The sequence below is a fragment of the Pipra filicauda genome, unplaced genomic scaffold, assembly GCF_003945595.2.
Source record: "Pipra filicauda isolate LSUMZ 115617 unplaced genomic scaffold, ASM394559v2 scaffold140_size2443280_pilon, whole genome shotgun sequence".
In the NCBI taxonomy this organism is placed as follows: Eukaryota; Metazoa; Chordata; class Aves; order Passeriformes; family Pipridae; genus Pipra; species Pipra filicauda.
This window is the reverse complement of record NW_024103885.1, coordinates 2,057,262-2,115,847: the sequence shown is the minus strand read 5'-3', so window position 1 is coordinate 2,115,847 and position 58,586 is coordinate 2,057,262. Positions and strand designations below refer to the sequence as shown.

Here is a 58,586-nt window from a genome sequence, read left to right as displayed (position 1 = left end):
TCAGAAAGTTATCTTTCAAACAGGAAGAACTGAAGGAACTGAAAAAAAACAGTAATGTATTGATTTTACAGTCCAATTATACAACAGTCAACCTATTACCTAATTAAGAGAAATTTGGATACACCTAATCCTTTGTCTGCTTTTTGAAATTTATAAAAGCTCAACACTGGGTTTTTTTCATCTGACTCTCAATCAGTAAGACTCCCCTGTGATTGTCAGTGAGTTGACCCTAAGGAAACCCAAATAAAGAAAAAGGAGAAACAAAAACAAAACAAACAAACAAAAAAATAGGTCTTCTATATTTTCCTCAAAATCAAAAGTATATGTTGCACTATCTTTTCCATTCTGTATGTATAGATGCATGAAAATAATATTGCTAAGTAAGCAGTGGTAAGAGTTTTTAATGAGCAATTCCACATTACTGGGCTATCTTCAGTCTCTTCCATTTGTCTCCTTCCACTCAATAGATGAGAACCAGGATAGCTTATACTTCATGAGACTACACATGCATGTATACTCACCAGGTGCTGCGTGGATTTAATGCTGTACCTTTGCCAGTAATTTATGATTCTGTATTGCAGTTGCATCCAGCAATTGATTCATCATCCTTTCGAGCAAATGGATGTACTTCATCAGGTCCTGGCCTTGACCTTGAGTGCACTGCAGTTGTACATCTTTCTTCTTGTGATTCTCTCAAACCAACCTGGATAATATCCAGGCAGTGTCGAAACTATATACGTTTTTGTTTAGAGCATTAAATGTAATCTCTGATTAAACTATTTCGTTTTCTATCATAATAAATTGGTATGTATGAGACTGCTTTGGGAGCTTGTAGCTTTTCTATCACTGGAGGATTTTGAGGACAAGTTAGAGAAACATCTGTCAGGACTTGTTAGGTATAGCTGATGTAACCTGGAGGTAAAATAGGTGACCTTCTTAGTCCATTTTTCATCTTTTTTCTTTTATTTTATAATTGGCCACTGAAAATAGAGTTGGAAAGTCAGTGACTTTATTCTTCAGTATGAATTGTTCTTCCTAAGCTAAACTAAAATGCCATTGTTCATTTGTTTGTTTTTCTATGTACATAATTTGGAGTGTCAGGATATTTTTTCAGCAGTTTTCAACCAAAAAATTATCTGGGATTTTTTTGGCACAGGCAACCTTTTCCAAGGTGCCTTCCAGTGCTCACATAATGTGGGCATAATATTTCTCTGCAAAACATTGGAAAAAAAGGAAGTAAGACATTTCCTTTCCTTTCCTTTCCTTTCCTTTCCTTTCCTTTCCTTTCCTTTCCTTTCCTTTCCTTTCCTTTCCTTTCCTTTCCTTTCCTTTCCTTTCCTTTCCTTTCCTTTCCTTTCCTTTCCTTTCCTTTCATTTCCTTTCCTTTCCTTTCCTTTCCTTTCCTTTCCTTTCCTTTCCTTTCCTTTCCTTTCCTTTCCTTTCCTTTCCTTTCCTTTCCTTTCCTTTTCCTTTTCCTTTTCCTTTTCCTTTTCCTTTTCCTTTTCCTTTTCCTTTCCTTTTCCTTTCCTTTTCCTTTCCTTTTCCTTTCCTTTTCCTTTCCTTTTCCTTTCCTTTTCCTTTCCTNTTACCAGACTCACTCCAGTGTGTCCATGTGCTTTTTAAACTGCTGAGCCCAAAACTTGACGCAGCATTCCAGATCTGTCTCACTGACAATGAGTAGAGAGGAAAGATTCCCTCTTCAGCCTGCTGGAGACAGTCTTTTCGGTGCAGTCCAGGAAGTTGCTGAACTATTTCATGTTCAACTTGGTGTCCACCAAGGACTTTCAAGGCCATCTCTGCAGAATCAATTTCCAGACCTTTGGTCTCCAGCCTGGGGTTGCTCTTCCCCATGTGCAGGACTCTGCCTGTCCCCTTGTTGAACTTCATGAAGATCCTGCCAGTTCATTCTTCTGGCCTGTCCAGGTCTCTCTGCACAGCATCACAATAATCTGGTGTATCAGCCACTCCTCCTGATTAGTAGTGCCGGCAAACTTGCGGAGTGTACACTCTGTTCCATCATCTAGACCATTCCCAAAGATGTTAAATCTGCTAATCTTTATTCATTGTTATCTTTGGAAGTTTAACAGAAGCAGGAATGCCTATCAATGCCCTTGCATGAATGGTGCTTCTCTCCTAGTGTTGCAGAACAGTCTGAGCCATCTGGATTGAGTACAGACCATCAGAATGTGGCTTGGAGACAGCCAGCAATAGGAGCAACACAGGGAAACAGCTAAGAATGAAGACAAAGGCATGGGGGCTTAGGGGTGGGAGGGAAATGGATGACTCTACCTGAGCTACTGGAGGACCACTGAAGTCATGTATTCCTAGCGGATAAGAAAGCTACCAAGGATTTCCAGGATAAACTGGCGATGAACCAACTCACAGGCTTTCACCTGGTCTTCAGTTTGTGGACCAAGGTCAGTGGATGGATGCCAGATGACTGGGAATGGCTCTGGAATTTGCCATATTACTTACATTTTGTACTGTACTAATGCATTAGAAAAGGAAGCAGGTGCTAACAAGGAAGATGGGTGCAGATCTTTATGAGCCTTGTAACTCCAGGTCTGTGTCTTGCTGAGAATCAGCAGTTCTGGTATGACTCATGACAAAGCATGAAGAACAAGAAAACAATTAAACTCATTTTACAATGGGCAACAATTCTGCTTCAGAAATAAAGAAATGGTCATTAGACAGAAGAGGATGGAGCATCACAAATACAGATCACTCTCTGAAGTGGACATGAGCAAGAGGGGAAGCAATTGAGTATAGGCAAATCAGCTTTAAGGTTGAGTCAGGATGCATAAATAACAATTTATATAATGACTTTTCACTATTGAGTACACATTGCATAAGAATAGCAAACAGTGTAGTTATAAGACAAAACTTATAAGATCATCTGGAGTCTGAGGGATTCTGACTGAGGCTGAAAAACAGACATCTCATTACTCAGTGAAGAGGTGAACTCAAAAACCCATTTGGACAGCATTACAGCTTCTGAATTTGCAATAAAGAACAGAAGTAGTATAACACACTGACAAATCCAAACATGAAGATTATTTATAAAAGTGGTTTGTGCAAGGTTTGAGCGATTTTTAGCAAAACCAGCTAACGGCTTTCAGGAACTGTTATATGATCCATTTACTGAGAAAGGGACTTTGCAAAGTAAAATCAGGGGATTATCAAGCTGCATCCCAACACCAGCATCTTGACTGGCTTTACTGGCTGAAGTTCTTGTCAAATTAAAACAAGGAATGTGATTTTCTCATAGATATTCACTATCCAGCAGAGGCAATCAGCTCCATCACTGGATTTTCCTCCTAATCTGTAGGACCCCACGCGTTGGCCAACCACTTATATGAGTACCTGCTGTACATGCAGGCGTGCATATGCATACTTCTCTTTGCTCCCCTGGCACCCCCAGACTGTGCTGCAGCCACCACAGAGATTGCATAAAGCCTGGAGAAGTCTCTCTAACACCCACTGCTCTCTGCTTGTAGCAGCAGACAGGACAAGAATTTGAAAAGGATGTTCTTGCTGTATTACAAGCATGGCCGCCAGAGCAAACCTGGACTGTGTTTACTCTGTTTTTTGCTGTGCGAAAAAAACATTGTTTATCACTGATCTCAGTTGGAGCCATTTGATGGTTTCTTTTTGAGCTCATTTTGCTTCCAGTTCAATAAGAACTAAAAATACTAACATGGATAATCTAATTTCAGATCAGTTGATATCCTGGCTGCTCTCAGTCTCAGAACATGTATCCCACGTACACTAGATGCACACACACTGCACAAGCATTCTAACAGCAGTAGCTTTTCACCTAGGACAAGGTTGACACATGTGAACCATAAAGCCTATCAATGTTACCCTTCTTAGTTGATATAGTGCAGAGGTTTTCTTAAAATAAATAACAAATGTTGATCTCTGTGATTGCATACCATGGCCAAGGGAAAAAAAAAATGTTTAAACCCTTGAATTTCATACACGCTGAAGAAATCTCGGATAAAAGAAAACAGGAAAGCGTTTATAATATTAAAAATAGATTGCTTCCTGGAAGTAACAACCCTGATGTTCTTGTTGACTTTTTTGTTCATGTTAGATGCCATATCACAGAGAAGCAGAGCCAGTCAGCTCCTAGTTTTATTTTAAATTTGCCTGAAACACAAAACTTATATGGTAAATTTTATACTTTGTTTTGTGCAATATATTTCTATTTAAAATATATTGCTATAGGCCCTGATATGACAGACTGACTTCAGAGCCTCCAGAGAAGCATCTTAGCCTTAAAAGTCATAAGTAAGTAGGATAAATATTCTTTATTGTTACCTCAGCTGTTGCTGAGTGTTGTTGAAGGTAAAAACTTAATATCATAGCAGAAAAAATTATTATAAAGATAAATACTCTGAATAATATTACGAATTCTACTAAAACTCTTGTCATAGGCACTCTGAGATTCAGTGGCAGCTTGAAGCACATTGTACCTTGCTGCCTGTTGGTCCCCGAAATACAGACTAATTCTCCATGAAATTAACTGTTTATACACACCTAAGTTGTGTCCTCATGCTCTGCCTTGGATAAACATTGGCCAGAGGAGTTTATATGCTAAAACTGTTTTCCTTCTGAAAGGTAATCCCTAAAACAACTTCGATCAAAAGATGTGCAAAGCTGAATGATGATTTTCTTCTTCCCTGGCTCAGTCTGGTGATACATACCTTTTATCACACAGATGATACAGAAATCAGAATTGAAAGCAACAAGTGATAACATAGCAAATTTTCTTTCTTGAACAAGAAGATGGGCAGCTTCTGTGTGAGTCAGCACACAAATAGGATGTATTCGGTGTGATACATTTTATCACTTCTGATAGCTAGTATGTGATTTATAGATGATAAAATTCCTATCCGCTCCTTTTCGGGAAAGTCTAATTTTCTTTATCAGAAAATAACTATAAGTATGTAAAGTTTTGCAGAAAGTATTCCAAACGGCGTAATTTTGGAAACATCAACCAGACCTTATCACAGTCATTTGATAATATAGAATTCTTTCCTTTTCACAGTAGTTCAGTGTTACAATAGAAAATACATATAGGTATCTATTTACAGTATGGATTAGTAAAAATTGTATACAGATAACATAACAACTGAAGTAATACATCAGTTTTGAGTTGTTCAAAAGTGTTTCTGAGATTTTTTTCAAGTTTCATGTAAAAATACATATGAAATATTTTCATTTTTACCAGAGCAGAGTTACTCCATGGAAAGCTTTCTGCTGAAATATTTTTCCAGTACAACCTAACACTTTGAGTCATAGAATAACTTAGGACTGGAGGGGGTTCTGGTGGTCATCAGGCCCATCGTTCTGATCAAACCAGGGCTAACTTCGCTTAGATCAGATTATTCAGGGCCTTTTCTCCACCAAATTTGCAAAATCTGCACAGTTGCTTCTCTGAGCAACCTTCTCCAGTGCTTATGCTGAAAAGCTTTTCTTTATACTCATCTGAAATACCACTTGCTCTTCACTGTGACCCTTTCCTCTTATCCTTTTACACTGCACCTCCAAGAAGGTATGCTACAACAGGTAGCTGAAGAGAGCAGTTGTATCTCCCCAGCCTTTGCTTCCACAGGATAAACAAACCCATCTCCCTCAGCATCTCCTCACTACTGGCTTGTGTTCAACTTCCCATCCAGCGGGTCTCCCTGTTTCCATAAAACTGGTCACAGCCCATGCTGCTGAGTGGAGTTGCTGCACCAGGACGCAGGACATCTTGGTTCTTTGTAGGTCTTTGTTGAAGGTTCCTGTTAGCCCATGCTAGCTCATTCCTTCACCATCTCAGTATCTTGTTTGAGGTGGCCTAGAATGGTATGACACTCCTCAGCATTTCTGTCCAACACATCACACTACTTATGTATCAGATTCTCTGTGACTCAACCACAGCTGAATGTACTTGTAAGTTATGTGCCCTGTTATTATTTTCAGGCATCCAAAAACTGAGATATCAAAGCAGAAAAAAGTATTTATCATTAGACCAGAAGCCATGATTACTCAAGGTGATGGTGCTGACAGGTGTCTCACTCTCTCTTATTCCTTTTTGGAATTGTGGTTTCTAAGTTTTATAACTGATTTATGTGCATAATCATATCTTTTTCCTTTTCCTTTTTTTCTTTTTTTTTTTTTTTTAAGAACGGAAATGCTATGTCTTTCAGCATTATTAACTTGATATGATGCTGGTGAAATAACACTTCCATTAATCTCAAGGAGCAGAAGTTTTCTTATCATCCCTCATTTGCCACTCATTATGATTGGAAGAAACCTGTTTAACTGATATACTACCTAATGGATGAGCAAGAAGGTTATAGAAAAGTAAGCAGTAGTAATAATGGTTGTAATGGCAGCAATCAGAAGTCATTAAAACACATCAGATGCTGACCTCAATTAACATCAATATGCTCTCTCATTTTAGCAGTAATATCAAGTGACTGCTACAACAGAGTTAAATCCCAGAGCTGTGTCTTCAAGGGATGCTGGTGACAGTTCTGTTTTCAAAACAAACAATTAGAGGCCACAAATCAGGATACCAAGTTGAAACGTGGTCTCCTGAGGATCTCATGATCCTGAGCTTGAGCTGTCAGATAAACACGGGGCTGCTACAGAGAGAGTCATGTTGCTTTTCTCATTCCAGATGATAAACAGGTGTAACCCGCAATTTTAAAATCCTGCCAGGATTGGAGCAAACATCTACAGCTGGGATGACTCAGGCCTTCTTCCAGTTTATAAAGGCAGATAATATGAGATACTCACTGAGTAGCAGGCTTAACCTTTGAGGTTAGAAAGTTCAAACCAATTTGTTGAGAAAAGCTAAAGGCTTATATTAACAAGATTCAGGGAAGGTCTGGACAACTAGAGAGGCCTGGACTAACTGTGATATGAAAACTCCTACAGTCAAGAGTAATATTCATTAGCATTTTTTTTTCCTTTTTGAAGGAACATTTTGAAAACAAATTTTCCCCTCCCCCTTATGAAAGCTGGGAGAGACCTCTCTCTAATGACTGGAGAAAAGCAAATGCTACACATACATGGTCAAAAAAGGCCAAAAGGAATTCAATCCAGGGCACTGCAGACCAGTCTCACTTTGATGCCCGGGAAAATTTTGAAACAAGTATTTTTAGAAGATATTTCTGGGCATACAAGGGAATGAAGGTGAATGGTATCAGTTAGCATGGACTTACGAATGGTAAGTCATGCCTGATCAACTTGACTGTCTTCTGTGATAAAATAACTGGCTTTGCAGGTGAGGGGAGAGCAGTACATTTGCCTTGAACTTTCAGTGAGGCTTTTGAGGCTGCTGCTCACAATGTTCTTGTATCCCTAGTTAGGACTTTGCAATCTGAATGGGTGGATAACTAGATAGCTGAAAAGCTGGTTGGATAATCAGGCTATGAGGGTTAATAGGTCACGTTCCACCTAGAAGCTGGTAATAAGTGGAGTACCACAGGTGTCTGTCTTGGAAACTCTTGTGTTTAACATCAATGACTCAAAGAGGGTGGTAAAATGCACTTTCATCTAATCTCAGAGCTGGCCCTGCTTCGGCAGGAGCCTGGAGCAAAGACCTTCTGCAGTCCCTTCCAAACTGAATTACCCCATGATCCTGTATGAAGGCACTGAACAGAGTCCATGCTGTTCTTTCAGAGGGTATTAACATTTGAAATGAAGCATGCATCAGCATTCTTTGTGCTTCATCACATCGTCTGCTGCAGGCAATTTCCCTTTCTGTTTTTCCATGATGTGGGTTTGTTCATCACAGAAGACCATGGTGGGTCAAATGGCTTTGTTGCTTACAGTTCACATGCTAAAGATGTGCTTTGGGTTTTTTTCTGGTTTTATTCATGAAATGAATTTTAGTGCTCAGCTCTCACTTCATGTATTCTAGCTGCTGATATGGTTTCAAATTAGTACAAGGTTTTTCACTTAAAGAGTTAAAAGAAAGAGGAGAAATATTACAGCACTAAGGAGTCAAATACTATAGCGGAAAAGGGGCTGTGTGTCCTGAAATAGATTGGAGAGGATCACTGCTGTTACAAAGTTTCCGTGTGAACCTCTGACTTTTATAAATACCAGAGACTCTTTCCTTTGAGATCCCAAGTTTACCTTCCTCATCTGCCTTGTTGCTTCCTTTAGCTGCATTGGGAGGGGACTGCTGTTTTGTAGGGAGAAGCCTGGGTTATTGTTGTCTAATTGGCCTTGGTTTTTTCCACCGATACTGTCCCATGGGTTTCAGAAACTGTGAGATCAGTAAAAGACGATTTTTCTTTGCACAGTTTGTGAGATCTTGCAGAGACAGCAACTTGCAAAATATTGGCTGGATTAAAATCAAAGGTACAATACTCCTGGGTTTAATGAGGACAGTTTCACATAGTTCCTTTTGCAGGATTATGGTCTTCATAGGGAGGAGGTTTACACGAGGGCAAAAATCCAGTGAACTTCAGAGAAAACTCACAAGTTTTCCCTGGACTCTCTGAAGAAAAAAAAAAGTATTCAATGGTTGTAGCATGATATGTATGGCATTTAACGTTTTGCATAACATCACCCTGGTGATGTTCATTCTAATGTAATCACACTGTCTGCCTGTCCTCCCTTCCTGCCCCCTGCAGTAACTTTTTAGTTAACTAACCATTTGAGTCCACTAGATTTCCATTTTTTTATTTTGTATATAGTCCAGTTCTGGGAAAAGACTTCAAATGGAGTTTGTGACTTATTAGGTACTAAGCAATCTGACCACAAGAGCAGGAGCCATGGTCAGTTCAGCTTTGCTGATTCCAGGCTCAGAGGGCAGACTTGTCTGCTTTCCTCTTCTACTTCAACCTCAGGTAATGTTAGCATATGCTTCCTCTAATGAGTTTTATTTTAACATGCCCTTGTCTGCAGAGGGCTGAGTTGAGAGAAATCCAGCTGTAACTTGAGTTTTCCCTACTGCTTTGCTATCAGAACAGTAAACATTTGTTCCCAGGGACTGATTAGCTCCTGCTTTGACAATGCCAATCACAGCCTTGCTTGCACCTCCATCTATCCCCAGCAAAAATTAAGAAAAGCTAGACCAGATTTATACATTCTTGCTCTAAAGATGGTGGGGAGGACTGAAATGTTAAGGTGTCAGTGTGTATGTGAAGCAAGAGAATAAGGAAGAAAAAACCTATCTGAATAGTTAACACCTAAAGTCTAATCTGAAACTTTTAAGGTAGAATATTTTAAAAGGGGGAGTAAAGTAAGTTTTTTCTGAAATTTCCTGGGGCCCCAGGACTTACAGCAATATTTGTAGAAGTTTACAAGCTCATATCATACCTCTCATGGGAGAAGACTTATAGTGAGACAGTGGTTTGCTGGAAAAGGATACAGATAGTGAGGTGTAAGCTGAAGCAGGGAGCTGGATTTCCCAGAGGACAGCTTTAACTGGCTGTCTATTTGGTTTCTTCAGTCTTACTGGAAAGGTTTAGAAGAAGCCAGAAAGGTTAAATGCTGTGTTATGATGCTGTGAAAGTCTCTTACCTGTATGCATCACATATGGTTTGTACAACCCCTGTATCCAGATCCCTCACCTATATGCTTTGCACGGATTGACACAGCTGTAGCAGCACTCTCAGGTATTTGGTGCTCATGTGCGCCAAATACCAAGCTGCAAATCTGATGGGGCTTTTCTGCCCAGGCTCATATTCAGGACACTTATTTATTTGTCTGCAGAGAACTGTGGATGCATAAGTCCCTCCAGCTGCAGGACTGAGCTCACTGTGTCTAGCTATCTTTTGTCAGAATATCTGACTATCTCTTAAAGGTTGATGCCACAAGGCAACATACAAAGACACCAAAGTAAACAGCATTTTTAGCAGTTATGTGACATTTCCATGCTTTAGTCTCCAGGAAGTTTTTCCTTGTAAAATTGCTAACTACACAGGCACCCCCGTGGTGTCAATGAGCTTTCCCTCTCTGTGCATTGCTGAGCATAGTCTGATGCTGTGTTCAGTGAACTTTGAGCTAGAAGCATGGAGTCATAAGAAAAATGTGATTTAGTTTTTCCTTTATGAATTACTGCTTTACATTCACCCTATGTTTTTTTCCGCCTCAAAAAAAAAAGAGTAAACTGGTTGCCTTCTTCACCAAGATTGTGTGGAAATACAGGATATATATATTTAGCACAAGTCAATTTGTCGAGAATGAGTAGGAAACTCATCAGTTCCTGAGGCTGTAGTAGATTTCCTCTGCACAACTTGTCAGCAGCCTGATGGAGCTGAGGATATTCTGCTTGTGTACTTGAAATGTCAGGAATGCATTGTTTATTTGCAGTGAAAAGGCTAAAAATCAGGGCCTAAAATCTCTCACCCAGAGGCTACATGACTCTTCAACAACTGCTGCATGAGCTATAAGGTGTGTGGCTGGTGCACAGTGGCAGTGAAGCATCACTGAAATCAAACTGTAGGCTGCAGCCATTCATGCACAGTATGGTGTCTGATCCACTGCCCTTTCACCCTCTCTTTGGTGAAACACTCATTTTCTGAGGGCTCAGGACTATTTAGAGCAATGTATCAGAATTCATTTTACCAATCTAGACGGTGCTCAGTGCAGAACACTCTAGGTGTACGTTGAAAAACACACATTTATGTGCAGCCTGAAAACTCTAACTCTTACAGAGAATTAATGAGTCAAGACAATAACTATAAGAGCTTACAAGTTCACTTTTAAAAACATCAGGAGGGTCTTATCACAGAATACCAAAGTACCCTTCCGGGAGCTTTAGCAGTCAATAGTGGAAGCCAAACGAACACTACAAGAGCAGGATAAGCACATAGAAATCTTCTCACAAACACCTTGTCTCAGTTTCCCACAATTTGGAGCTCAGAGATTTCCTGAACTTGCGATGGTGTCTTATATTTTTAATATATCTGAATGCTTTCTTCTTCCATTAATTTTCTCAACAGTTTTCTGAACCCATGTAAATATTAACAATCTGTAGAAAAGAATTTCACAGGTTTACTGAGCACGGATGAAAACTATATTAATGTATTTGCAGCTCACTCTCACTAGTTCTTATGCTGGAAGAGGTAGAAAAGAGTTTTTCCCTACAACTCTTCTTTTTCTGAGAGACACAAATTATGTGAGTAGCTAGCAAAGTATTATCTGTTCTCTGTATTATCTTATTATCTGTAACACAACCAAAAGAAATGGGAAGAGCTCTTTTGATGAGGAGTTTTACACATCTGAAAGAATACCTCCAAGTTTGCTTGAAATCCTTTCAGCTAGTGAAGAAGAAACCAGTCCATAGTGAACAGGGAAAGATGCCTTACCATTTCAAGAAATGTCCCAGGATGGGAGCAGTGGGTGACTCTCCCACATTTGCAGCTCACAGCCACACAGACACACTGTGCTACCTCAGGAAAGGGCTGCAATGGTTTTAGTTTCACAAGCAGAGTTAGCAGGAGGAAGGAGTGAAGCTGTGCCTCTCCACCACTGCCAGAACCCACAGCTTTCCCTCCTACAGCTGCCATGTAGCTGTGGTGCTCAGCAAATTGCATCCTGGGAGTTGTTTGAGTTCGAAGTAACCTGAGAAAACCAACCAACCAACCGAATAACCCCACCCCAATTTGTTTTCGGTCAGCTTTGTCCTTTGCTAGCACAAAAACCCCACACAACCTGGGGTAAGGATTAAGCCTGAGAGTTCTAAGCCAAGGTAGGGCAGTTTCTTCTGGTGACATTTCCACCTAATGTCAGAGTAAGTGTCAGAGAAATGCTGGGCTGAGTTACACTGAAAGTATGTATACTGTAAGTACAGCTCATGAAATGAAAGCTGCCTTGATATACCTTGCATTTTTTACCATGATATTTAAGCTCTGATTGACTGTCATATGCCCAAACCTATCTAAGGAAATGCTCTTAGCAAAGAAAAAGCATCATAATGAAAAATGAAAAGCACTTCATCGATTCAGATGAGGAATCTGTCACAGACTTATGTGGCAAACTGTTCTTCACCTTGGATCAGTGAATTTTTGCAGTAAGAGACAATTGTGTTTATGGCATAGTGGTTTGAATATACATATTTATAGGAATATTTTAATTTGCTCGAAAGCCAGGTAGTGGTCAGGAATTTTAATGAAGTTTCAGAGTCACAATGGGGGGGGGAAAGATTTTTAAACATACAGCAATGATTTTCTTCAATTTACTTGTAAAACTCTCAATTGAATGCAAGGATTTAAGACTGAGGACAGATTTTGCAACCTTTTCTTCAGTGTCTAAGACATCTATCTCATCATGTAAAGCCCAATTTCAGCAGAATTAAAAAGACTGTCCTTAATTGATTTCAAAGCTGGCCCTATAACAGGCTCAACAAACAGTATAGCTATTAAGGGACTCTACGTAATATAATATTGATTTCTCTAATAGCCATATAATTATACTGAGATGCAAATTGCTAATAAAACTTAATAATTCTCCTGAAAAATTAGGAACATTAGCCCAAGAGTAGGCTCGAAATGGCTGAAGCCATTGTTCTGATATCATTAAATATATTAATAATTGTATTGCTTTAGCTGCATGTTCCCTGCTGGTTTAGTACTTAACCAAACTGTAATGCTAAATAGTTGTTGCCAGTTTAAGAACTTTATCAGACAATATAAAGATGTCTTTCTGATTGTAATATAAAACTACACATAAGTGCACCAAAAAAATTCTGCTGGTGAAGTTATCTCCTAAAAGCTCTGTTTATGGGTATTACTCAGAGTTTAAAGAGAGTTTTTATACCCCCGAGTCTTAACTCAGCAAGTAACTGATAAGATAGGCCCTGCGTTCCCTCTGTTCTGCTGGTTCATGGTGGTAAATAGCGCTCCTGTTTGTGCCGTGTTTCAGCCATACAACCTCTGCCTTCTGCTTCTTATCCTTCCCAGCAGCCAGCCAGGAGCCAGAGCAAGTAGCCTGGGAACAGGACAATGCCGTATACAGGAGACAAGCCCAGCCCAACCCCCGGAAACTTTTCACTGGTCAAAAATAGCAACACTAAGAAGATGCCGGCAAAGTCAGATCTTGACATTGACTGATGTTTGCCAACGCTGCAGTACATCCGTCATGCAAATTGGTTGACAAAACACGGTCCTCTGCTGACTGTCCCACACACTCCTTCCTCCCAAAGGAAGCCGGGCATCTTGTGGAGACCTGCTTGGGAACCATGCCTGACATGTCACCTCAGCAAGGGGCCCTGTTTACAGGTTTGGGGAGATGCAAACAGATTTTACTATGGGCTAGGAATACTCTGACTTGAAAGGAAGCAACTGGGGGTATAGCTGTCCATAAAGTCCTAAGTAACATGGAGATGGAGAAAATGAGTAGGGAAAACTGGGTCAGTGTACTGGAAAATAACTTGGGCCATCAAGTCGAAATCTGCACGGAAAAAGTCCTTGCCGCGCGATGTTGCAGATGTTAAGGGTTATACATGAGTTCAAAAAGTAAGAGGAAAAGCCATCAACAGATATTAAACATAAAGGTCCATTGCTAGTTCAGACGCCTTGCCCAATTGATCAGCTCTTAAACCATAACCTGAACACGGTGAACAGAGTAATAAATGGAGCACTCTGCAAGTCTGAAAGTGAAACCCCAGAAAACTTTAGTTATTATCCTTCCTAGGAATAAAGGAGCCCTATTTCTGCATTAAATATGCAATATAAAGCAGCGTCTACGTAACTAGCAGTAAGCAGTGCTGGTCTTCTCATCCCACGGTGCAACTCGAAGGTCTCTAATGAGCAAAATCCCTTTGTTCTTCTTTGGTTCCTGATGCTAAAGCAAAACTCTTCAGTATAAGGACCTATGGATATTTGAAAAGGACATACACAATCATTAAAACTTTCTTTTAGCCTTTCGCTCCTCTCCTCTGCTCCATGCACCACAGCATTGCTAAGCCCAGGCAAAGCGCCAGTCCCAAAACCAAAGCCACCACTGCCTGCTGGTTCCCATCAGCTGCAGAGTTAACCATGGTCCATAGACCTGGAATTTGCAACCTTCAGCCTCAGCTGAGTCTGGGAAGAGGTTATAGGAATGACATTCTGGGACCAAAGAGAGAAACATGACAAATAATCTTTGTTGCTGCAGTGCATGACACAGGTATAATCATGGGTTAGTGGGGTCCACTCAGAAGTGCAAGAAATTCCAGTAATCAGATATGACATGCATCCCTGTGGTTACTCCCAAATGTGGAGATGCTGCAGTTGAAAGTGTGACTTCAGCACATATAGAGATTATCCTGAGGCTGCGCTTCTGCTGGTGAGCTCAGTGCCAGCAGCATGGACTTTGCTGTGTGCCCCACTATCAATGGGCAATTCTGTGCCAAGCAGAAGTCCAGGCTGCCAAACCCTCACTGGTACTGCTGCTTAGCTTAGCAGGATGAAAACTACCTTATGCCTATCTACAATGTGTTGCAATCATGCCTCTGACTGTAGTGTAAAAACAGACCAAGAGAAATAAAAGTAGTTACATTTCCACTTGCTTTTGTGAAACCGTGGCTAATAACAACACTTAGCATGACTATACTGAAAGAGGGAGCGGCATGGAGCCCAGGGAAACAGCTCTGCAGGGTGCTGAACAGCTTCAGCTCTCCCTGAAAGAGAGAATTAAACTTAATTGCATATATTCCACCTTTTAAGAAAGTCTTTTATTTGACCAGTACTTAGGAAACCACATGGCACTGCCATTTTACCTGGCAGCAGAGGCTGTGTGGGTGGGTCCAGAAATCAAATTCATTCGCTTCCGCCACCCTCATCCCAAAACTTCCAGAGCAGCAATCATTCACCATAACACATCATCCTAACAAGCTGCAAGGCAGAGATACTTCACATTTTAACCAACCGATGGCAGTCAGTGAATAACATCTAGGTAAGCAGAACACCATTCATCATGAATCTGATATGTTTACCAGCTAATTAAAGCTGTGTAGGGATTAGGCTTTACAATGTATATAGTTTTATGGCAACAAAACCTGAGTTTCCTAAGATTACATTGACCAGCTCCTTATCTCTGATGCTGAGATGTTTATCAGCACCATATGTTACAAGCTCCTGCTATGTTTCCCCATGACCTTCTAGGACTTAATCAGCCCAAATGTCAGGGGTTGAGAAGATGAGGACATATATTACAACAGAGAATGCAACACTCAGCCAGACAGAATAAAAATCCAGGGCTGAAGTCCAAATAAAAGGTCTTCGTTGGTTAACTTCTGTCCCTAATAAATTTGTGGATTAGAAAGAACAAACATTAACTTTGTTTTTCTTGCCCTTGCTCTTGTTTTGTGAGGTCCCATACTGCGAGGTAACACAGGGTGTGTACTCAAATATCAGTGATGAGGGGAAACCTCAGATGATTCATGGTTTGGGAATGTTCCGCATAAAAATAGTGAATTTCAGCTTTATATCTGGAGCATTTTTGCAGCCCTAGAACCATCAAAAAGAGATGCCATTAGGAGGAAATTTTTGTCCCCAGTGTCAACAGTTCTATGATTGTAGTCATTTTAGTCACATACTGCTTTTAGAATTAACAAGCCCACTGTGCCAAAAATCCCGACATGATCTTTGGGGACAACCATATCAGAAGACATGGAGTATCATCATAATACTTTTATTTTTGTGTGAAATGTGCTTGCTTGCAATTCGAGATGCATTAATAAGAAAAACTTAGGCAAGGACTGGATTTGCCAAGACATTTCCATGCAAAGAATGAGTTACCTTTTAAGTATCTTTTGCAGGGAGAAGAACCTACCTACCATACTTGAACGCCCCTGCATTCTTCAGGTGGGCTGTGTTTACATCGATAAGAGCTGGCATGAGTCATCTTCAAGCCCTGAAACTGCCTATTTCTGGCATGGCTCTGCTTGTTTCCATGTCCAAACGCACCAGCAATCACCGTTCATTCTGGCAGTTCTTCTGAACAAGAGGAGTCAATCCCGTCACTGCTTCTCCCCAGTCCTACCCAGCTGCTCGGAGTGATATGTTTGGATCCATAATCTCACAAGTGTCCCTTCTATTTGTAGCTCATTGGGCTCAGAGCCAGGCTGGATTTCACAGGTAAGGATGCTGATCCAAATGTTGGCACTTGACTGCATGGCTGGAGAATGGAGATAAAGCTAGGACTGGTTTGCAAGGCATTTGCAAATCTGCGCACTATGTGTCTGTTGTTTCCTTAAAAATATCCTTTTTGGAATTTAAAGCATCTAAAAGACAGATGTGTCATGACTAGGGTTTAGCTGAACGTGCTGTATTCAGAATACAACAAAAAGTCCAGGTGTTTTAAAGGATGTAATGACTGTGATCTAAGAAAAGAATTGTGTTACTGGATGCCAAATATATGAACACACTTATAGAACTTTTGCTAGCTCCTGACACTGAATATATGGTGTGAGTTGTTTTTAGATTTTTTTTTAAAGAGAAGCTAATTTCCTTTCCTAAAGCAGGTTTATGTTAGTTCCCACATTTTCCAGGCATATTTAAAATTATATGGACCCACAAGAGAGTTTCACTGGCTGACAAGGTTTATAAGTGAGAACTCACTGTCTGAAATGGCTATCTTGCAACTTCGTCAGTTTGCATTACAGTGGACAGCTGTTTTGGAAGTACTGCAAACACACAGAGAAGCATCTGACTCCATGTATGTGGCATGTATCCTGTATTACACCAAGCCAGAGAGGAACCAAAACTAGAAAATGAGATGTTTAAATTGAACATCCCAAACCTTGGGGAGTCCAGGTTTAGGGCAGATAGATATCAATGACAGATCTCCATCTCCACCTCACCTCAGGATTCTCTAATAGGTGGCTCATCAAGGTTCTGCCAGTGTCAGTATTTTATGCCCATTGTATAATATTAATACATAGAGGAACAGTTTCATTAAAGATATTGAAGACTACTGCAGAGGGGAGATGTTAAAGAATGTAGCATTGTCTGTTGAGCATACTCTACTGGCTAGACCTTTGCCTGGGAAGCAAGAAAAATGTCGAATATATACATGAAAATACAAGTCCTTCCTAGAAGCCCTTACAGAAGTCCTAGGAAACCTCTCCCGTTTTTTTCTACCTGACCTCCCAGCTCCTGATTTCCTGGCTGTAAAATGCTTTAGATTTAGGAGAAGGAATGGAGAAACATCTGAAGCTTGATATCCCACAACCTTGTATTTGGGGGATGCATGTTCTGTGTAAAAGGCATTAATCGCATATTCAGCCTGAGAAGAGTTCAGCAGTGAGATCTCCCACTTCCGAGATAACTGTTCTCACTATGCAGTAGCCTACAAAGGTCTTATTTCAAACTGCAATAAAGAGAAGTTGAATTAAAGTCTGCAGTTGGTGGCTTAACTTCACTTGCACTTTAACATAAGATGTCATAATTCTTTGACTCCTGATACCCCAACAGTGAACAACCTTGCACTGAGAACAAAGACCTACACAGTGCAGAAGAGAAAGTCAAAAAGTGGGCAACAGAAGGAAAGGGTGAGAGCTTTAAGTGCAGATTTTAAATAAAGGAGGACTTCACTGCACAAGAGCAGGGACAATATTTAAGCTGTGAGAAGTGAGCTAGAAGAAACACAAGCGGGAAAAGATGAATAAGGCTTTAAGGGAAACTGCCACTACCCAGGCAAAATCCACAATACAATTAGATCAAGCATTTCCTAACTGAACACAATAAACTCTTTTGGAGGAGATTCATCCTGTACAAGCAGTCTATTCCTCTGATCATTTCTCTAAAGGTATTCCCAATTTCTAAAACTCACACATATCCACTGAAATATTCATAGACCTGGACGATGGTATAAAAAACTAGATTCATTAAATGACACTTGAAAAAAGTAGTCCTTTGTAATATTCCCTGTCAGTAGAAAGTATATAAGAAAAGCAAACAGATCTACTGTAGCCCCCAACTCTAAATTTCCAGTCCCTTTTAATAAAGTGAAAATTTTAGGTATTAAAGAATTTTGTGACCTTTGCAATGCTACAGAACACTAATACAAAGTGTGAATAGTACAATATCCATTATATAATATATATTTATATTTTAATATATTACATTTATTTCTACATAAAGAGGCTATAAATACTGTATATGCCTTATATTTATAGTTCCCAGCATTTGACATTTTAGTAAGTACAAACAAAAAAATACTTATAAAAATACAAAAAAACTTCAGTAGAAATAGCTTTACATTTTAAAATCCTGTAGTCTGCATTGTGTCTATCAATAAAGTTCTGGGACTACAAGAGCACAGGTAAGAAGTTGTCCAACAATTAGGCACAATTTCACCACTCGTAGAAGATCAGAGCTGCCATGAAACCAGTCATGAATTCCCAAGGCTACATAAACCGATATCTCTGCCATTGCAAACAGACTTAGAGTTTGCAAAGAGAATGAGTCAGACCTAAATCTGAGGGAGGGGGGATGAGACAAGAAGGTAGGATGCCCTTAGGATCCCCCACCAGAACAACAGAGCTTCCTGTGGTCCCAAGGTAGATTACATTTGCTTTTCTACCTGTTGTAGAGGCTGCCCAACTGGTGATTTGGGGGGAGGAGAGTATTTTCTGCAGCAGTTTCAGGCTAGCTCAGAAGCAGGTAGGCATCTGGCATGTGACAAGGGTGCCAGGGATGATGGGGGGCAGGCCCATCCTCAGAGATGAGGCATGGCCCTGCCACCTGTGTTCCATCACTTGGCTCAATGCTCTGCCTTGTCCCTACTAACCAACTTCACCATGCAAGTCTTGCAAGCAAATGCAGCTCATGAGGTCTTGTACAGCAACCCTTTTTCCTCTGCCAAGGACAGAGACCATCATCCTGACCTATATTTAGCCGAGCCTATGTTTAGTCTCAGGCCGTCAGTGGGTGCCAGAACCTTGAGCTGGATGTTCCTTTTTTTGTTTGTGAAGGTACAAGCAAGGAATAACTCTGAGAAACAAGAAGCCACTGCCGCACTGTTTCCTTCCTGGAGTCCAGCCACAAAAGGGAAAAACAAACAAAAAAACCCCAACCAAAACTAAAAGCAGGGCTGTGCCATTATTTCGTACAAGTAGAAACAGTTAAGTTGAATGCTGTGATGCTGCCTGCATTAGGCAGATGCTTGACATATCACCAGGGTCTGCCTCTGCCACAGGGTTGGCACAGCACACACATTGTGGCTGGGGCTTTGCACCCTCAGCCACCAGCATCTCTTTAGAAAAGAACCCCCAGCCCGGCACAGCACAGTTTTGCTGCCAGCTGCTTCTGCATCCTCTTCAGGAAAAATGAGTGTCTTTTCTTAGTCCCATGGATGCCGTCTTTCTATACATCAAACCTGAATGCTACCAGCCAGGCAGTGAAGGCACGTCCCAGGGGAATCTGGAGCTGCCAGGTTGACCCTAGAGCGGCGGGGGGGTGAGAGGCGCGGGGCCATCGTAGGCGAGGCCATGAGCGCGGCAGAGGGGGGGCGAGGCCTCCCGCACACACAAGAGTTCAGTCTCCTCGCTGGAGTACACCGTGGTGTCCATGTCATCCGAGTGGTATCCCGACTGGTACCCGCTTGTCTGGTTGGAGGCTTCGGACATAACGGATTCATTACTCTTGCTGGGCACCAGCGTGCTAAAAAAAAGACAAGCAGAAACAGGACTGAGAGAGCTGTGGAGACTGTCTTCTGAAGGGTAGGTGGGAGATTCTAGATGGCAGCTGCTTTCCATCACGGCAACAACCAAAGCAAAATGCTGTACTTAGCAAGCCTGGCTTCAAGCCTTTTTAAACATGCATTTGATTGTAAGGAGAGACTTTTTCATATGTCCTAATTTCACTAATGCATGAAAAAGATGTTTAATTTCATGATGATACAAGGAGTTAGATTGCGACCACAGATGAAATGGAGAGAAAACTTTTAGAGGCTTTATTTTAGCAGTGGTGCAATTGTAACTGCAGTATATCTTTGTCCACAGTGAAGTTATCCTGGGAAAAAAAAATTCCTGAGAAGCTCTCAAAGAGCATATGTGAGGTTTCAGCTTCGTGAACACCATTGTGCTTCCTGTGAACTGCACAATGAAACCCCTGTACAATCCTCTGAAAACACACCCAGGTACATCCTGCAAACTCAAGAGTCAGCTATTAAAAAAAAAAAAGTAAGAAAGAAAAAGCAAGCAAAAAAAAGAGCTCTTTATCAGTTCAGACAGGCCCTCATAAATATGGCTCAGTTGTGTGCACCGATTCAGTATCTCCAAGGGGTGGTTGATGCTATTGCAGCAAGTCCTTTCTGAGTGCTGACTGATGCTCCCAACAGCTACATTACCTCTTCTCTCCTGGTACCAAATGTGGATGACCAGGCATACAGTGCACAATTTTGCTTTCTTTGTTTTGAAAAGTACATTAAGAAAAGATTTGTTCTTCTAAACAAACCAATCAGTCTTCTAACATACAGCAGGTAAAAGATCATATTCAATCCTATGTGTAGCCTGAGCCTTACCTAAAGGGTATTTTCACTTGTTTATCATTCTCTTCCAAAGTCTTCAGCTCTTCAGATGCAAGAACCATCCCGCTATCTGTCTGGTTTTCCTGCAAAGATATTAGAAATGCATTAAATGGAAAAGGATTAAAAACATGAAAAAAGATATCAAAAGAAGGAAAATATGTACAAACAGATAAACTCACCTCCTGAACAACTTTTACAGTAGTTACCAATGGGACATCTTCAAATGTTTTCACACTCACAGGGCGGCTTTTTCTCTTGCTACCTTGTCGGTACTGACTACAAAGAAAACAAAACAAAAAGTTTTGTGTCCACTATCCACGACTTGGCTGCAAACAGCACAATGATATCAGAATCCTTTTATCTCTCTTCAGAAAAGTTAATCCTTTTGCCAAAACATATTATGCAAACCTTCAAGTATCCATTTATTGAAAAGGATGAACAGCCTAGAAAATGGCATGTTTCTGACCTTTTGCTCCTGACAATCTTGATCTCTGAGCAAATTCTAAGAAATGGCTTTCAGAAAACAGCTTCTTTCCTCAGTTACACTGGAGGGCTTCACTTCCTGCAAGGTTTGCTTAGAAGTACAATAAACAGAGGAGCCTGGAGCACAGACATGTGTCTCTTCCTTTGGACTGCACTTCTAAGACCCCTGGCTGGACCTAGGACAACAACAGCAGACTCAGCAGACTGCTGCCCTTAAACCGTGGGGATCAGGACAGGGAGTGCTACATCTCTCTTGAAAGCTCTTCTCCTAAAGAAGCCTTCTGGTCAGGATGACATCCATAAAAATTACTGGACAAAAAAAATAAAATTTACTTTCATGGAGGTATTAATACAGCAAACAAAATGGCTACCCTCAGCTTTCTGCCTAAGTGAATATGGAATAAAATGGATGTTGTCCCAGTTAAACAGGGCAGTTAAACAGGACAAATTTATGTTCTTAACAGCTGATGAAGGAAAAGCCATAGAGTTAGAAGAGAACCCAGGATCCACTTGAAGGGCAAAGCTGAAGGAACTTAAGAGCATCATTCGCCATATTTCCCAGCTTTGAGTCTAGCTATGTTGAGTCCTGCCTACCTCCAACAGACATTCATTTAAATCAGCAGGGATTTTACAAGTTCCGTTTGGAGCCTGCTCAGGTGCTCAATCACACTTCAGAATGTTTTTCAAATATTAAATCCAAGTACTTGCTGCAAATAAAATTTATCCTAATGCTGGTGACACAGAAAGATTAATTAGCACCCTCTTTGGTGCAAATTTTCATATTCTGAAAACTATTACTATGTTCCCTCTCCATTTTCTCTTCCTAAACTCAACAAAACCAGTTATTTCAAACTCTCTGCGCTGGCCATGTCTTCTGCTCCTGTTACTCAGCAGTAGTATCTCATCTACTTTCCATCCAATGCTACCAAGACCAAACACATCTAATGGACAATCTACCTTCTTGGACAGCCCGACCTTGAATGATTCCACAACTTGCCTTCTAAGTTTGTAAGCTACCTGTGTGCTTGCATTTAAACATCCACACAGGCACAGAACGGCATAGCCAGAAATACAGTTACCAGGGTGGTGAGGACTGAGAATCCCAGCCTCTTGATCTGAATAACCTCCCAGGTATGGGAGTCCTGCCTCTGCTCAGCCCAGACAAAAGTCAGCCTACAAGACTACAATGAACGAGATCTTCTTGCTTAAGCCAAACACTATGCAAACAGGACCAGAAACAGTGTGCAGACAGAAAGAGGCCACGCATGGAGTCTGACTTCTGTCCAGTGGCAGTGAGAGCTCAGCTGATGTCCTGACAGTATTTCCCAACATGTGTTTCCATTTTGTAATAGATTGTCCCATTAAAAAAAGGCCAAAAATGTCCTACATGAAATCAAAATCCACCTTCTCTGCTACCCTCCAGACCAATTATTCTTATTAAAAATGAAACAGATTGGTTTGACTTGATTTGTTCTTCACAAATCCATGCTGGCCATTTTTAGTTAATTCATTTTCCTGTAGGCATTTACCATTATTTACATGATCGCTTATTCCAGGATTGTTGCTAGAAATCAAATCAAATGATTTAAGAACTACACATTTTCTGTTCTTGCTAAAAGCAGGCATTATCTTTACACTTTACACTAAATCTTCTATACCTCACCTACTTTTTAATCACAATATTTCAAGGTTTAGAAATTGCATATCTATTTTCTAAGCCAAATATGGCAGAAGTTAGGAGGTCCTGCTGATTTTAATTTACATCAGCAACCTAAATATTCTTTTATATTCTCCATGTTTCCCCTGTGCTTGCTTTCCTCCTTAGCTTTGATTTAGAGACTGTATTAAATCAGTCTTTCCTCATAGTTTGTACTTCTGTGAAGATTGAAAAAGACATTTCTGAACAGATCAATCTGTTTCACCATCTGTATACCAAGATCCATGCCTATAAAATCATTTTCAGCTATCAGAATGGAAGAATAAAGCCCCTAGACATGTTTTAACCTTTCCACTTTGCCTGTCCTAGCATGGTTTCCCCTAGTGCTTTCACAACCCTATCACACTGCAAGACAAGAGAAAAGAGATTCAATCTCCTTAAAAGGTTGGCAGAGGGATTTTATTTCTGTTCATAACAGGAAATGGAGACCAGGAAAAGCCATATAGGAAGTATTAGAAGTGGAAAATAAGTGTGATGTTTTCAGTGTTAAATCATGGTTTCTTGTCTTCTAAATATTTATAGTTTGAACTGTCCCATTACTAAAACACGGGGTTGAGAGTTCAGCTGTAGGACCACAAGTTCAACCAAAGTATGAAATGCAGTGTGCCCTACCTAGTCTTTTCTGGGACCACATTGTGACATTTCGTTGGGAAAAAATCTTTGGGAACCTTGGTGGGTATAATACAAGCACTGAGAGAGAGGGCTCCACTTCACGGAAACCACATGAAACCTGCCAACAGAGTCCATCTCTGCCCTGATGGTTGTATCCATCTCTTTCTGTTCTTCTTCTGAGACTGTATTAAGCGACCCAGGGCTCCCAGTATCTAAATGGTTGAATTTGATCTTAGGCAGCACTGGATGACAAAATACTTCTCTCCTTTACATCCTATGCCTGAGGTCCTTAAAGGGTCCAACATAAGCCCCTTCGGTGCATTAGTACAAACTCCTTACTGGGGAATCACTTCTGCCATGATACCCAACAGCATCCACCACTACTGCTCCATTCTGGATGCCTCAGCAGCCCACCAGAAGCAAGCAGTGGACAAAACCCAGTGACAATACTGTTTATGTTATGTTCTCCTAGGCTATCATTTCATGACCTATTTTCCAACATTTCACTTTAGGAGGAGAAATGCCAGAGAGGTTATTAATGATAGATCTATCACCATTAATATTCTAGGAAGCTGCAACACAAGTGTGTGAACACAACTGAATTGGACCAGTAAAACCTTTTATGTGTTCTGATTCTTAAAAAACAAACAACAAATATTCTTGTGTTTTTTTGCTTTTTCTTCTTTAAATGAAAATACAATATCTTAAAAGGGTAGTGACATTAAAAATAAATAAAAAAGCCACTAGCATTTGGGGAGGTAAGAAACTAGCTTTTGCCTAGAAAATGTCTACTTATCTGTATGGAGAAGGTTAAATATGAACCAGGCAGCTGAAGCCTCTTCCTTTCATTTTCCCTGCCCCCCATTATGAACAAAACCCAGAGGCCCCAGTAGGATGTCCACCGTATAAAATACCTAATTCCTGCTGTGTTGTCATAATGGAATTTGGGATCACAGACTTCCTCTTCCTCCCTACAGGAAGCAGGTGAAGTTGGGAGAGAGAGACCTGAATCCTCTTCCATATTCAGCGATACTGACAAAGGAAGGACAACGTAGTCTTTACCATCCTGTAGAATGCAGTGAAAAAATACAAAAATTAAATAGGTTACAGGGACACACAAACAAAAACAGCTACATGCACGTATGTGGAGAACGCATCAGACCAACAGTGCTACCCTGGTTGTTTTATTAAACTATGAACATTATAACACTTTTGCAGGAGCAGCTACATTAAAAGAAGGAAACTTAATAAGAACCACTTCCAAGCAGTTTTAAATTTTAAAAAAGTAGATTTTTATATAATATACTGTAGCATAATGTATAAACTGAATTTTTTATTGATGTCTTTGAAAAAAAATACAGATTATGGTAATGTTTGACTCCCAATGCCACAAAGTACATGAACCTGATAGTTTGGAAGGGCAGGTAATTACCATCATCATCAATAGAAAGGGAGAACTTGTCTAATAGGGAATCACACAGCCAAATCCAGTGTCCTTATCCAGTGGGTTCACATCTATTGCCCTGGCCTTGTCCACTTCCATAGTGAATAAAAAGGAAGCTACAAGGTAGAGAACCTGGTAGAGAGACCCATGTACCCCACCTGGTCACAGTGATCTCTCTTACTGTGATGCCTGCACCCAGGACAAGTCTTAATACATTAATTTGCATGGAGTTGCTCACAGGCAGTGAAATTCCTGCATCCTTGTTTTCCAGGATAGTCATTAAAAGTGTTGCAGCCCACACCCTCACATACACTAAGATATCCATCTTTGGTACAGTAAGATCAACAGGAGCTACCTGCTGAAATGCGTCTGCAGCATGCAGAGAAATCATCAGCAGAGCAGGGAATTGAGCCTGTGCCAGCAACTCTCTGGCAAGACAGCAGTGGTGTCATGGGAAACCCTTGCTGGCAGGACAGATGGCTTTTGGTTACCACAACACAGCTTCTGGGATCTTTACCCCACAAGTATTCTCTGCAAGTCAGCGACCCAACTGCTGGTCAGTAAATGGGAGTGGTAGAAGCAGCCCAGGCTCCCTGTCAGTTCCAGCAGACAGTACCCAGCTATGGGATGATGTGGTGGCTGGTAGGACAGGAGGTGTTCAGCTGGTGATTTTCGTGACCAGAGAATACAATTCATTTACCTGACGGACATTGGCTTGCAGTAAATTTCCCAGGTGCTCTACCAGCTCTGAAAATGTGGGTCTCTGTTTAGGATCTCCATGCCAGCAATCCAGCATTGTTTGGTACCTAGAAGGACAAAACCAATTAAAATATCAGCATAAAGAAAACATCACTTACTGCTTGCTCCAGTACCTGCTATTATTGTAGGGTAAATGTGGGTAGCTGGAAGAACAGTTCCTTACATTTCTGGTGTTGTATAATCTGGTGCTCTCATTCTTGTTCCTTCTTTCAGTCTTCTGCAAAATTCCTCATCAATTTTCACTCCAGGGTATGGTGATGCACCTAAAATAAAAACAGTGGTAATTTTAATGCATTAGACTCTTAAATTTTGGTATTAATTTTCAAACAAATAACTTGCCATGGCCTGTGTTAATAAGACAATTCAGTATATTTGGATGTGAAAACAATTTATATTTATGATGGAAACAGCAACTGATTGAGTAAATAAGGCACATCATCACATATTGAAATTGTATGAAGAAATATTGCAAGTCCATGTTCCTACATTTGCAATTTAAAAAAATCTGAGTATTTTACTTTGACAGAGAAAAATATACAGGATTTCTTCAAGAAGTAAAAGAAAATGCTACAGAGGATCCAAGAACACTTTGACTATTTTCTTCAGACTCTATTGTTTAAAGATGGCTCAGTAAAATTAAAGTGACTCACCTAATGAAAATATTTCCCACAGCAGAACTCCAAAGGACCATACATCACTCTGAATGGTATATACTCTATCAAAAATAGTTTCTGGTGCCATCCATTTTAGTGGTAGTCTGGCCTGAAAGAATTTTATAAACAAAAATGTATCACAGTTTAGCAAAACACTGAGTTTCCACAAACCCGTTTGAGAGAAACACAGAAAAAAAGTCCTGACTTCATATTAATTCTCTATTGAACAGAGAATCTGAAACTTACATCTCCTTTCCTGACGTAATCTGGGTCTTTGTAGATGTCTCGAGCCAAGCCAAAATCACAGATTTTGACCACATTATTGTCTGACAATAGGATATTACGAGCAGCCAGGTCCCTGTGGATGCACTGCAAAGAGAAGTAAACAACTTCATATGTTGCCTGTTGTCACAGCTCTGTCCACAAGGCTGATCTCTTTCACATATGTGCTCTTCTACCCTCAAAGGCCAGCTAATTCTTAAAACCTTTTAAGAAAAAGAAACCTCAGCATCAACACTTGCTGATTTTAAGTGGTTTTTTGATGGTCACAACTGATTTGGCTCAGGGAGACTTGTATTCCCAAGTCCAAACATGCATCTGTTTATCCACTGTGCAGAGAAGGCCTTTGAAGTTGTCTAATTAATTATCCTAAGCAGCTGACACAAAACAGGTTCAGATCTGATTACCTTTAGATTTACTTAGGTTCACTCAAATCTGTGTACTCCACTATTTTTCTGAAAAACACCACACTAAAATGCAGACTTGATTCCAACACAAACTAATCTTGACTACAAGAGAAAGAAGTCCACATCTCTACCTATGCATAACAACAGCTTAGTCAACAACCCAAAGACTTCAAAAGTCAAACCTCAATAGCTTGAAATAAAAGAATCAGGCTCTGAAAGTGGCTGTAGATTTGCTTCTAATATGGACTAAAACTGCAGATTCTGGAAAGAGGCATTTTTACATATGCACACCGGTCAGGATGTATGAAAGATAGACAAAAGCATGTTTTTAGAAAAAGACTCTGAAGTCTACTCTTGAATACCTAGCCTGAACTCTAGAGCAGTGTTGTATTCCCCACTTTGATTTTCTTTTCCCATTTAAGTTAGATATTAGAAAAAGGTTCTTCACCCAGAGGGTGGTTGGGTGCTGGAACAGGCTCCCCAGGGAAGTGGTCACAGCACCAAGCCTGACAGAGTTCAAAAAGTGTTTGGATGAGACTCTCAGGCACATGGTGTGACTCTTGGGGTAATCCTGTGCTGGGATTAGGAGCCGAACTTAGTGATCCTTGTGGGTCCCTTCCAACTCGGTATATTCTGTGATTTTTTAAGTACTTTTTGTTCTATACAACTGCAGGCAACTCCTCACTCTTGCTGGAACTGACATCTTTTGAAATGTGGGCTCTACGTACACAGAAAAGCTCAAATCACAGAAAAACACTTCTAGAAGGCCAAAATTCAGGTGCAGTGTTGTTGACTGCCAGGCTGTCTTTGGCAAGAGACTCTCCAAGGAGTCATCCATGAAGTTTCATAGGTGAGCATCGTCTCTCCTCACATTGCCCTTCCAATCCCACTGCACAAGGTACAGGCAACCTCCTCAGAGCAAACTTCTTTACTCTTGTTTAGCTTCAGTTTAGCTTCAGGGATTTGTCCCTAATTCTTGTAATAAAATCCACATAAGTCAGCTCCCCTCCTCCAACTACTTAACCATTCTTCTGTGAACTGGTGGCCTTGTATAGTTCACTAACATTTGCGTCAATAAACGCATGGGTTGTTTCACTCTGCAGTATTAATGCTTTGAGTATGTCTTACAGCAAAAAGAAAATGTTGCGGATGACTGCTAGTCCAAAGATGAACATGCTGTTTCCTTCTATAGACCTACAGCACTACTTCCTACAGTCAAACAAATAACACACCACCCTTCCTGAGAAGTTCCTTACTTTGCGTGAAGCCAAGAACTCCATTCCCCTCGCCACTTGGAAGCTATAACAGATGAGGTCCTCCATGGTCAAGGGGTTCTTGCAAAGGTCTTCAGGACCAGCTGCAAAGAATCAGATGACAGTCAAACATGCCCTTTGTCACTGATTTCACCTATAATTGCTTGTTAGGTAAAAGTTCATCTTAATCTTACACCACATTGAACCGGAAGAGCAAACCGAGCCCTTTTTGGGCTGTATAGTTAACACGAAACCCATTTTTCACCAAACTAGTCTTGTGTAAAATGAATTTTGAGATGATGGGTTATACCCTAGGCCTCCTTGCTCATTTTCAGAGTTCCCACCAGTGGAAAGATTTGCAAAATAATCCCAAAAGAGAAACAACCAAAACTCAGCTCACAAGTTCCTAGGACAGTAAAGCTTGCTGTGGTTTCAACAGATGAATTTGGAAATGAATGAGAGGGTTTTCTTAGTTGTAAAAGGGAAAGAAAATGCCACGGGGAGAAAGACTTGAATTTGGCAAAAGCCCCAGCTAATTTAGGGTAGAGGAACCCTAATGTCATCCTCTAGTGACCTGGAGGAATAATGTACTCAAATATCTAAATATATCTAGGCATTTAGTTCCTGCTGAAATAAACAACTCTGTGACTTTGCTCAGCTCTTGATTTTAAGTAGAAATCTACCAAGAACCAGAGCACGGGTGGCTACACTCCTCATCCTAAGGGTTGCTTCAGGTCTACATACTTCTTACAATATCCCATCTTAGAGGGTCAATGTTTACACCAGAGAGTACTAAAATGGACCAAACTGGTGTGGAAATGCATAAAGTGCGTGCCTGACATTACCTATTAGATCACATTGAAACTGCAAGATCATCCTCCCCATTCACATACTGATGTTTTAATTTGCATTAAATGATATTTAGTAGGAGTTGAGGTACAGTCAGTAGAGCTACAACCTTTCTTTCTCCTGACTAGTCCGATCCCTCCCCTAGATGAAATTAGTGCTGTCTCTGAGATGGCAGCACTGAGCACTTTGTGCTGCCTCTGCTAAAGAAGGACATGGCAAATGCATCAGTGAAACCACTGCAGAGGGTATGTATATCCCAGGGAGACTTTGAATGAGTGAATAATTCTGGTTTCCTGTTCCAGACAGACCACCTGTGCCCAGGGAAGGCAAAGCAACCTCTCTGCTAATAAGCAGTGAAGCAGATAGCATTTCACAGCATTTAACTTCTGCGTAAACACTTAGGAAATTCAGCTAGCATCCTGGTGCATCCCTTTCTGCACTGCCTTCAGAGTTTGTGCTCTGCAATTTTCCCTGAAGACACTGGGACATTAAATAGACATATCTCCAAAAGGCAGTGCATTAACAATGCACCCTTTTCAGACGGGACATTATCCGGGATTGGGCTGAGAGGTTTGGGATGCTGAACTGAAAGTTCAGGAACTTTGGTCATCCAAATAATACCATACACACAGCTTTGAGGGAGCTTCAGAAATCACACAGTCCCAAATGTCCCTCATCAGCCCCACCAATGCCACCTGTTCCAACACCAGGAGAAGACATATCCTACCATCCTCCTCTTCCACGTCACTCAGGGACCGCTCCTCCACAAAGCCAGAGCTTGCTGAGCTCTGGCTGCTCGTGATGCTGTCCAACCGTCGCTTCAGGTCTGCAGAGACATCACCAACGTAGTTCTCTTTCCCCTGCCGAAACCTGGCACATTTGGTCTAGAAATATGAGGGGAGGGTGAGAAAAATCAAGAGCTGAAAGTGCGCCAGAAGCTTGGTCTGTGCCGAGGTTGCCACTGAAGGCAGGGAGGGAAACCCAGTGCTGGTGTGATCAGCTGCTCTGCTCCAAGCCAGCTCTGGTTGGGGCACCCAGCTGGTGCAGTGACAGTACCAGCGAAACCCAACCCGTGGCCACACGGGTTCACCAGCTGGAGCACCTTCTGCCACTCCACAGCTCAATTTTCACCTCCTCCTTTTCCATCCTCCCAGACAAACTCCAGCAACATCTCCACATGCCAGGGAATAAATGCACACTGAGGAACTGGCCTCCTCAGCCTTGTGAAGCACTCATGGATGAATGCTCCAGAGCCCCTCTCATATGATCCAGCCTCTCTGTACTGCTACAGCTCTACTTCCCACTGCTGCAAAGGCCCTTCTACTAAACCTGTACCTTGGCCAAAACTCTAGCAGCCATCACAATCTGAGTTATTTCCTTCTTCCCCTAAGCCACTGAATACCTCCAGGGAGAAATCCAACCCCTCAGGCTTCCTCCACCACATATCCATTTTCTCCTGCTTTGTTTTGGCGACTTTTTTTTCCCTGGCAGGGCTGGGTTTTAACATTGCCAATTCCCATTCCCACTGCTTGTGTAAGCAAGGGTCAGCACCCTCGTGAAACCCTGTCTCTTCCTTCAAGGCCTCTCAGATATTCGTTTATATTTTTACCTCACAAGAAGACGCAGAAAGTTGCCTTTGCCAACATAAAATAGTAAACAATGTCTCCAAGGATCAAGAAAAATAACCCTCTGGGGAACCAACAAGCAGCAGGAAGAAGCTCTGACTTAAACACAGCAGCTGCAGGGAGACTCAGGTCTACCAGTGTGTCAGAGTACAGCCCAGGGACCTCCCTCTTGGTTGTGCGTGGAAAAGGGGAGGGTCCTGAATGTGATGCTCAGCATTGGGTTCATGCAGTCATGTTCTTCATCCAGCAACCTCACCCTTGGGGAGGATGGATCCTCTCAACCCTCTCTAGAAATCAGACTCCTCTTAGAGGTGCCCAGAAATGAGTTTGAAAATGCCAGTCTCCATCCTTCCCCTTCTTCCAAATCAAGGTGCAAAGAGGGGGTGCAGTGATGGAGCTCCCTTTTGCAAAGGACTTGGGAGGTGAAAAGCTGAATGTGAACTCATGAGATATATCAATTATACCAAACTATTAATAATACCAAAGAAACATATAGCCTAGTTCAGCAATGAGATAAGGAGACAGTGGAAAGGATAATCACGTGATAGCAGATACCTATGGATATCTGATGGATATATACACTAAACAGAGTGCAATTATTTAAGGTGGTCTGGAGCTTAACTAAGAAAGGAAAAAATTCAGGCTGATAATCAGAAAAAACTTCCTGAAAGATATGGCCAAGTGTAAAATAATCTGCCAAGGGAAATAGTGGAAGCCCAGTTCCTTTGCACATTTTAAGCTAACAATAACAAACCCGCTACATTGCAGGGGCCAGGGGAAAGACTGGATGGCCTGTGATGTCTTTGCCATCTCTCATTCCCATGAGAAGTACTAAGACATTCAGCATCCCCAAGGACTGCCACTTTAGTCTGCACTAGAAAAAGAAACATTGTGCATGGAAAAACCCCACCAAATCAAACACTTTACTGGTTTTTTTGACCTTGACTCCTTACCTTGTATGGGACAAATTCACTCCTCTTGCTCCGCAGGTAAGCCGACAGATTTCCAAACTTGCAATATTCCACAATCACCATGAGTGGGCCTGTACAACAAAGCAATTCCTTAGAAACACCATTTATATCCCACCTTATTTCACAGCATAATTTGTGACTAGAAATACATACATTTCAAAAAGCATTCTGCTACCTAGAGATTTTTAAAAATACCAGTAATAATAAAAAAATAAAATCTAATTGAAGCGGGGAAATTATTCATTTTTCTGCTCTATAAGGAAGGAAAACAAAGCAGACATTTTGAAAATCATAGGCTTAATTTCGTATGTGAAAGAACTAAAAATTTAAAACAGGAATCTTGGTTTCAGACATATATGCCTTACTGTACAGTATAAATGTGGTATTTCATGCTCAGATTTACCTCATATAGACATATGCTACAATCATAAAATTCCATCCTAGGTTCCACATGCTGGCCATCTCTATTTTATTATGGAATAAACAAGGAAAAAAATCTTTATGGATTACGTTTCCCTCAACAACTGACTTCTGTCATGGAACTTTACAAATTAAATTCTGATCCCACAATAAGCCAACGAGTCAGCTTTCCTGAAAAATTATTACTTAGTTACTGTACACTGAATCTATTCCAAATTAGTCTGTAGTACTGGATTTGCTAAACAAAACATCTGTCCTGGATTATAAAGTTAAATAGGTTCATCCACACAGAGATGGACTCCAAAATGCAATCTTCCTTCCTGCACACACACACAGAGACACCAACAGTCCATCCAGAGAGGGGAAGTCACAACTTGCAGTAACAGTGTAGCTGGTGACAAGAGTAAGAGCAACTTGTTAAGTGTGTTATTAGACTCAGCTCCAAAGTCTGTTACGTGTGGGGTGTCCAATGTAAAGGTGGATCTGAAGTACAGAAAAGCAAAATGATAGAAAAACAAAGGAATGGAACTGCATGTTGAACTCAGGGCTTCTGAGCCCTTATTCCACCTCTAGACCTGCTCACCCTTATCAGATTTTTTTTAAAAGGACTACTTCTTCCACCCTTGATTTTGAAACTCAATTTTCTATGTAGCAGAAATGGCAGAAATAGGGTTTTCTTTAACACCTTCTCACCCACTGAGAAGTTACTCACCTCCTGGCTTTGTGCAGGCTCCAAGTAAATTGACAACGTTGAGATGATGGCCAATGTGAATGAGTATCTTCAGCTCTGACATAAGTGCTCTGTGCTCACTATGGGTTGCCCCTTCTGCAGAGGTAAAACAAGACAGATCAGGAGCAGCACAGACAGGAAGGTTCTGCCCTCCTCCCCATTCTCTTCTCTTCTTTATCTGGCCCATCTAGTGAGAAGCCTTATTGGCTGGTAGCCAGGGCCAGCTATGCTGCAGGACACTGATGAAAACTAGGCACGTGCCTGACAGGGTTGAGTTTGCTCTGCTTTTAAACGTTTCCCAAAGCTTGCAGAGGGCAGTACATGAGAACAGGGACACAAACAATTCAGGGTAGCAAACACCTTTTTTCCTACAGATCTTTTGAGCAGTTTGTACTCTGCTGTTTGACCCTCACAGAAACATTGTCCCATAGTCGTTGCTGGGGTCTATGCTAAGGGTCCAATGGGTCCACAGGCTGGGGGAGATAGACCCAGGGCCAAACATGCCTGCAGCCTCACCAAAAGCCTGGAGATATGGCTGGTGTTCTCATCACCCAGATATAGAAGGGGAAGAGGAAAGAGCTGAAGCAGTGGGGAGAGAGGGGCAGAGGAGGCAGCTCTCTGCTGGTTGCCTGAGCACTGAGAAGCTGGAGGGACAGGGCTTTCCAGTTTTTACTGACAGTACGGCATGTTCATCCCATTGCAATGAGTCTGCAAGAGGTCTTGCCTGCACTTCTGACTGCTCACACCATACCATCAGAAATCCCTTGTCTTTTTCATCCTTCTTTCAGTACAGCACAGGGTGGAATACAGCCCCCAGGTGCTGGCAGACCCATTTTGCTGTCCCAGTTATGTCTTTTTTAGGAATAATGTGTGTGGAAACCGTACATTTCAACATTTCTATGGCAAATGTGAGGCAGTATAATATGATTTAAAGTGAAGAGAAAGCTATTCCAAACTACAGCTCATTTTGGAGCGTGCCTAAGCCATTGTCTTGAGACTTGCAGAAAGCTCCCTACCAAGATGCATAAGGCAAAAATGGACACAAAATTGATTGCAGGAGCAACTTTGTCTTCTGAACCTGAGTAGAACTATAAAGCAATGGCTATGAAACCACAGTCACAGTGCTCCAGTTATTTATGAGGAAAAGGCATGTACTTCCCCTAATCATTGCTTCATGATAACAACTGTTAAGCTAAACTTGTATAACCACTGGTACGAACATTTTGATTTTTTTTTTATCTACTGGTTAGAGTGTTGACAATTATCCCTATACTGTGTATTCAAGGTAAAGTTTTAGTCATTATTTTTACCTTTAAGCATTTTGACGGCCACTGTTTTGCAGGTAGCAGTTTTGTCAATCCCAAATGCATCTGCTTCTATGACCTGGCCAAAAGCTCCACGCCCAAGAGGTTTACCTTGAAGTGAGAACACAAACACATTTGCTTGGCACAGCGGGCAAAAGATGTAGAATAAAAAGCAACTCCAAACTGAGTTCATGTATCAGAAATTAACAGAGATCTTATAATGTAGAAAGGATGCATCATATTCTATGGGTACACAGAGTTCACCCGGGGATCCTGCAGCAGGGCAGCCCCATGGCAAGCCAGCACCTGAAACAGCCCCCAGCATAGGGCTGGCTGCAGTATCACTAAATGGTTCATGCAGTGAAGACACACCTAGCTTCAGCCGGTCTCTGGGAAACTCCCACTTGCTGGCATCATACGGGAGCCGTTCGCAGTGCTCGTCTATAGGGACTTCATCAGGATCCATGATGATTGACAAGTAGCCAGTCTTCATGTCCCCTCCGTTGGCCTGGAAAATGGTATTAGTTGCAGTTGCACAGATTTTTTTGCTGGCAATGTACAGGCAAAGTGCCATTTAATCACTTTGTAGTGTTTCATTAGTTCCCAGAAATGCCAGGCTACCATTTCCCTACGCCATGTCATCATGAGTGTGATCACTGTTAATTACTTGCACTTTTCTTTTCTTTTTCTTTTTTCTTTTTTTTTTTTTTTTTAATAAACAAAATCAAATGAAACATTTTTTCTCTTGCAAGGGCCTGTTCAATTAAAAACAAATTTCTGTGCCCTGGGTTCCAGGCAAGAATGTTATGGCATGGAGTGAAAAAATGTGTCTGTTGATTTTAGAACAATGGAAAGAAGCAACACAAAAGGCCTCAAGTCAGCTCTCATTTGTCATGCAAGACCAGTGCTGATAGGACAGTATGAGAATTTTTTCATTACCCGCTTAACGGTTCGGAGGATGATTACAAGAAGCAACCAGAAGAACATGGCAATCACTGCAGTGCCAACGAGGATAATGAGCTCCAGATTTGTTTTCTCTTCAGCGCCTGGGAAGAAATAAATGAATATTTGAGTGATAGTTGGAAGCATATTTGCTTTGTTCATTCATTAAAGTAAAGAATGGAGGTCCTTGTTCAGAAGGTTCGTTTTAAAAGTGCAACATGGAGCAAGGAAACGAAAGCAAAACAAAATAAAAAGCTTGGCGGGTTATGTTGGAATATTACGGTTTCATGCTGTTTTGCACATCGCCCAATTTCTCAGCATCAACTTTGTTTCAAGGACAGTGTCTGGACCCTTGGCAATTATAAAAAAGTAAAATCTCACATTTTGAAAAGAAATAATTGTTTTAAAATACCCAAAATTAATTACTCTTTCTCCAGAAACCGAAAAGCACCCCCATCATATAGTAAATAAAGTGCTGTGAGAATGACTCAGAGAACAATCTCTCCCTTGTCATGATTCAGCTGGGGCATGAAAAAATGTGGTTCTACAAGAACACATGATAATAAGGTCTTATTTACAATGTCTCTTTTCCAGTAAAATAGTTGCCAGCAGACACCACTTGAACATCTATTAGTGCAAAGAGGCAGCTCTCTTCGTCAGCTCTTGTTTGCCACATCATGCTCCTGTACTTCATCCTTTGCACCATACAGATTTTTCTACACAGTAGCACACTCCATTGCACAACCTCAATGAGCTGCACTATAAATTTCTTGGAGTGAAACAGTATGTCCTACACAGATTTCTGACTTTTACAGATGCACCTCAGCCATATTTACCACGTCAGCTGTAGATATTTTCCATCTCATCTAAACATTTTTCTAACATCTTAGTATCCTAAAGGGACCTACAAGAATAACAGGATACTGCTTTAATTACCTTAAGAGAATAGATCAATCACCCTGACTTATAAGACAGAGGTTTGTGAAGGGTTCAGTGACTAAGTTATGCAAATGTACTAATATCAAGGGCAAGGAGCTTTTCGTTTGAGGCTTCTCATTGCACCTCTTAGTGGAAAGCCCACTGTGGTTCCAGCTACTCAGACTGCAGACTAACCTCTTGCTAAGAATTATTGCATATCATTGTAAATTGCACTGTGTTGTGCCACAATAGGACTGGACCAGGTAAGACATGGGTCTCGCAAATGCTGCTTTCGGAGCCTGGTGGACTAAGGCTGGAACCCCCTAAATCAAAAGCACTACCTGTTTCTATCACTGAAATGGGATAACAACCACAATAGACTGCACAAAGTCTTCACAGTTTTTCTTAGATGCTGTGAGAGCAATTATATAGTTTGGAAAAGTACAACATACTGTGTTAAAAAACAGTATGACAATTATGTTACCAAGACAACAGAGATGTCCCAGTATATCTGCAGGTTTAAGTAGATTCTATTGTACAGGTTTGCATGTAATACAGATTGACAGAGTTTTCTTTGCAACCACAAGTCGGATGGATTCAGCTTTTGTTGCAAAGCACTAAATAATATGGTGTAGAAAAAAAGCATCAATCTCAACAGCTGGGTTTATGACAGCTACGACAGCACCCAATTTGAGCTCGATAGGAATGGTCAGGACTCTTCACAAATTTAATTGTGTATTTTCAGATCTCCCATCAGGATAGCCAGTAGATTTTCCTTTTACTGATTTTAAAGATTTCATGCACAGTCTAGAAAGAAGCTAACACTAACCTTCCACTGAGAAAAAAGCCACTGCTTTACTGCATCCAAGGATGTTGCATGCAAGGCAGGTATATAGCCCTCCATCTTCTTTCCTCACTCGACGTATGGTTAGTGTTTTGTTTCCATCTTTCAAAACAATACCTGGAAAAAAAAATCATGATTCTTAGTTCTTTTTATGCCATTTTTATGGCAGTTTTTGTTAAAAATTCAAAATTAAACTTTCCATGGTGAAAATCAGCAGTGAGTCCCATGAAAGAAAGCCTTTAAATGATAATAGCAAAGGAGCAATCCTCACCTGAATCTTCCACAAGGGTCTCATTATTTTTAAACCACATGATAATTGGAGGAGGAATGCCATTCACTGTACATGACACTTCTATAGTTTCACCAATGTTTGTTGTTTGATTTTCCAGATTTCCTACGAGTGTGGGTACCGTGGGTTCTGTTGGTTTACAAATACAGTAAAATTACAGACCATTAAAGAAAACGTCCAGATCATAGTTAAACTTCCACATGACATGAAAAAAACATAATAGCCAAGAAAATTTCAACAGTGTTTGAAATTTGTTGAAATTTGCTCTAATGGGTTTGCAACTGCTTAGACTGCTGAAGGAAGAAGGAATAGTTGAGAAATTGCTTCCTTCACATTTCTATTTCCAGGGCCATTACAAAAGGTCTGATACTGTTGATCCATTAAATGTCCATTCAGGACAGGCCATGAACACACATAATCAACCTAGACATTTAGGTCCCAAAGCAAAGTCATCACTATTTGTGTGAAAGCTGATTGATTATCATCTCGCATTGCTTGCGCCTGAATACCAGTATCACTTCATGGCAGTTTTAAACTATAGACACTGCTTCAAACTCAAGAGTCAGTGACACAAAGCAGTAACATTAATGATATGAATGCATACATGCATGTAGAGCTACAGACTAAAATGTGTTTTGAAAAGTAAAGTTGAGGAGTTATTGAGCTAAACACATGCCATTGTTTGCGCAGAAACCAAACTCACTGTGCACAGCACAGTGGCTCGGTCAGGGTTTCCTCACTGGTACTCATGAAATAGTCCCTGCTGCCTGGACAAGCCCCAGAGGTCCATGTTACAATGACAGTCTAAATCTATTTAACAAACTGAGTGCACCATAAAGCAAACACATGCAAAGCCTGACGATACCAAAAACTAACACTAGTGCAATTATTTTCATACACAGCCGCTCATTTTGGTTCACAGTAAGAGATCCCTACCTTGAACAGTGAGGTGCTTCACCAGGCAGTGCTGTGTTTTAGCCTTTTTGTCCTGAGCAATGCAAACGTAGTCTCCTCCATCTTGGAGGGAGATGTTACGAAGGATGAGCTCTAAGGTGACATTTTCACCATTGGTATTTGAAACTGTCTCATTCAACCTCTGGAGAGCATTGAGGTTTTTGCAAACAGGCATGGGCAGCCCTCCAAAGGGAGTCTGTGAAACGTGAGTGCTGAGTTTGTACCATGACAACTTCTCAAAGGTGAATTTATCTGCTGTGCATTGCAAGGACATGTTATCCTTCTCTGTGAGTTGACTCCGGGGCTGGAGACTAATTTCAAGACCCCCTGAAAGTTAAAAAAGTAAAAGAAATTCCTATTTGTTTGCACATTTTGTGGCTAACATTAACTTGAAAAAGTAATTTTGGAAATATATCCTTTTTGTCATGCTATCTAGTTGTAAATGAGGAAAAGAAACACTGAAAAAATCAATCAATCAGTCAACTAATCAATTATCTAAGGAGTACAATCTCATTAAAAGCAATACATTTCAAATAGATCAAAGGAAGGCCTGTGTAATGAATAAAGTTACTCTTCCCATAGAAACTTATAGCAACCAAAGACAATTCTTAGCACTATCTTATGGTTCACTTTTAGATTTGGATTAAAATAAATTTTGGCATGTAAGTATGGGGACTGATTTTTAAGGACGGAAGCTCTTTGCCACTGGTTTTGGAAATTTTAGCCTTAGTTCTTACAGTCTTTCCTCATTTTGTGACACTACCGTGATTTCTCTGTAGCTCTTTTAAGTGACTGCAAAAGCCCAGCAGTAATCACTCTTGGGAAAACAGTGCCCATCTTGCATCATTTTCACAGGACCGCCACTCCACTGATGCCAGTAGAACTAATCACTTGGCTCAAATTAAGCAGTGACTTTAAAGGCTGCCTAAAGAAAACATTAGGAAAACCTAAAATCTACAGAACTAAAGGATTTTATAAAGGACAAGAAAAAACAGCACTGAAGTGCCTTTCATTAGTAAAATAGATGGACATTAATTTAACATGGCTGTCCTCAACAGGGTACACTTACTGGTCACATGGAAGGAGATCACTCTCTCACTTGACCCAGCCCTGTTCGTAGCCATACATCTGTACAAAGCAGATACATTCGCTGCTTGAATCATGAGGGTGCTCACAGTCTGAAAAAGAACAATCAAGCAATTTCATACTATATCCATGCTCAAGTATGCCTGATTACCTCAACAGCTCAGCAAAGGGCTCTGCAGGTATCTGCACAACCAAAAATCCTTCCAAAGCACAAATCCAAGACATGGCAGGAGAACAACCCCCTCCTGAAGTTCACATTTTTGTCCTCAAGTGTGTAACAATCAGGCAAAAGAAAACATGAAAAAGCAGCCTGCCAGAAGATGGACTTTGGTATATGTGTTAACAGATGCTGTACTCACAACTTTTTCTGCTCTTCAGTCTCTTAGCTTCTCTCTATTAAAGTTAATTGGCAAGATTAACTCATCTAACTTCAGATCACTAAAAGGTAAGTACTGAAATCTAAGTAAGTTATGTTCCGCAATGGAGACTCACTTCAGGTCAGTGTCCAAAGGATTTGAAAGAGTGTATTTCTGCCTCTTGGCTTTAGCAGGAGCTTGCAGGACTAGCTGAGAGTAGATCCCCAAGTTTAACAATAGGTGAAAAGAGTCTCTAGTGATATATTTCCAGACACGTGGACTGCTGAACAGGGTTAATCATCCCCAACCAACAGAAAATAAAATATGCTAACCTTTGTTTTCCCAGCAATAGTAACAACTCGGTGCTTAATTTCAATCTGATTCCCACCCTTTCTCTCTGAGATCGCTTTCCATTTCTTGCATGCATATGGATTGGCTCCTGAGCGACCTTTCCTGAAACACAAGTAGACATATGCATTAGATAAGACAAATGTTTGCCCTTCAAGAGAGTGATTTTGTGTGCTCCTTATAATATGCAGATTTTTGTAAGTCAGATGCATCACTGGCCATACCCTGCATCTGGGAATGTTTCTGGAAACATTTCTATTAAGTTGCACCCTATATTCTCAAACTTTCATTCTTTTTAAAATAAGGAGCCCCCAAGCCTAAAGGTGAATTTCCTAATTAATCTGCCTGTGTCAGCTTAATCACGATGCTTGGAGGAAAGCAGCTATTCTGGGAATAAACCTCCATTCATAAATGGATGACTCAAACTGATTTAGTTCAAAGGAAGACAGAGAGACATAGAAATCGCTGAACTCCCTACAAGAATTTCTTGAGGACGGTAGCCATTGTATAGGAAGCAACCAGGCACCAAAGGAAGAAACCAGTGGAATCATTTTGAAAACAACAACAGGAAAGAAGAATGCTTTTTTTTTCCTGGGCTTTTTTTTTTTTTTTTTAAAGGAAATCTGGGTTTATGGCAGGCCCAGATAAGAGAAGCTGCGTGAATCTCAGTCAGGCACTCTCTCTATCATTCCACAACATCAATCAGTGCACTTCCTCTGAGATACACTTTCACACAGATAAAGAGCACCATCACACTCAGCACTTGAGTGTAAGAAAAAAACCACCACAAGGACCTGTAATTAGCATAAACAGCAAATTTCCTCTGTTTGGGATAGAGTTTTGGGCCTGCAGTTCACGGGAATATCTGAGGGGAGGGCACACAAACAGCTGGATTTGAAACCCCATGGAAGTTGAGATGCCCTTCAAGAGAGCATGACAGCAACATTGCAGGCACTGCCCTATCCTCGCTGCGGGTGGCCCTTGCCTCTGCCAACAATGATGACCTTGGCAGAGCCTGCCTGCAACAATCTGCAGATTAAGTACAACAATCTTTTCTTCATTGGCCATTGGGTTTGCTCTGAGTGACAAGCCTGGATAAAGGAGGCACCCAAAAAAACCCCAACCCAACCATCCCTCAAGACCTACATACTCTGCAGAAAATAGCAAGGACTTAGGACTCACTGGGGGCTGAATGTGCACTCCTCCTCCAGCTGCCAGTGCCAGAGGATGGCGGTGGGCGGTGGGACAGCGTAGACAGTGCAGGTGAGCGCCTGCGTCGAGCCGTACTTGTAGGAGTCAACAGAGGCCATCAGCGCGTTCTCACCAATCTGGGGGGGGACTGGAGGACAGAGCAGTAGGTTACACCTCCTGCTAATTACTCCCCAATATGCATGCATTAGATTCATGGTGAATAATTCACACTATGACCCACATCCAAGTGCAACACAGAGCATCTCCAAGGACATGTTGGGAAGCAGTAAACCTGCCCAACACTTTGAGGATCAGGACCTCAACATGCAATACTTAGGATCTCCTATAAAATCTCCCTTCATTACCCCGTGGTTAAAAATGCAGTCCCTGGACTCTCACCACCATGCTCAACCATTAAATGTATATTATTTCCCAGGTCTGATCTCACTGCATGTAGCCTCACTGCCTTTTTCAAGACCTGCTGTCTTCAAAGCATAGGTTTGAAGGTTGCTTCCTGGGGAGCAGAAAGGAGGAGGTAGAGGAGGAGGAGGAAGGTTGTACAGGGTAGGATAGAAGAGGAGCGATAGCCTGTGTGAGGCAGGAAGGATGGGTGAGGCAGGACCGGGCCAGGATGGAGCAGGGTGGAGGAGGACTCCACCAGCACAACCAGCAAGAAGGGCAGGAAAAGAGCAGGACACAGAGGCAAAGAATAATATACAGAAAAAAAACTCCAACCAAAACCAAACATACAAAGTATCATCCCAACACCAATACCAGGAATCTGCAGCTCCTTGCCTGGCACATCCTCGAGCCGGGAGAGATGGGCCACCTCTGCCCTCCCAGGGCCGAGGTTCAAGTGCTGTTCTTTGGCACTTAAATCTTCACAGCTATGGGATGAATTTAAGCCTAGGGATGATAGTATACCACATCCACACGTGAAAGAGAGTCGCCTCTTTGGTATTCCACTTACCATTCACTAGCAGGGCAAACGTGTGTCTTTTCTGCATCTTGTTAACAGGGTTTGTAAGGACGACTGTGTAATTCCCAGCATCCCTTTCAGTTGCTGCAGTGATCACTAGCGTGTATCCAAGTTTAACTGTATGATTTGCATTGATGGCTTTTCCATTTTTATACCTGAAGAAAATACAGAGTGCTTTGAATATTTAAAGACTTACTTTAACTAAGAATAGCTCAGTTTCTCAAACACATTATATGCCAGTTCTTACCATTTAGCCTCTGGTGAAGGATATCCTTTAAACTTTACAGGAATTTTGACTGTGTCACCTAGCCTTGTCTCAATCACATTCTCCATTCTCTCCAAATGAATAAAAGGACTTTCTGGAGAGAAAAAAAAAATAAAAAAGAATTAAACTAGATGGTCTTTCCACATGGACAAAAGCGTAAGTGCTTTCCATTTGGGTTAGCACTTAACAGGAGATGACAAATAGAAGCTAGTGACAAGATGTCACTGGTAAAGCACAGTTGGCTCCAAACTGGGCTCTGAAAAGATGCCACTGTGAAAACCTAGTCCTTTCCTTCACACAGAGGAACAGACCAGTTCCCCCACCAAGAAGCTCTGGAAAGCAGAGACAAGACTCAGCTCTCAGCTATGTCAGCTGTCAGACCTAGTGTCAGACCTGTATACACATATACAGATATATCATAAAACTCTCTCAATATACTCATCCCAGGAAATCGGAGTATTCAAAACCATAGTGTGATAAAGTTAAATACTTTCAGCCTCTTTTCAAGTATGTATTTGAACCACTGCAGTCACAATTTTGAAATTATTTACATTACTTGGCATAAGTTATAAACTTTGTGGGTCCCTTCCAACTCAGAATATTCTGTGAATATCTGTGAACTTCCATTCAGACTAAGACAGTGATTAGCCTTTCGACTTGATTACCCTTTTGACTATGATTTAGGATGGTACAGACTTAGTATCTGCTACACTCAGGATAGCACACAATCTCATTTTGGCTCCTGAAGAGAAACAAAGAACTCAGGAGAAAATTCAGTATCTCTTGAACCACTGTGCCCATAATAACTTTGGAAGTTTTTTATTTTTTTTTTAAAAGGGCCATTAAAATTCTGGCCCCGGAATCAGAACCTCCGGAAAACAAGTCTCCTCCAAAATATAAAGCTCTTTGTCCAACTCAGTGATTAAATGTGAGCCATTCTCTTGCTGGCAATTTTTTTTTCTAGAAGAAAGTCAATGGAGCTGCTGGTGCGGTGCCCAACAGGGGCTTGAGAAAAGGCTGTAGGATGTGGCCTCGTACTTATCTATGCACTTAGCCAAAGTTGTTTCCTTTGCATCATTTCCGTATGACCAAAACTCCATTTGATTCATCTATTCATAATGTAAAAGCTGTAGGTTTTATTTTCCTAGCTTCATTCATGCTGACCCAGACTCTTGTCTTGCAGAGCCACCAAAATCTAGCTTAAGGTCACCAACAGTGAGAACAGGCAGCCCTTATACAAAGCCACCTACACAAATTCAGCTTTACAGGAACTTAAGAAGGTCAGCACTGAAGAAGATCAGAGTCTTACATCAGTTTATTTTACTGCCCACTTTTCAATGGGATTCTACAGCTTTCAGTAACATACAGCATCCTTTAAAATCTTATTAGCTAAGCTTGTGGTATAAAAATAATCCCATAGCAGTTGCAAGACAAAATACTGTAGCTGTAGTTTGGTTCATTTCGGTCATTAGATTCATCACCAAAATGCCTTCTGCATCCCAGTAATCAATCCTGAATCTGAAACAACAAACAAAACTGAAGATGCCATACCATGGATAATGAAGTCACTACTGTTTTTCATGTTCATACGACCACTGGATGCTGCGCAAGTGTATCGACCTTTGTCGCTTAAGGACACACTGTCAATGGTAAGGGTGCTTACAAACTTCTTTATTTCTCCTGCAGTGGTTTTTACATCCCTAATAGTGGCACGTTTTTCCTGTAATAGATAAAAGACAGGTGTTTGGAAATGTCATTGTTATTCCTTCTGCACACTCGTATACACCAGTAATTTCTTTGTGTATTATCATCTGCTTTGTCAATGTTTTAAAGGGGAAGTGACATTATGTCTAAATCAAATTTCGTTGTGATGTGGGCATCTCTAAGTAATTATGACTTTACCTTGATGGAAGGGTAGTCCCATTTAAAATCAATTCCTACATTCAGCTCTGTCCTTACAGTGCAATTGAGAACAAGTTTTTCTCCCACTGCCAGCTCTACTTGGGAGTGGGGGTTCATTGTCAGGTCATAAATTCGGTATCCTAGAGGCAGAAAAAGGCACACAAAAAACATGGGGGTAAGAAGAGGTTTCTTTATGGCACTCAGCACCAAATTTCCCAGATGAATTCATCAAAACTCCCACTGAAACCCCAGCTACAAAAAAGCTCCTCAATGCCCCAGTGCATCATGACTATGGGTGTAAAAAAGAGCCTGAAGAAAAGGGATGCGCCCACCCTGAGCACTTCTCAGCTGAGAGCCTGTCAGACAGCGACACAACAGCGATACACTTGGCCAGAGCCCCACCAGTGGTGGGAGCAGGCGGGGAACTGTGACACACACAGTTCCTCTGCTTTAGACACATTCTTCTTATCCTTGTGAGACCTAAAACTAAAGGAGATATATACCCATCCCCCACAGTAAGCAGGAACTTTATATAAAATAACAGTTGGGCATTCACAAAATTATCTAAAATTTACTTTGTACAATAAAATATTTAAAATATTTCAAAACAGAATATTCTAAATGCAGAAATTCTACAGATGTTCTGAATTTGGTCCAGGTTAGAGTGGGGACTTGTGAATTTGTTAGAGAAGTAAGCACCTGCCGCACAGAGTAAAGAGGGGTGGGCTGCTATGCCTTCCTAACAAGGCAGGCAAGACTGCCTTGGTGCCATTTGGACACTTGAAATGGTCACTGCGTCCTCAGCTAAAAGAGAAATAGCTGTTGAGTTTCAGCTCAGGCTTAAGCCTCCACAGAATCATTGTGTTATTTCTAGGTTTTGATGAGCAACTGACAAAATATACCAGGAGAGCACAAACCCCTGTGAGAGTTGGGACACAGGTCTTTAAGGAGACAAGACAACCTAGCCCTTAGTGTGACCTTCAGATCCCCCCTTCCCTTGGTACTCCCTCAGAGCAATTTCTTTCCATCTGCTGCTGATGGATGCTTGCCTCCAGTTCCCTTCAACTACGACTTACATCCTGGATAACTGATTTTAGGAAACAGGCTTGCATTGTCAGAAAAAAAAAACCAAACCATTAAAATCCCTGACATCTATGTAAAATACTAAAAACAGAAGCACTTTTCCCAACAATCAACCAGAAAGAACACAATACATTGCATTTAAAAGAAAAGTAATATATATCTCAACATCCATTTTGCATTAGCTGCATTGTCAGTATTGAATAATCTAGTGTCCAAGTGGATGTAATTGGTTCAGTATGCTGTAGCAAGAAAAAGAACATTGGCTACAGAGAAATAAAAACTTTGGCTTACCTACAACTGCGACTATGTATATCACAGACTGGTAGCTTTCATCATCTATTTTAGCTTCACAGAAGACCATGCCCGCATAGTTGATTAAATGACTGGGTATAGTGAAGCCTTTTTTATTATTCCACGAAATGGATTTACCATCAGGAACAAATATCTTTTCTGGATATTTCTGTTTGAAACGTTGATAAAATACATAGTCAGATTTCACAAATCAAACAACCCTGAATTTTCACCTCCAGTATTTTCCATAATGGCAGGGTCCCCCTTTTAACATCCTAGCTCAGGCAATCGGTACAAGTACAGTTACAGCACTCATCTTGTAACCATAGGCTGTAAAATTCCCAAGGATGGAAAGAAGTTTTTATGAAATGTATTTATACTTCAAGCAATGCATTTATGCCACAGTGATTTCAACTAACTTTTGAAAAAATAACAAGCTTTTTCCTTACCGCATGTAGAGATACATTGAGATTTGATACAGTTCCAAGGCACGGCACTACCACAGTTTTATTCTTAGTGATGTACACAATGCCAAGCTGATCACTAACTGAAGTCACAAATGGTGATCTGTAATCTAGAAGAATATTCAATTGATAAATGGATTTATTTGTCACATGATCATGGAGGAAACTTTTCCAGTTTTGTTCTTTCCCTGTGCATTTTTTCTCAAATCAGTTTATGTGATGAAACACTGAAGTAATGAGACTAAATGAGGAGTACATATTTTGATAGATACCCCACCCCCCAGATTTAGAATATCGTTATTCTCAAAATGGTTATCAGCAGCAGTGCACACTTTGGAAAATGGCTTCCTGCCACTGCAGTCCTTTTGCCAACAAAAAACTGATTTACCCTAGCATGACTTTCCTTGCATAAGTATTACAGGAAATATCAGTTAAAAGTAGTGACATGTTACATTGGCTCCCCTGATGGCAGCATCCTTTTCAAAGACAGACAAAAAAAAATTACCTTAATGATATAAAACAAGGCAACTCATGTACATAATAACATTTCATTTCTCAAAATGGTAATTTTAAGTTAACAATAAAAAGAAAACAGGACACATATGGAAATGAGGGTGAAGCCATCAGTGCAAAAAAGGCAGATGCCTCAGTGAACACATGTACTGAAGCTGACTCCAGTATAACTGGAGGTTTTTCAGTGTCTGTGACACTCAGTTGCGTTGCCGTCAACAAAACTGAGTTTGAAAACTGAGCTCTTACAGCCTAAATAGGCTGTAAGAGAATGTATGGAAGTTTATGTTTTGAGGTTTGGGTGGTTTTTTGAGGCTTTTTAATGGTATCAGTACAAACTGTAAATGGGATCGGATCTGCCAGTTTTAACAAATGTAGAATCTCTGTAATCCTCTCTCATATGAAACTCCTGCTCAGGTCAGTAATAGCTCTGCATTCATGAGGACAGGCTCAGAGCTCAGTGGAGATATGTATGCTAAATTCTGGGTGAGGGAGAATAGCAGACCATGTACTGCATATGGCAGGTCAGTTCAAAATTATAGGTACAAAGGCTTTTGTGTTGAGGGCAACTAGCATACTGACATTTAATTACTCAACATGAAAACAAGGAAAAAGTTTCACAGAATCAAAAATTCTAGGATTAATAAATTCTAGCATCAAAACTGTTTTGAGACACTTGATATCCATTTTTTCTCTTGAAGCTAGGGAAAGAGACACCTGAGAGCTGTGTAAGCACTTACCTTGAACATAAACATAAATGGTTGTAGCTGCTTGATTGTCCCTGTAAAGGCATCTGTAGTCCCCTGTGTCATTGCCAATGACTTTGAGAAGAGTAAGTGTCTTGCAGTAGGGGCCATCACTGCAGTCTGTCACAGAGATACGCTTCTCGGCACTGCTCTGGTTGTTTGGCCAGGACCACTCCAGTGGCCTCTGACCGCTGGGAAAGCAAATGTTAGAGGGGCATACGTATGTGATAAGTGCCAGTACTGATGTCTGGGTGGTGAACTCCAGCCCCACTAGTCGCTATGGAGAGGAACAGACTTCACCCCGTCACGCAGAGCATCAAGCCACGTAGAATACATTCACATACTCGACCTACTGTTAATAGCTATAAGGAAGTTCCTGAAAATTTGCATTCTGATGAATCTAAGTGACAAAGCATCCAAAAGAGAGCATCGAGAACGTGGCTCACCAGCGGGTTCCACAAGGACCCAGCTGATGCTTCCTCCTCCCAGCTACCCTGCACTCCCCAGCTCTCTCTTGCTGCAACCCTCAGACAATTTCTAAAGCCTGTCAGGGAAAAGTGAGGCAGGGGCACAAAGGGAATGGGGAGAAACAGGAGTAATGACAGGGAAGAGATCACATCATCTGTGATCCTGCACAAAAACTCTCTACATAAATTACCAATCATCAAAATCATGTTAAATAGATTTGTCCTTACCTGCAAGTAATATTTAGTGTGTCATTTGCGGTTATTGTGAGGACATCTTTTTGGATGTTAAGGGTTGGTTGATCCAGAGAAATAAATAAACCTGCAAAAACATGTATGAAAACCATTAAATAAACCAAATAAACAAAGTAAACGGTACTCAATCAGAAAAGTATTATATCTAGGAATATGCTGCATGTTTTAAGTGGACACTTTCACATCAGTTACTTAGCAGTGAAGGGTAAATAATGACTTTTCACACATCCCAAAAAGTTCAAAAACTCTGTCATAACAGGAAGCAAAGGCAGATGGTCAGGAGTTAGCTGGAGAGCACTACAATTCAGCCAGCCAGGGTGGAGTTCCTGTTTTCTTGCGTTGCCAACTTCAAGGTCTAACAGGAGGATGTGGGACATTGAAACGAAGTGAACCTTCATCTGATGATCTCACTCCCCTGGGGATTACCAACTTTTCTTATAATAAATTGAATACACTTTAGTCCTTTGAGACTGTTGATCAATGAATTATGTGAAGAAACTATTTTAAAGTTTGTCAAAAATTCGAGATCCCATGATCTTCTAAGGTTATTTCTTTCCTCCTAAGGAGTTAGGCAAAAATCTATTACTACCAGACTATTAGCACAAGGGCTTGCATCGCACACACCCAGAGGCACTGGCGCTTGTGAGGGCTGTGATCTGGGTGGTAGTGCTTGCACTGAGGCACCAGCCCAGCCTCTGGAACATCTGGGAGTACCACAAGGAGAGCCTTTCAGTCCGCCCTGGCTGCTCCCATCACCAGGGCAAGCCGGCAGCCCCAACTGGGACAGCTCGACCGGCTACAACGGGCAGAGAACGCGCGGCCAGACCGCGACCTTGCCTACTTCGCTAGGATTTCCCCGTGCTTTAATCACTTGCATTCCGAGCAGGTTCTTCGCTGATGACGGGTTTCCCGCGTTTGGCTTCAGGGACATTTCGCTCTCGGAAACGACAGCTGATGCTGAAGCCAAGAGAGTAGAACACTATGCCATGGCAGGCAGTCCTCTCCGGCGAGCCAGTACCAGCCGGCCGGACAGGAGAGACCAAGAGGACAGGACAGGAGAGGTCGGCAAGCCCGCAGCCAGGGACGTCCCGTCCCACCCGGGGCTCGCACTGCCTCATCCGCTCAACCAGCCCTGACAACCCCATGGGAAACCCGCACCCACGCCACTCTCGGCACCCGCTCGTCTCCCCGATCCCACTCCTCGGGGTCCCGTGGGGCTGCCGGACCCCAGCGGCTGCCCGACACACGGGACCGCGGGGCTCCCCGAGGGCTTACCGGGAGCCAGGCACAGCAGGACCGCCAGCAGCCGCGCCGCACCGAGTTCCATCCCGCGGCCGCCGGGGCTGCGAGGCGCAAAGCGAACCCTCTGCCCGACGGCAGCCGAGTCGAGCCGAGCCGAGCCGAGCCAAACTACTCCGCTCCGCTCGCCCCGCACGGCTCGGGGGATGCGGGACCCCGGAGAGCGGCACCGCCCCTCTTGTGCCCGGGGCGGGGCCCGCCCGCGGTGAGGCCCCGCCCACCCCACCGTGGCCCCGCCCCCTCGGTCCTCACGGCGCATCCCGCCGGGGATGCCCTGGTTTGGAGGGGCCCCGGGAGCTTTCCCTCCTCCCTGTTCGGCGGCAGGAGAGCCTCAACACTGAAATTCAGGGGCGCCTGGTGCTTCGTCGTGCGTTTTTGGAGTTTCTTAAAATCCCCTCAATAGAAAAGATCCCCAATGCCAGTCCCATGGGGCACTGTCGGTGGGACACAGTCATCTTCCTGCTGGCAGCGACTTCATCCCACCGGGTTTGTCAGACGGTGTCAGTGCTGAGTCCGCAAAATGGGAGTCTTCTAATCATGTAGCATGTACCCATCACCCTAACTGGCCACATCTCAGTTGATGGGATCCAACAACTGCCTGCAAAAGTCACCCTTCCCACCCCCCAGCACATCCTGCTTTCTGTGGGATGCTCCCCATGTCAGTATCCATTCCCATCTCATACCAAATGTTGGCTTTGTTTTACTAAAATGAACCCCCTCAACTGGAACTATACCTTTTAATCAAAATTACTAACCAGTGACTGTTACAGAGAAGTTTGTGGGATTGTCCTTCAGGAAAATAAACACATGGTTATTAATTCATTATCCATACACATAACTGTAAAGCCTCTGGGAGAAATAAATACATCTGCAAAGAGAGATGCATAGCTAAACAGGTAGACAATCAGGTAAATAGAAACACACAGCTGCATACATAACTATGTACACATATACATATATGTATTTTTATATGCTACCTTTTCCTCTTTCCCTGCAAATCTGCATAGGAGCTTGTCCCCAGATGACTAAGTTAATGAAGCAGTGATTTTATTTTGCATGCAATGCAATTCCAGCTGTTTTACCGTACTGGTGTTTGAGTGTAATTTCCTTTGAAATTACACCCTTGTTGCTCACAGAAAGATATAGGGAGTGGGAGAAGCCAAGTTTTTCCCAGGGATCCAATAAAATCCATGGAAAGTCAAAGAAGACTCGTGATTCACGAGGCAAGTCGACACTATGCAAATAAAATGTGTACTTGTTATTCTTATGAGCTCCTAAACCAGAATATTGTCAGCCTTCATTAATATCCCCATACCCATTGTACTACAGGCCAGGTCATTGGTATTTCTAAGTGATTTTGGGAATTCTGGCAGTGAGTTCAACAACTGACCTTTGCTGAGACTAGGCTGCACATAGGGTTTCTGTGCTAATGACAAATACCTAGTGAGAACCAAGGATACCTACTGCTAAAAAAGCCAGTTTTGGTAACTATTTGTGATGACGCTGGTTTCATTGGGTTTGACTACAAAGAGAAAACAATTTGATAGGGGATGGATGACCTTCAAGAACCGTTTGCCTCAAATGCAGTTGAGCTAGTGAATAAAGAAAATGAAATTATAGGAGTAAGTTGAAAACAATTTACATGAAATTATTAAGGATCTATAGAACACAGTAAAATCACTGGTAGCTCACTTTAGTGTTTTCTGCATTCCTATGTGAGTTTCCAAAATGCAACTGTAGAAAATATGCCACTATATTGGTTTTAACAAGCGTCTTCTGAAATTTAGCCAGATGATGTGCTGCTAGAACTTGCTGCAATACCACTTGAGCTCTGTTTTCATGCACAGTCATTGCTACTAAGTGAGTGTTTTGAAGGGAGGTGGCTGGTTTCATTGTTGAAAATTATTTTGGTGCCTGAGCATTATGGGAAGAAATACCCACTGTTTGCCCTAAGCATATCTAAGCCAAGATAGATGAATGCTAGCCTTCCCCAGGCCCTTTGGCACTTGCCATGTACCCTGCCTCCTTCTGCCCTGAAGTGTCTTGAGGAAGGGAAGTAAAGGAGGGAGGCTGACCCCTCAAACACACAAACCTCCTGGCTGGTCAGTGCACACACCGAACTGAGCAGCAGGCAACAAGGAGTTTTGATGTTGTGACTTGGGCATCCACAGGGAACTGCACATTTCAGAAGCACAAAGTGTTTTTAACCCACTGAGTGATCCCGGTGAGATTTCAGAATTTACACCATGTTTCCTAAGTGGGACACAATGCTCCAGTGCTTTGCCTGGCTGTCAGTAAATCTTGTTAACTATAATAATGCTGCAGGAACTACTGCTTCACTGTAGTACCAGGGACATGGCCAATAAGAAAAAAAACTTCTTTACACTCCAGATACTTGAACGGGGCCCTGACCCTGTAAACATTTAAGCACAAGAATAACTTTACTCTGGAGTGTCATTCAACAGGTGCAGGGCTTTTCATCTGATTCAAATTACTTATATACTTGGTGTTGGTGAGACTAATCCTCTCATAAGATCAAATAAAAACTAGAACCAAGAATCATGGAAAATGGTAGGTGTCTGGGTAAGTGAGAGCTAGAAAAGATGTGAGGTGACTACACCAACACAGGATGTACGATGTCATATGTACTTTGCTACACTGATTTTCCTATTTTGAACTTCGATGAGTCTTTCTCAAGTGACTGGATTGTCACTAGAAGATGCTGCGGGAAACCTCTGAGACAAAAATCAACCTGAGCACAGAAGAAAGACAGTTACCTAAAATCCAAGTGAAAGATTCATGTTAATTTACGGCTACTGTGATAGCTACAGGATACAGATGTCTGGTTACAAAACCAAAACTCCAGTGATTCAAGGGATGACAATTTTCTTATCCAGCCTTTTAGGCTGTGATCTCCACCCGGGCATTTGTGTTATCCTTTAGACTTGTAGAATATCTAGTATAGCCCATTTTGCACCAGAGACTATCAGTGCTGAACCATGGGGAGCTAATGAGAGAAGCCAATCATAATAATGTAATTCAGTTAGTACAGGATGGGATTTCCTCCCTCCCCAGAGACAGTTTAAATCTGAAAACAGTATGCAATGGCTTCTAAATCTACCCTAGCCTCTGTCTCAGCATCCTCACCTGCCCTGAATAACAGGAAAACCCGTCAAGACTTTTAAAATCTGGTTTACATCAGAAAAGTGTTCCTGCCTCGGCCAGACAGTGCCAGCGAAAAAATGGAAGGAGCTCCACAAAAGTTCAGTCCTCCTGCCACACTGAGCAAATCTCAGCCCAGCATGAGACTGGACATGGAGACTTGCAGGAGAGCTAGTAGCCAACAGACAGAATGAAATCAGACTCTATGCATCACTCCATGTTTTGTCAGATTGACTCCCTGTTCACACAGCATCTCTCAGATCCCCTCAGAGAGCAGCTTCCATTCTGAAACAAGTGTGTTCCCAGTCCCTGGGCTTATCCTTCTCCTTCCCTGCAGCCTCTTTCTGCTGCAGCCTGCATGCAGGGGAAGCTCTGTGTCCATGAAGGGTCCCTGGGAATGGTCTGTACAATGGGAGGGAGCATGAAGCCTTGGCCAAACAGGGCCAATGAGATTTTGTTTGTCTATCTGCTCCTCTGGTCACCAAAAGCTCATTAAAAATAAGACACCGAGAAGCAGCAGAGAAACCGGACAAGCCCCCTCCCCTCTCCTCCCTGACCTCTCATGGCTCTCTAAGACTCTCTGGCCCCATCAGGGCCTCCCAGGCAGCCCAGCTGAGGAATCCGGCTAGAGGCCAGAGCAACTGCAGCCACAGCAGAGGCCAAGATGCCTTTTGTTTGATAAATCGCTCAAATTAATTATTCAAATTATTCAAACCCGGGGGGAGATAAGGGCTGACCCTTGGAACACTGATTATGTGCTTTCTTGCTCATATAGCTTGATAAGTTTGCAAGTGGTCAACATGCCATGCAGAATACATATGGAATGTGGCACCCCGGAGCTGTACCTGCTCCTGGTCATACCTCTGTGCTATAGCTGGGACTACAAGCACCTCAGCGTCTAAGGCAAGGGTGGATGCTACCTTCAGTTCTTTCTACATTGCAGACCGCCCCATTGCAGCAGCCTGCACCCTTGGCCTTAGTGTGGATTTCCTCAGGTACACATCACCAGCACACTGATAAACCTTGCTGAGGCAGACAAGGAAGCACACTCAAGATGCTGCTTCAAGAAAATGAGAGGGCATGCATTTAACATAGCATGCCATCATTTTTCATGTAAATGACATGCAAAATCAGAAATAAATTTACGATAACACATACTTCATGTATAGACCCCAGAAAACATGCTGGTTTACAAGTGATACTACAAAGGACAAAATCTAACCTTCCAGCTAGAAATCAAATAATAACTATCTCAAGTGAGAAGAGGAATGGAAGTAGGAAGAAGGCGGCACAAACTCACCCATTTTCAGACAGAGTTGCCTAAAGGTCGAGATCTGAATGACTCTATTTTAAGAATATGCCAAAAATGTTGCGACCTTTGCTGGAATCTAGGGACACGTGCCTTGTATTTTGCTATGTCCATCTATAAACAGGAGGTGTGAATTTGGCGTGCATGGACATCCCAAAAGCAGCTTTATTGTAGCTTGGCTGGATGCTGATGGTAACAAAACTGGAGGAGTAGGTTCATTGCTGTCAAGCTCCAGACTAGTCTAATGTGCCTTGAATATGTCTCTCCACTCCTAGGCATGTAATTATGGTTGGAGGCATGTGGAATTTTAGGGACACACATTTGAAAAATTCAACATCTTTCACTGTTTGTTTGCTTGTCCCCATCACGACCTAAAACTGCATAACTGCTTATGCCTCACCCTCCATTCAAGGAGTTGTTCCTTTTTTTCCCTTCCAAGCTGGTTTTCCCCACCAAACCTTTGTGGGGCAAGGGCTTTGTGGAGAAGAGACAAATGCTTTAGTTGTTTATGCGGCTGAAGTCTCTGGAAATTTCTCTGCCACTTGCAGCAGGAAGCAGCTCTGAAGCATCACTTTCTGAGCAGGAAGCAGAGGGTAATTCAGTGTCTGGGCGTTGGATCAGTTAGGCTAATGGATGGGCAACTGGTGACAGGGAGAGGCCACATAGTTTTGCACAGAAGTAAGCCACATGCCCCATTTTTTTTCCTGTTTTTTTGTTTTTCTTTGCTTTGCTTTACGGTTTGTTTTTATTTTCCCCCCTTGTTTTTTCTTTTTCTTTTATGGGGCTCAAAGTTGAAAGTCTGTGAGAAAAGTCTCCAAGCCCAGGTTGACAAAACTTCTGGAGAAGGATAAAATCCTTTATTCTACAGTTCACTGGTGCAGCATGCTTTCACTGCATCCCCTCCCATGAAGCTACTTGCACCTCACAAGAGTACCCTCACCTCCATGCTGCAGGAGTGGAAAGCAGCATCCTTAGACACTTTGTCCAGATGGATGTGCTTTTATGCAAATTCCCTTAATATTCATTGAAGCTGAAAAAAGGCACAAGCATCACACTATTCACAAAGAGGGTCCTGGGGAACGACCTGGATTCTGGACCTTGCACCTGCAAATTCTGCAGGATTTTGTTCAGTGTGGAACAGCACCATCAGGAAACCTGAAATTGCCATCTGCTACAGTGTGGTGTCTAAGGCTTTCTCCAGACCTGAAGCCAGGCCTCCCACAGCTGAATTTACATGGTGGTGGAAGTCTAAATGCTTGGGAAACAGACTGCCAAAGATATATGTCACTAGTTTGTTATGAAATAAAAAAAATTATGAATGTATCTTACAGGGAGCCAGTATATCCAACATATTCTTACAAGTCATCATTGTGTCAGGAGTAGAAGCAATGCAACACAGCTCCCAGGGGGTTTGTGTGTCCAATATCACATAAGGAAAAATCTCCAGATGAAGGGTTTGTTGTTTGTCACACGTTTCTGCAATAGAGGTGCCTCAGTGTCTGCTAAGGATTTTATCATGTTGAAGCCTTTCACTGGTGTGCAGTCTAATGAGACGTCTCTCCTACATCTTACCACTTCTTAAACAAAGTATTGATGAACAGAATATCTTAGAGATATTTAAGCACTGTCATGTTTGCTTGAAACTGACAGAAGAGTTAAAAAATTATGAGTCAAGTAGATAGAAAAAATAAACAGACACGCATGATTATGTAAGTCCTATTTCCCTAGGGAACCAGGCTTAAAATTTACAGGTCACACCAATTGGAAAAAACTGCCAGCACTTCATGGAACAGGATTAGAAGTTGAAACTGGAGACAACTCAAAGGAGAGCAAATTGCTGTCAGAAATTGTGAAAACCCAGCCTACAAGGAAAAGCTGAAAGATTTGAGACTGTTCAATCTAGAAGAAGAGACCAGACAGACAGGTGTGATAACAGCCTTCCAGCAGGGAAAGGTTGGAGGTCCCTGACCTATTATCGTTATAGCCACCAACGGTAAGAGAGGAAATAATTTTCTGGACAGGAGAGTTATCTCAGATAATGGGGAAGATTTTCTGACTTCCAGGGCAGTTAAGCACTGAATAATGTTGTCTGTGCAGTCTGGGACTGACATCAATTGCAGTGTTTAAGATCAGGTCTATCAGATCTTTGTCAGGGACGAAATTTAATTCTGGCTTACACTAGAAGTGGTATTAGAGAGTCTTCTCAGGTTTATTCAAGTTCCATGTATTCATAATTGATAGAAATACAGTTTGTGGTTCCCTGTTCTTTAATAGGACAGCCCAAAAATTAAGCACTTCTTTATTGAGTCAGATGTAACACTTCATCCAGCCTACAATAACATTTCAATATTTCTTTTCAACTAGAAGAACTAATATGATCAGAGGGAGCTGATACGTCTTCTATATCTTTTTTTGGAAGGTTTGAAGTGACTGGATTTGTTGTCATTTTTTATGTGTTCAGCAACAAAACTGAGAAAACAAACAAACAAACAAACAAAAAAGCATCCAATCTTCAAACCATTAGCCACATCTCCCTAGTTCCATCTAGAAATTCCTGGGAGAGACCTCTTGGCACAACTTGATGAAGACTTCTAAAATGTATCAGTAGTTGCCAAAGTACAAATAACGTTTTATAATGATGGTTCAAAATTATATCAAGCAACTTTCCCAAATCAGTGCCAATGGCACACAGCGTGTGACTTCTTTCTTTCTCAACTAACTCTTGCCAGTCCATTTAAACAGCATTTGGGGAAACTTCCAAACTGGTTCCTCCCAGGTAATTAATTTTCTTCACAAACATTTTCACAGCCAGGATAACTGAATAGTACCTGAATTGTCTTACGGGACACAATGTAGGGGCATAAGAACATAAAGAACTTTAAGATCCATAAAAGGAACAGCAAGGGCTCCCACAGACACAGGAGAGATCTTTCTTCCATTCTTCTAAAGAATTCTAGTACAGCTGGCTCTCAGAGTCCCTCTGAAGGACTATTTTTATCTCAGCAGTGAGCAAGCTTTGTTTTAAGTATGATATGGTCAAAATTTATTTGCACAGCAGATATCTTAAGTGTGATTAAACCCTTTAAAGTTGTAATACAGGAGTTGATTTTTAACACCTATGTCCCAAAAGCCTTTTTTTTTACAAAATGTAAAAGTTCATCACAACTAATAATGTATTTGCTTCTTAATATTTTCTTTGTTTTATTTTGTACCCATTTTTATGAGATATTTGCCATCATTTGTTCCAAAAAAAAAGAACTGGTCCACTCAGGGCAAGTTCAGCTTCTGTTCAGACTTCCCTTTCAGGACACAAATTAATCAGGTTTGAAAAGGAACAGGGATAATATCACGGCTTCTTTGCTGATCAAATTCCTCTGTTTACAGGGGTACAAATCAACTTTCAACAGTCTGGAGAAGCAGACTACCTCAATCCTCACATCAGATTCTTCACCCCAAAGCCAGAAACCCTAGCCCAAAACTCTGGTTGCTCTATATTTTGCCTTTGTGAACAAGGTGACTGATTGATTACACCTTTTTTTTAATCACCTGACTATTTTCTCATATATCTCATTCAAGAAGAAACATCATTGTTTTCTGCTGTGGCTGTTGCTAAATGAATCCTCTGAACATTTAATAGCTGATGTGTGGCAATGTGGGAACCAGAAGAAAAGTATCAACAGGAAAGGCAAGGAAGTGACCAGGCACTGACTGTATTCTTCGCTGAGTTTGTCTCACCAAAGGTTGTCATCAAAGGTTAAAAAATACATTCCACACTGTTTTCTGGAGAGGGATGCCTGAACAAGCCATGCACAAAATTCACAGAATTATCACTAAGGCCAAAAGGAAATATTAGGACATATAGTCTGACCTTTGAAAACCGCAGGCAGCAAAAGGAGCCCACTGGGACATGATGCTTCATTACAGAAGTGCAAATTCTACTACAAGAGAAGAGGAATATTTATGAGCAGCTTGAGCCTCACTGAAGTTAGAGCCAGACAGTTAATAGCAGATGAAGGGCTCAGAGCCTGCACATTATCCAGGAAGATTTTAGGATCATATGTAGTAGCAACCTTAGTACTGTGTTGAGATTATTCTAAAAAGACTAGCAGTAACTGTACACTCATATATATGGGGCTATAATATATACATTTATAAACACACATATATATCTGTACTTTGTGAGAGGTCAGGAACATTCCTGGAATTCTACTAGTAAAGCATTTATTAACTACACAGTAAATACAGTTGAGAAGCATTTTGAAATTATTTTGTTTCACTGAATTGCTGATTCAGTGCTTACAAGTAATACATTACCATTCCCATCCTTTCAGTTGTGGGAGTAACCAAGGTGACCCTTACTTGTTACACTCCTGTCCAGATTCAAAGGGAGCTGATTAAGTCTAACAATGCCGAAGAAACTATAAGGAAAGCACAGACCCTTGGGAGGGGCTGGAGGGTTTCCTAGAGAATCATCCAGCATGTGAGGAAGCAGTCCAGGAAAGAGTCCAGCTCTGTTCCTTTCCATCGCTGGCATCACATTTTCCAGGCAAGCCCTGGGTACAGAACACCACAGACCGGGAAAACTGATACACAGGAGACCACGTGGTGGAGCGCTGCCAGGCACTGCTTTCTCTGCAGAGGCTATAATTCCGTGGTAGCTTTTGCAGCTGATACTACCAGTGAAATGCTGGGCAACGGAGAAGGGGTGAGATGGGAATTGTGAGTCCAAGAATGACACGGTGCAAACTACGTGGGTGCAGAAGTAGATAGGGATGCCAAGGCTCCAGGCTTAAATTAGTAGGAAGAACTTTCTCCTGAGGCCACAACTACTGCCATTGGAAATGAGTGGAGCAAGCAACCATTTAGGTGAAAAAGGTGAAAACTTTGTAGATTATCTGGTTTTGGACTTTTGTCTATAAAATGCCACAGGATGTGAGTCAGCAGGAAT

General features: G+C 41.6%; 1 protein-coding gene across 1 annotated transcript; it reads right to left on the bottom strand.

The window, feature by feature from the left end:
- Positions 1-17,923: 17,923 nt before the first annotated feature.
- On the bottom strand, positions 17,924-49,255 carry KDR (kinase insert domain receptor). Its single transcript, XM_027735957.2, has 30 exons — positions 49,144-49,255; positions 47,845-47,935; positions 47,144-47,340; positions 45,879-46,003; positions 45,430-45,598; positions 44,056-44,195; positions 43,705-43,873; positions 42,136-42,247; positions 41,880-42,043; positions 40,901-41,057; positions 39,703-39,823; positions 38,998-39,106; positions 37,911-38,255; positions 36,957-37,103; positions 36,671-36,802; positions 34,921-35,027; positions 34,354-34,489; positions 33,988-34,092; positions 32,660-32,773; positions 31,510-31,598; positions 29,659-29,815; positions 28,086-28,186; positions 26,390-26,512; positions 26,141-26,252; positions 25,654-25,753; positions 25,432-25,537; positions 24,202-24,353; positions 20,655-20,751; positions 20,470-20,558; positions 17,924-19,607 (listed from the first exon to the last, which is right to left on the bottom strand). Exons 1-30 carry the CDS (start codon positions 49,193-49,195, stop codon positions 19,388-19,390), a joined length of 4,038 nt encoding a protein of 1,345 aa, XP_027591758.2. The 5' UTR covers positions 49,196-49,255; the 3' UTR covers positions 17,924-19,387.
- Positions 49,256-58,586: the final 9,331 nt, after the last annotated feature.

Excerpts from the sequence above, each read along its gene's own strand:
- KDR (XM_027735957.2), bottom strand. The coding sequence starts at position 49,195 with ATGGAACTCGGTGCGGCGCGGCTGCTGGCGGTCCTGCTGTGCCTGGCT. Across the intron at positions 41,058-41,879 it reads GTTTGCCCTGCTAGTGAATG|TCCCCCCCCAGATTGGTGAG; the intron begins GTAAGTGGAATA and ends TCTGTCCTCCAG. Across the intron at positions 19,608-20,469 it reads CAAGTGAAAATACCCTTTAG|CACGCTGGTGCCCAGCAAGA; the intron begins GTAAGGCTCAGG and ends TCTTTTTTTTAG.